This window comes from Sturnira hondurensis, unplaced genomic scaffold (genome assembly GCF_014824575.4).
Source record: "Sturnira hondurensis isolate 20B ecotype Veracruz unplaced genomic scaffold, ASM1482457v3 Scaffold0006799, whole genome shotgun sequence".
NCBI lineage: Eukaryota > Metazoa > Chordata > Mammalia > Chiroptera > Phyllostomidae > Sturnira > Sturnira hondurensis.
Window position 1 is genome coordinate 601,250 of NW_028079430.1, and position 63,504 is coordinate 664,753.

General features: G+C 41.6%; 2 protein-coding genes across 3 annotated transcripts in view; both read right to left on the minus strand.

Annotated features, from left to right (window-relative positions):
- Positions 1 to 5,606: 5,606 nt before the first annotated feature.
- On the minus strand, positions 5,607 to 44,129 carry STXBP3 (syntaxin binding protein 3). Of its 2 annotated transcripts, none has more exons than XM_037050431.1 (19): positions 43,976 to 44,129; positions 35,799 to 35,848; positions 35,120 to 35,201; positions 34,074 to 34,150; positions 31,010 to 31,088; positions 29,096 to 29,196; positions 27,720 to 27,874; positions 24,727 to 24,817; positions 21,431 to 21,555; positions 17,776 to 17,871; positions 17,587 to 17,644; positions 13,917 to 13,982; positions 12,514 to 12,594; positions 11,491 to 11,629; positions 11,100 to 11,206; positions 10,213 to 10,305; positions 8,493 to 8,578; positions 6,685 to 6,833; positions 5,607 to 5,926 (listed from the first exon to the last, which is right to left on the minus strand). In XM_037050431.1, the coding sequence occupies exons 1-19, from the start codon at positions 44,022 to 44,024 to the stop codon at positions 5,832 to 5,834; spliced, it is 1,779 nt and encodes a 592-aa protein (XP_036906326.1). In that variant the 5' UTR covers positions 44,025 to 44,129; the 3' UTR covers positions 5,607 to 5,831. The 2 variants fall into 2 exon arrangements, with proteins under 2 accessions (XP_036906326.1, XP_036906327.1); XM_037050432.1 differs by having other exon boundaries at positions 35,120 to 35,188; positions 43,976 to 44,125.
- A 4,144-nt stretch (positions 44,130 to 48,273) lies between these two features.
- The window catches only part of FNDC7 (fibronectin type III domain containing 7), a 23,294-nt gene continuing 8,063 nt past the window's right edge, over positions 48,274 to 63,504 (minus strand). Inside the window, exons 5-13 of the mRNA XM_037050433.1 lie at positions 63,302 to 63,504; positions 60,185 to 60,439; positions 58,520 to 58,777; positions 56,995 to 57,246; positions 55,551 to 55,805; positions 53,251 to 53,511; positions 51,512 to 51,541; positions 48,483 to 48,550; positions 48,274 to 48,396 (exon numbers count right to left, since the gene is read on the minus strand). The exon at positions 63,302 to 63,504 is cut by the window's right edge and continues 55 nt beyond it. Coding sequence (XP_036906328.1) covers positions 48,519 to 48,550; positions 51,512 to 51,541; positions 53,251 to 53,511; positions 55,551 to 55,805; positions 56,995 to 57,246; positions 58,520 to 58,777; positions 60,185 to 60,439; positions 63,302 to 63,504 — 1,546 coding nt within the window. The 3' untranslated portion in view covers positions 48,274 to 48,396; positions 48,483 to 48,518. The remainder of the gene's footprint in view (positions 48,397 to 48,482; positions 48,551 to 51,511; positions 51,542 to 53,250; positions 53,512 to 55,550; positions 55,806 to 56,994; positions 57,247 to 58,519; positions 58,778 to 60,184; positions 60,440 to 63,301) is intronic.

The window sequence follows — 63,504 nt, forward strand, 5'->3', positions numbered from 1 at the left end:
GTGTACTTTTCCCAAAGGGCATATCTTCTCTCTGGAAAGTACACAAAATATACAGTGGACCTCTAAGAAGCAGAACTGGGAGTTTTGAGGGGAAGTGGAGAATCTTTTTTTTAAACAGATTTATTTATTTTTAGAGAGAGGGAAAGAGGGGGAAAGTGAGGGAGAGAAACATCAATGTATGGTTGCCTCTTGTGCACCCCCTACTGGGGATCTGGCCTGCAACTCAGGCATGTGCCCTGACTGGGAATTGAACCAGCGACCCTTGGGTTTTCAGGCCAGCACTCCACCCCGAGCCACACCAGCCAGGGTGGGAGGTGAAGAATCTTTACATTCACTTTCTGTACCATATGAAGTTCTTGCAAAATGTTTATAAATTATTTGATGAAATAATTTATAAAGATCCCTTGATCTTTAATCAAACATGAAGTCAGAATATGCAAAAATGATAGTTCTAGCTCTAAGTTCATGACATTTGGGGCAAAAGTAAAGATGACTGATTACAACTGTCTCATGGATTCAGTAACTTTGTAGAAATCAGATCAAGGTGAGGGCTTGTGTCTTGAAGACAGATTTATACTTCCTAAATGACAGGGCAGCAAATTATTGGTTCTTTCCCTCTCTCCTGAGGCCTCCACTCACTCAACATTCAAGAAATGGTTTCCACCCCCAGAGCTTTGCTCAGAAGGAAGAAGAGTTGACTCCTTCCCACTTGGAGGATTTTTGTGGTGACCATGGCAGCTGCTATTTGTCTAGCTGGCTGGAGAATGGGTTATTTTTAACTCTGGGGCTCGGAAATCGGTCTCGGGTGCCTCGAAGAGATGAAGCAGAGGCCAGACTGAAGACTCCTCCAACTTTGTGGTTCAACGTATTTTAAGCTGTGGCACTATTGGGAAGAGAGTGAATACCGATAGTGGTATTTTGAGAGAAAAAAGGAGCTTGAACTGTGTATGTGCCAAGAGGCTTCTAGATTCATCACGTACCTGTTTTAATCACAACTCGATAACCTGTTCTGTGTGCCAAGCTTCACCGCCCTGCCTCCAGGTTTCCAATCACACAGTTCTCTGGCTGGAAGTGTCCTTAAATGATTCACTAGTTCTTCACCTTTTTGGGGTTCACTCCTCTTTGAGGATCTGGTGAAACCTGTGGAGTCTCCCTTCCTTAAGCTCCACTCTCTCATGGAAAAGCAATATATGAACACCCACAACTCTGCACCCAATTTTTAGAAGTTCACGGACATCTGAAACAAATCTATGGGACCCAGGTTACAAAGGACTACCATAAATTAATGCTCCTAACCCCTCAACCATTAGAGAAACGACTGTAATCACTTTTTATTTAAGTACACCCCATCTCTGCTTCATTAACCTGTACTCTACACGTAACTTTGCATTTCCTTGATGATGGATCATGAGCAACCCCAGCAACCTGACTAATACAAGGAACAGAAGTAGGACAACACCCCTAAGGCACGCTGGGGAGGCTCTGATTTAAAAAGGTAGCGTTGTGTTTACGGAGTCTGTGGCCTTGGCTGTCTCCTCCCTCGTGCACCTTCGTTGTGTCAAGGCCGAGAGGCCTCTCTGCTAATTCTGCTGCAGTGACGGACCAGAAAAACAAGCTCGTGAAACTAAAGGGACTGCATCTCACCCGATGCTGAGTCACAGGGCCCAGGAGGGCCGAGGACCGTGCTGCTGTGCAGACGCCTGGCAGCTCCCACAGCGCAGGGGCCTCTGTGCTCACAGCAGCATGGGGGGGGGGCCATGTGTGGAATGCCTTCCCCTCTTCAGAAGGTTCTGGCCATCCACTTGAGTTAGCTGTCAGGGCATCCAAAGGAAAACCCTTTTATCATGCACTTCTATTATAATCTTATCATTAATGAACCATTTAAAATAGACCTAATTCGTACTAAACATGAATATATATTTGTGTATATTTAATACCCAAATGTTTGGTAGAAATTTTATTGTGGAGGAAGAAATTTCTTGACCCTCTGACTTCTAATAGAAACCTGCCTGCACCCTGGTGCCATCCAGCGGTACCAGACACCCCCACCACGGCTGAGTTACACACACCGCACATCTTAAAACATTAACTACCCACACCTGGGATCTTGGGCTCACTGTTGCGTGTTGTGAACTGCTGACATTTTGTGCATGCGGCTGAGCAATGTGAACTCACCCCACCTGACAGACCAAGCACGCTTCAACAGGAAGCGACACTGTGCGTCACAGACAGCACACACATGGTTCCAGTTAGCTGCACAAGTTTTTCCCAGGGTCCTGATAGCAGCATCTGTAAATGCTGTTCTGGGGGTGAGATTAGCTTATACTGAGGAATTTCTGTGAGATGATTTATGTTTTCAGTAAGAGATTTAGAAAACAAAGCACCTCTAATTCCAAGCCTAAAATACACAAGTGATACAGATTTAGGCCTCCAAAGGGTCTCACGTCACTGCAAAAGGGCGAAGTGATCACTGAGTGTTAAGTGACTGGCTCAATGTTTGCTGTCATCACACCAGTAGCTCCACTAGCCACAGGACATTCAGTTGGTCTAAATCTCTGTCCCACATGTATCCTAACCCTGGACACACAGCTACCAAGGGATACGAGATAAAACGCAGACAGCAAAAACTAACCCTCTCACACTGGCAGGTATGTAGTGCTCTCACGCTCAATCTGCACAGGGAGCTGTTTGTTAACTAACGTCTAGCCTTCCACCCCACATACACATCCAGGTCACATCACACAACTTCTTTGTGCCTTAGTTTCTTCAGCTTCAAAGTGGAGATGATAGCGGTACCTTTCCTCATAGAATTAGGTGAAAAGATTAAATGAGGTAATCCAAACACTTAAAAATGCTGCCTGGCACGTATAGAGCACAAAGAAAACATTTGCATATCATTATTTTACTATCATTACTTAGTAAAATATCAAGCTACAAAATTTTTAGATCAAAAACAAAAACTTTTTTTATAAAAAAAATCTGTTTAAATTTGGTGCAATATCTGGCTGTCCAGAAAGAAATAAAGCTGCATCCCTGGTAAACACCGTGTCAGTCAGGGTTCACTGTGGGAACAGAAATTTTTCCAGGTACTTCGAGCAGCAAGGGATTTCATACAGAAAATTAGTCCCTCAAAAATCCTGGGGAAAAGCTGCAGGAACAGAAACCCAGGTCACCACACGTTCAGACTCAAGGTGTCTCATCACCTGGGACCCAGGGAACAGAAAGGTAGTGCCGCTGCCACCAGCACCGCCTCGTAACCATGCAGCAGGTGACGGACATTACAGTGTGGAGTCTGGCTGCTACAAACAGCTCCTGTCCACGGGCACGGCCAGGGTGCACGGCCTCAGCCTCTCGCTGCCCAGACCTTGATCAAGCGCAAGTCACTGGTGGAATCTAATCTGTTCAGAACCCTACTTACCTTTGAGTCTGCAAAACTTCCTTGTTAGCCTTTCATCCCTGTGGCATGGGATGGAGAGGCATGGGACATAGTACCAAGTGCTAAGAGACACTATCTAGCATCTGTTCTCACACTAAAATCAATTCCAGATGAATGAGTTACCTGTAACAAATAAAATAAATATCAAAATGTTCTAGAAGAAACAATGGGTGATTCGATAACCTTGGGTGCAAAAGGCAAGTCTAACGTCCAATACAAAATTCAAAAGCCACAAAGAAAAAGGGATGGATTATCTACATAAAAATTAAAAATGGTACATTTATCGGTATTGGAAATACTATGACCGGCTATGTCACTGCTAGAAATTTATATTATAGATATATTTGTGGAAGTTTGCAAAGTATGTACCCAAACAATGCATTATTTGTAAGGTCAAAACTCGTAAGACAAGTAATACACAAAATTATGTTCCAGCCCTGGCTTGTGTGGCTCGGTTGTTTAGAGCATCATCCCATAGACCAAAAGGTCGCAGGTTTGATTCCCAGTCATGGCGCACACCCAGGTTGTGGGTTTGAACCCCAGTGGGATATGTACCAGAAGGCAACTGACTGATATTTCTCTCTCGTATCAATGTTTCTCTCCCTCTCCCTCTTTCCCCACTCTCCCTTCCTCTTTCTCTAAAAGCAATAAAAAAAAATCCTCCTCAGGTAAGGATTAAAAAAATAATTATGGCCCATCATATAACAGAACACTATGAGGCCAGATACAAGGGCAGATTTAAAATAAAGACGTTCCTTTTGTGTAACATGTCCTTCACATATATTTATACACATTCTGCTTGTGTAACATACAGACACATCCTTACACAGTCACAGGCCGCATAATGATGTTTTGGTCAAAACAGCTACACACATGACAGTACTCCCATGAGATTATACTGGAGCTGATAAACTGCCATTGCCTAGGACATCACAGCCACCGTGTCAGAGTGCAGCACACGGCTCACTTGTTTGTGGTGGTGCTGGTGTAACAAACCTACTGCACTGCCACTTGTATAAGAGTACTGCACATAAAACTATGCATAGTACATAATAACTGGTAATAAACAACTCTGTTATCTGTTATCTACTATACTTTTTGCTGCTAAATTCTTAATTGATTTTTTTTAAAAAGAGCGAGCAACATCAATTTATTGCTATTGCTCCTTTATTTATGCATTCACAGGTTGCTTTCTTTACGTGCCCACCTGGAGATCAAATCTGCAACCTTGGTGGACTGGGATGATGCTCTAACCAACTGAGCTATCTGGCCAGGGCTACTGTAGTTTTAGAGTGTACTCCTGCTACTTACAGAAGAAGCGTTCTGTAAAACACAGTATGTTGTTATGCCAGGAGCAGCCCCATACATCCCATGTTTACTGTTTCTCGACTGGATCACTTTCTCTCGTGCTTGACTGAATCTCGTGTTGTTTTGTGCAGTAACATGCTGGACGGGCTTGCAGCCTGGGAGCAGCAGCCTGTGCTGTGCAGCCCCGGTGTGCAGCGGGCTGTACTATCTAGGTGTATGTGCACTAGATGATGTCCGCACAAGGACAAACTTTCCTAATGACGCACGTCTCAGAATGTACCCATTGTCAAGCAGTATATAATAGTATTACCCAACCTTACACATATATTATGTTACTTTTTAAAAAGTCAATGGGTTATCTTCGTGGGAAAACCATGGTGCATTCTTTTTCTTCTTTCCAGCTTCCCAGCTTAGGAGCTTTAAACTCCCTAACTTCCCCTATATATACCCTCCAAAAACCAAAGATAATTTTTATAACTATGTATTTATTTCCTCTTAGAATGTTCATGATTATTTTTGGTTTTCAAATTTAAACATACATGAACTCAAAGTTATATAAAATTATGTTCTTTAGAAGTATCTAGCAAGACAATATATACTGTGAAATCATTCTAATTTTATGACTGAATTATTTTACACATAAAAGAAATTATAAATTTCAGTTGGAAAAAAGTGCATTTATAGAAAAATCTATCATACATACACATTTACAGTTTTTAATTTTATAACCTTCTCATTTAAAATCATTATTTTTCCAAAGACTGTATTTCAACATAAAACAAATAATAAGTAATTAGTATGTACACAAGTAGCTGTGAACAATTACCCACAACTCTTATATTTTGTTCCAAAGGTGAAAAAATTCCTTTTAAAAGCATTTTAACAGTTCTTATCATCTGCAAAGTATCAACAATACTTAAATTATTAAAAGTAGAAAATCCAGTTATATGTAATCAGAAGCAGATCTTTAGGAAATATATTTGAAAAGTCATTATTCTATAAAATATTTACATTGTTTAAATTGGGTAATAGTAGCACTGTGTTGATCTAGTTTAGTTGAAAGTACTGATAAGAACCACCACAAATACTATTCATCCTTAATAATGGAGACTTTATCCTTGGATTTATTCAGCATCTTTATGTCATCCAACAGCTTTTTGGGTGTTAAAATATGTGTAGAACCTGGTAAGGAAAAAGACAAATTCTCAGAGGCCAGCAGTTAAGTTGATTTTCCTTGGCTAACTGTATTTCCTGTCCTTCAAATACGCAAAGTTTAGCAGCTTGGGACAATTTAACAAAATTCCTATAAGACACTGAAATCTGCCTACACTGCAGTATTTCAAGCTTCCTCTTCACTGAGCATGCTCACTAAACCTTCATAAACACTGCCCCCTCCTGGTTCTGTGTCTCCACTGCACTATATACTGATAACACTGAAAAGCAAAACTCCACCCTTGCAGAGAACAGTCACTGCTCCATCGCAGAGAGCCATCAAGCAGTGCTGAGGCCTGAGGCCTGAGTCAGGACAGCTTACCAATCAGTGGCTTTGACTGAAATTGCAAAAACCAAATGCCACATACAGGCCTTGACAATGTCAGGTGCACATTCACAACATAATTCAAAATACTTCTATAGAAATGTCTCAAAAATATTTACTAATGACAGCAAGAAAAGTATGGAACATAATATTTTAAAGGACACATTTAATAATATTTAAAGAATGTAATATTTTGAAACTCATTCTCTCAAAGACAGGATTTAAAAAAATATATTAAATGATCAGGAAAAACTCCAGTAAATCAGATAAAACACATTATGACTAACACAAGTTGTTTTGCTTTCAACAATGTAGTTCTAAATGTAAAATACAAGTTTTAGGGTTTTGTGTGTTGTTGTTTTTTTCATCGAGAGTTTGTTTAAAGAAACAGAACAAGTCTTACCAATAACAACTTCACAGGATTTATGTGCTTGAGAGACTTCATAAGCACAACGCATTTCAGAGTATGTAAGTCCTCCGATGACAAAAACAATCAGCTTTGACCCATTTTTTCGGTCCTCCAAATAATTAGCTCTGGGTTTCTGGCGAGCACTTAAAAAGTAAAAAAAACATAAACATATTATAAAACCTTCCAAAGCCTTACTTTTCAAACAGCCTAACTTGGGCAAATTCAAAGCTGGCACTGTTACACTGATTTTAAGGAAATAATTATGAAAGGACTGGGCACCAAGAATTAGGCAGGACAACCCACATCAAGCTTAATTTTGATCTGGTAGTTTGGTCAAATTGCTCAGCATCTTTACCTATAAAACAGAGCTAACACTATCTCTTATTTATTGCACATGAAGAAATAATATATCTGAAAAGTCTATGACTTCTCAAAGTTAAAGAAATGCAGGTAGTACTGAAAAAACAGGCTTTTAAACATATGGCAGGGGAGCGGGGGAGGTTGCAGGTAACAATTTGGAGCTGACGTGGGTCTGGCACGCCCCCTGCTGGAACCCAGCAGTAGGAGACACTGAAGACACTTCCGCATTCCCATGCTCACTGCCATTCCCATGCTCACTGCAGCATTATGCACAATAGCCAAGATACGAACGCCAGACAAATGGATAAAGAAAAGGTAGTGTGATCCTAGCCAGTGTGGCTCAACTGGTTGGAGCATCATCCTGTAAACTGAAAGGTTGCAGGGTTCTGTCCCTGGTCAGGGTGCGTATGAGAGGCAACCAATTGATGTTTTCCTCCCACATCAATGCCTCTCTCCCTCTCTCCAGCAGTTGAGGAGAGGGGGAAATGAGGTGATGCTGGTCAAAGCGCACCAAGTTTCAGTTACGCAGAAGAATGTTCTAGAAGATCTCTAGAACATTCTAGAAATCTAATGTACAGCATAGTTAACTACAGTTAACAAAATTGTATGGTGCCCTGGCTGGTGTAGCTCAGTGGATTGAGAGCTGGACTACGAAGCAAAGGGTCGCTGGTTTGATTCCCAGTCAGGGCACATGCCTGAATTGCAGGCCAGGTCCCCGGTAAGGCATGAGCGAGAGGCAACCACACATTGATGTTTCTCTCCCTCTCTTTTTCCTCCCTTCCCCTCTCTAAAATAAATAAATAAAATATTCTTTAAAAATTGTATACTTGAAATTCACCAAGAGGGCAGATCTTAAATTAAGTCTTCTCAGTGCACACGCACGCGCACGCACACACACACACACACACACACAAAGATTGGGTTAGCCAAAAAGTTTGTATTTTTTCCATAAGATGGCTCTAATAGTGCTTAGTTGTCTTTAACTTAAGAAACAATTTTGTTAGACTGTATTGTGACAGTTATCATATCAGTGTGGATTTTTAAAAAACATCAAAATTGGTAAATTTTTGTGTGGCCATTTTAATACTGAGGATGGAAGAAAATATGCAACATTTTCAGCATATTATGCTTTATTATTTCAAGAAAAGTAAATACACAACTGAAACACAAAAAAAGATTTTTGCAGTATACGGAGAAGGTGCTGTGACTGAATAAAAGTGGTTTGCAAAGTTTCATGCTGGAGATTTCTTGCTGAACATTTTCACATTGCTTACCTACACTCATTTATAATAAGCTGTAGTTAAAGAAAAAGTGCCTTGTAAGTTTTTAATATGCTTCAAGCAGAGCTACCATTACAAAGAACACCTGTGTACCATTTTAATTATTAGCCTGCAGTATCATACCAAAAACATTACTCACTGCCTCTGAGTTACAGGTTTTACCTTACAGCTCCTGAACCATTCCACACTGCCGGACACTGGGAACAATATGGCCATTCCTTTGAGTCTAATCTATTTTCAATGGCATCCTAGGGCAGAAAAGAGTTATTCACACTATCAAGAAAATGTAAATTCTAAGATATTTTTATTTTCTTGTTTTACATAAATCTCAAAATCTGTATTTCAATTAAGGAATGTAAGAATATATGAACAGTTAATAAAATAAGGTTAGCCCTTTCTTTGAACCTCTCAAATCTTACTTGCTTCAAAAATTAACATAGTCACTCATTAACTTTTTAAACTGGTACTTGGGGGATGCCCACATTTCTTCCCTGGGAAGGACCCCACATTAGTGTGAGGAGTCCAGACATCTCATCGGGACCTCTGTGGTGTGAGTGCTAGGCATTTCTAATTACTGCCCGAGTCCTAACGTTCCTCTCAGGTGCCAGGAGCCCAGGCCTTGACCTTCAGAGTAGTGGCTCTGCAACGGGAGGTGCACGCTGGCCCAGGGGCACACAAGACACCCAAGTGGGAAATTTGGCGACAGAAATTGTAGGGATACATTTTATGATATACTCATGTATATGGATATACTGTATGCATAGATTATGTTTTATTAGTACAGTAATATACACTTTATAAATAAATAGTCATGTGGTAGGCTCCTGTTCATTTTATAGTTAAGTGTGCATGATCAAACAAGGTTGGGGACCACTGCTTTACAGCATGGTTGTACAAAAGGCATTAATGAATGGCCACAAGGAACTCAGTCATCTGAGAATATTTCAATAAGATTGCAGGAAGCGAAGAAACCATGCTTCAGGAGAAGTCCTGAAGGTCTTAGATTGCAATTGAGCCAAAAGTGGATTTTTTGAGTTTGACACGCAAATCTTTGTTAAAGGGTTTGAGAAAGTCAATTCTTACTTTTGAAATACATGCCAAAAAAACCCAAAATAAAACTAGTTAGTTCTACATCTTTGTCATAAGGGAAAAAATCTAATGCTACAGAAAATAAAGTCTCAATTCTTTCAACTTTTCATCTATAATTAAGCATGTGTGAGTGACATAAAATTAGCCAAGCAAAGCAGAAAAATCATAGTACTAAATTATACCCAAATAACTTTTAGGAAAGTACAAATTGCAGTTTAAGTCAAAGGAAATTTGAAATAAATGGAACTATATAATTATGACAAGAATCAGTGTCCTGATTTGACCAAGTTTATAATACAATTTTTATTAGTTTATTTTCTAATTTCCTATATCTGAATATTTTCTAAAAGTGAACAATTCTAAAAGCACAAACCATATGTTAGATATAATGGCAAACAACAGGTTTACATTTTAATCACAAATATTGGAGTCTAACACTTTCTAATAGTGGTCATGTACAAATGTTTTGTTTTGAACTTTCACTCAAAAAATTATTTGCTACATATAGTTATTTAAAACAGCAGCAGATTTTTCCCTTAAAAACGTGTGTGCTTATTTTTATTTATTGATTTATTTGGAGGCAGTCAGTGGTGTTTGTCTTCAAGAAAAGAACCTCCAAGAGTTTCCCCTCCTCCCATGACCCCAGACACAGCCTTCTTCGGTGAAGCCTCCCAGGACTGCAGAGAATCCATGCCCTACCTGTAGATACACTCAGACCGACAGACAAACTTAGAAACAGTTAAGACTCTACAGACGGGCGCTCAGGGCATTAGCAGAATTTAATGAGCTTTACCTCCAGAACATCTTTGATATAAGGTGTCCATCGAGAGAGCTGAAAAGTTTCCTCTGCAGACCGATCCCTTCGCAATGGTTTGCCTTGTGAAGACTAATATAGTTAGAGGGAAAAAATGTAAAAACCAATACTTTATGTAGTGACATTTTTATTAAATTTTCTAACAAAGATATTTAATTTATAGCAAACACTATGTTGTATTTACTTAAAACTAAGATTGGAAATGCCTACTCAAGTAATCTGCATAGGTGTGGACACACAACCTCATAGTATTTTGTTAATGATAAAATTTATTATAGTATCAGAAAATATGTTTACTTGAAAGTGCTATAAAACTCGACCGGAAGGAGATTCTAAATAAAGTTCTTTCAAAATTTGCTATAAAGGAATCATAAAGTTAAAAGCATAAATAGAAAATTACAACAGAAGCCATAAAATATAAATTCAGGCCCTGGCTGGTGTGGCTCAGTGTATTGAGTGCTGGCATGCAAACCAAAGAGTCACCAGTTCGATTCCCAGTCAGGGCACATGCCTGGGTTGCAGGCCAGTTCCCCAGTAGGGGGCATGTGAGAGGCAACCACACATTGATGTTTCTCTCCTTCTCTTTCTCCCTGTCTTCCCCTCTAAAAATAAATAAACTCTATTTAAAAAGTCGTTTAAAATATATATATATATATATATATATATATATATATATATATAAATTCAGTATAAAGATGTGTTTGTCCAAATTACTCCTAAATGGAAAAAATTTTAACTTTTTACCAACCAAATCCATGAGTGGAATTAAAACGACTGTCCCCACAGATTCCCACCTAAGAAAACATTTAATGCCAATAGCCACACGGGCACACACACAAGTACATGCAGAATGTGAGCTTTCTTACCGGGGGGACGATGGGAACACCCAGGTAACTCCAGTTACGAATCATGTCACTCTCAGTTTCTATCCTGACATTCTGGATCAACCTGTCCAAATTTTCTTCCGTAGTTCCTGACACGAGTAAAAATATGATTCATATAGTTGCTACTGTAATCATTTCCAGGTTTTAGGTAATACCCATGAATAATGCTTTTTAAATAAAAAGCAAACACTTAAATTACATACCCTTCAGTCTTCTCCCAATTTCATTTTCCCTTTTTTTTATTCTAACCAACTTTAGCTACCACCTTTGAATTTTCTAACTCTCTCTTATGATCTTCAGTAAACAGTTAACGTAGCGTGAGCTTTGAGCTGGGGACTCTAACAGTCATGAGAATGAACAGAGTCTCCATTACCATTATTGCTGAAGATATAGAGCAGGATTGCCCGTATTTTGTCATAATTGTCATGGCTTTTGTTGAGGAGAACTGGGAGAAGCACTCGCATGGAATCTTTCACCTTCTGTCCTTCCGCATCAGTTCCCAGGGCCAGGTCCTTATTGAAAATGACACAGTCAGTGTCCATTCCCTGAATTCATTTTCAGTTAAAACATCTATTTATAAAATCTTGCCAAATTTTAATGGAATATTAATGGCATTTCACAGGAACATGTGGGCATCACGTGTAAACGATAACTATAGAAAATGTAAAAAGTCAAAAAATAACTCAGAGGAAAAGGAAACCACCACTATACACCTATGTGAACAGGGCAGCGATGACCACATGTGGCTAGTGAGTACCTGAAATGTGGCCAGTCTGAATTAAGATGTGCTACACAAGATTCTAAAGGCTTGGTATGACAAAAAGTGTAAAATATTTCACTACTAAATTTTTTATATTGATTACATGTTGAAATGATAATATTTTGGATATACTAATTGGGTCAAGTCAAATACATCATTAAAATTAACTATACTTGTTTTTTTTTTACCTTCTTAACGTGACTCCTAGGATATTTAAAATTACTTGCATTTTATTGACTTGCATTTTATTTCTATCCGTCAGTGCTGACCTAAGAGCCTCGTACTACAGAGGAGCCTCTCAGACAACTTACACGTGCCTGTGCAGTGCGCGGCAGGACACTGCATTCGATGCTGCACCCCTGAGGAATGCTACCAAAATGATGTGTCAAACACTCAAATCACCCCATTTAACCAAAAGTGCATCATCATAGATTAGGAGGGACTTGCTTACTATGAGACTGTATAGCTACTTGTTAATATTGGTGGGCAATGATGTATTAAATATGGCCTAGTGATTCTCCTTTTAAGAGTGGTTCTGTGATTCTGGATACATTGTATTGAGCAAAGTTAGGTTTTACTTTAGAAAGTTCACCCAGGAAATCTACTATGAACATAGGTATTTCTGACTGTACGTACCTGTTCAGTTTTGCAGAGCTTTTCTATATTAGGCCTGAATTTTTTCATACAATCTTCTGCTAAGTTAAGATGGACAACTTGCTGAAAAACAAAAGAAATCAATCATTTGAAGCAGCTGGTGTGCCACAGAATTTTTAAAATAAGCAATACATTGGGTGGTGGATACACAGTATTATATACAGATGATGTATTACAGAACTGTACACCTGAATCTATATAATGTTTTTAACTAATGTCATCCCAATAAATTCAATTTAAAAAAAAACACTTAAAAGCCCTGGCTGGCGTAGTTCGGTGGGTTGAACGCGGGCCTGCAAACCACAAAGAATCGTGGTTCGATTCCCAGTCAGGGCACATGCCTGGGCTGCAGGCCAGTTCCCAGCAGAGGATGCACAAGAGGCAACCATATATTGGTATTTCTCTCCCTCTCTCCTTCCCTTCCCCTCTAAAGATAAATAAAATCTTTTAAAAAATAACTTAAAAAAATGACACAGCATCTCTTTTACAGCTTCTGATTTCCAGGCTTTCTATAGATTTTATAGCTTCTGATGTTAAGAAGACCTCAATAAGTAAGTCATCGTGATTATAAAAAGAAAAAATGTAATACCTGACTATTTAGCCAAGGGAACTGACCTCTTTCCCCTTAGACTGTCAAATAAGAAAATGACAACAACCAACACAACAATGTGCGAAAGTCTAGTACAGAACTTTTGAATTTATATTATTGATTATTAGTTAGAGTACAAGATGATAAAAGTATATAAAGATTATTTGGATAACTCATAAGAATAATTAGAACAGCAAATTAATAGTTTATCTGCCCCTACAGTTTAACTACTCTTAAATCTACTAATATATAACTATTAATTTAAAGAATCAAGTAGAATAATCACCAGTTATTATTTTTTCTTTTTTTTCAACGCAGAATTTTCTTTTATTAAAAAAAATATTGATTTTAGAGAGAGGAAGGGAGAGAGGAAAGGGGTGGGGAGACAAAGAAACATCAATTTGTTGTTCCACTTATTTATGCACTCACCAGTTGCTTCTGGTATGTGCCCTGACCAGGAATCGAACCTGCAACCTTGGCATGTCAATGACATTCTAATCAACTGAACTACCTGGTCATAGCCTGCATTTTCTAATTAAGTTGATAAATACTAAACACTCTCTGTATGGATATTCTAGACAAAGATCTAAAAATGTTTAAGTTGAATATCGATAAAGCTAGGTTATATACAGAGAGAATACTACTGGAAAGCTTAGTTATTTGGGATACTTCTCAAAACTAGAGTAAGGTGTACAGGACAGCTAACACCAAGTATGCCAGGATAAAGTATGGACTGCTAAACCTGACGACAGAACTAGATGGACAAATGAGGCATCTCACACACACCACGGCTTACCTTGGTAATCTGTTTACGGAAATGCGGCATCTTTTTCATCAGTTGGGCGAGAGCACTAAGTGATGTCTAGGGGAAAAAATCAAACATTTTAAAAGCAAACCTATGGTTTAGTTATTCTATATAATAACTTTAAAGTCCTATAGTTTTAAATAATTGTCAGTTTACAAAATATCTGACAAATTTTTTAAGAAAACAAATTTAAGAAATCTCCAGTTCCAACCACAATAAAGTGCTGATATCAAATTACTCTTCCTCCATAAATAAAAATAAAATTGAACAGAGTAAGTAATAAAACATCTTTCAGGTAATGAATTAAAAAACAGCTTGCAGCTAAGATAATTGAGCAAAGGAAAGCCCAGAAAGTGATTCTACACTAAACTTGGCTTTTCACCGGGACACTTCCAGAAGAAAATGAAAGGAAGTAGAGTTCAAGTAGCAAGTCTCTCTGGACAGAAGAAAAAAGATTTAGAGTTTAGAGTTTAGAGCTGGTAAGGTAGAATTTTGGGGAAAGGATAGTAAAGAGAGGAGAGCCAGTCATAACCTAACTCAGAGACATGTAGAAAGATTGCCGTTGGGTCCCTGGCCAAACAAATACTAAGCTGCGCACGTCCAGGGCCTGACTCTCACAGGCTCAGCAGAGAGTAACTGCTGGGTGGCTAAACGCTGGACAGCAACTTCAGAGGGATCTCAGTGCTAAGAGGACACTGACACTCTCTGATTCCGCACAAAGTCGAGTCCTGAGTAAACAATCCAGACATTCCGTCCTAGAACTACGACTTCCGAATGAGTGTGAGGCCGAAATTCACTCACCATAAGCAAGCCTACACGAAGCTCGACAGAATCAAGGTTAATCGACGGCAAGTTAACTGCCTGTCAGAACAGAACTCTCCGTGGGAAGGGTATCATCCAGAGCCTCTATATGTATCATCATAAACCTAACTTAAAATATTACTACACATGTCACACAGGGAAAAGTGATCAGTACTCAAGGGTAAAACAGTCAATAAAAGTAGATCCAAGATGATCCAGATGTTGAAGTTAGCAGACAAGGTCCTCAAAATAACATATTTGTGTTAAAAAAAAAAAACAGAGTAAAAGAGGAACTAAATGGATGAAAAGGTAGAATTTATTTTTAAAAATTCAATGACTGTCCTCGAACTAAATGCATCATTTGAAAGTAAAAACATAATGAATGACTGTCATCCATTGATGGTGGGACTGTAAAATGGTACAGCCACTTTGGAAAAGAGTTTGAAAGTTTCTTAGAAGAAGTTAGATATACATTTCCTAGATCACCAAGAAATCCCACTCAATTATTTATCCTAGTGAATGGAAACATCTGTCCATACAAACCTGAATGTTTATAGTGGCTTTATTCATAATTTATTCATAAAATAAATTAAAAACACAAAAGTAAATGTTCTGCAACTTGTGAGCAGAGAAAGTGCAGGACACCGCGTGGTGGAGTACTACTCGGCAATAAAAGCGATGGAACTACTGTGACGTGCAACGTGGATGAGTATCGAGTGCACTATGTGAAAGGGAAAAGCCATGCTGTCTTATTTCATTTAGATGACATCCTGAAAAAGGCAAAAACTATAGGGACAGAAAATAAATCGGTGGTGAGCAAGGGATCAGAGGGAGGGAGGAAAGCTGTCCATAAAGGGGCACCAGGAAACGAGGGGATAGCGGAGGGGGGGGATGGAACTGTTCTTGATTGTGATTATATGGTAGTATGCATTTGTCAAAACTCGCAGAATTGTATACTATAAGGAGAACTTTGTAACTCAATTTCAAAAAGAATACATTGAACAGACTTAACAGCAGACTGGACACAACAGACAAAGAAACAGGAGACCCAAAAGCAGGTTAATAAAAAATTCAATTAAAGCAGAGAGGAAAAAATGAGAGAAAAAAAGGAATGGAAGAATGTAAGGGATATAGAATAGAATCAAATCATCTAGAACACAGGCGAGTGGAGTCCCAGGAGGATAGGAGAGAGAGAAAATGACAAAATCTGGATGGAAGGGAGAGATGCAAATTAAAACCACAATGAGATACCACTTAACACCAGTCAGATTGGCTATCATAAACAAAGAAACAAACAACAAGTGCTGGAGAGGTTGTGGGGAAAAGGGGACTCTAGTTCACTGTTGGTGGGATTGCAGACTGGTACAACCACTATGGAAAACAGTATGGAATTTTCTAAGAAAACTAAAAATGAACGTACCTTTTGACCCAGCAATTCCACTCTTGGGAGTATATCCTAAGAACCCTGAAACACCAATCCAAAAGAACCTATGCACCCCGATGTTCATAGCAGCACAATTTACGATAGCCAAGAGTTGGAAGCAGCCTAGATGCCCATCGGTAAATGACTGGATCAAAAAACTATGGTACATTTACACAATGGAATTCTATGCTGCAGAAAGGAAGAAGGAACTACTACCCTTTGCAACATCATGGATGGAACTGGAAAGCATTATGCTGAGCGAAATAAGCCAGGCGGTGAAAGACAAATATCATATGATCTCACTGTTAACAGGAATCTAAACAACAAAACAAGCAAGCAAAATACGACCAATGACACTCAAATATGGAACAGGCTGACAGGGTCCAGAGGGGAGAGGGGAGAGAATCAAAGGGGAAAAGGGAATGGACTCATATGAACAAGTATAAAGGACACATGGACAATAACTAAGGGTGGGGGGTGGAAAGGGGAGGGAGGTGGGGAGCATGGGGAGGGAGGTGGGGAGCATGGGGAGGGAGGTGGGGAGCATGGGGCGGGCGGCGGGCAGGGTTGGGAATATAAGACAGAAACCTGTACTTGAACAAGAATTAAATAAAAATTATATTAAAGAAAATGAAAAAAAAATCTGGATGGAAGGAAATAATGGAAAAGAATTTTGTGATTTATCAAACCCAAGGAGGGTCTGTTGTATAATAATTTATTACATTAACGGAATAAAGAAGAAAAAAATCTGAATAGATGCGAAGAAAGCATTTGATGAAATCCAACACCCTTCCTGATTTAAAAAATCTGTTGGCAAATTAAGAAGAGAAGGGAACTTCTTTAATCTGAAAAATGATGTATCTAAATAACCTAGAAGTAGCATAATACTCAAGGATAAAAGTATCAAGCATATTTCCCCTAAGGTTAGGAAGGAAACAATAATACCCTCCATCACCAGTTCTAGTCCACATTATAGAGACAGGAGGTATTAACTACTAACAAAGGTAGTGTACAAATAAAGACTGAAATGGATCAGGCTACATTTTCTTTATTTACAGATTATGGCACTATGAACCTTCGGAGTGATAGAAATGTTTGATACCTTGATTTAGTTTGTGATTCCAAAGTTATTCAGTACACACTTAAGATCTGTGCACTTTATTTACGCATAATTCAGGTAAATTATCCGTGAATATAAAAAACCTAGCAACAATGCATTGATTAAAGTAGCTAAATGGCCTTTTAAAAATAAACTTTAATGAAGCGAGAGGCAAAATGTTGAGGCTAGGTAATGGGTACATGTGAGTTCATTTTCTCTACTTTTGTGTACCTTAGAAATCACCTGGAAAAAAGTTCACTAGATAAAATAAAAAATTTAAACTTTAAAATTCACCTTCATCATTATTTTTTTTTAAGTTAAATAAGACACACTCTTACCTTTCCTTCTGTTGCTTTCTTTGTTGATGAAATTTCCTTCATAAGCTTGGGAATTTCCCTGTCGAATTGAGAGAATTCCTTAACTACAATGGTATAATGCTTTACAGACACACTTTAAAACTGCAAAATGTACTTTCACATATTTAGTGCTCAAAAATATGGAATAAAAATTAAAATATGTTCACATACTCTAATACAACTGCAATATGCCGATGTCGAATTCTGACCCAGAGTTCATCATCTTCCTCAAGGACTGCCTCCTTTTCTTTCCCATCGGTTTTATATCTACAAGTACACAGAAGTATATAACTTTTAGATTATTTTTACACCCCCAAAGTGGAAGAATCATTTTTACAAACAATAATTTTAAGACAGAGCTCAAGAACAGAAGAGTACATATCCACTACTCTAGGGGGTAATGAGTAAATACCACTCAAACCTAAGGCATATTGCAATCCTTACATTAAAAACCAAAGTGCTTCCCTGACTGGTGTGGCTCAGTGGGTTTGGTCCCACAACCCAAAGGGTCGCCAGTTTGATTCCAGGTCAGGGCACATGGCTGGGTTGTGGGCCAGGTCCCAATATGGGGCACTGAAGAGGCAACTAATTGATGTTTCTCTCTTACTCTCTCCTCTTTCTAAAAATAAACAAAATCTTTCTAAAAATAAATAAATAAAATCTTTAAAGAAAACTTAAAGTGCTATGCCTACTAAGATATGTTTACTTTCAAATGTTAGATTTAGCTGTCATTATTATAGTTTTAGATTAGCAAAATAATATTTACAAAACAAAAACTCAACATTCTACAATCAACTTTAAGAACAAGACTGAGTATACAATTTGTGTTCTACTTGCTTAAACATAATGTTGATGTACTAATAACTATCAAACATCCATGAAGTGAAGAAGAAAAATGTCAGCGCCAATGCAGACTACTAAAGGCTGAAGACAGTTTGATTCCCAGTCAGGGCACAGGCCTAGGTTGTGGGCCAGGTCCCCAGCAGGGGGGCACTCGAGAAGCACACATTGATGTTTCCTTTCTCTCCCTTCCCCCTCTAAAAATAAATAAATAAAATCTTTTTAAAAAAGTGTTTTTTAAAAAAGGACTGAAGATATTTCAGAGCTGGTACAAAATTCACAAACATGCATCATTTGTTTGTATATTCTTCTTCCCTAACTCTGTAATAACATCTCTTTTTAAGAACAGGGAAGGACTTGAAACCTATATAATTTTATTAATCTACATCACTTGAATAAACTCAAATTTAAAATGGGAAAGGCCCTGGCTGGTGTAGCTCAGTGGATTGAGCACGGGCTAGGGACCAAAGGGTCATCAGTTCGATTCCCAGTCAGGGCACATACCTGGGTTGCAGGCCAGATCCCCAGTAGGGGACATGTGAGAGGCAAGCAACCACACATTGATGTTTCCCTCCCTCTCTTTCGCATTCTCTTCCCTTCTCTCTAAAAATAAATCAATAAAATCTTAAAAAAAAATAATGGGAAAGGAAATGAGAGGGAGGGAATGAGAAAACTGTGATCGCTTTCAGTTCTACTGAAGTGAGCAGCAATTCAAGGGGTTCCTGAAATTACTTAAAATGAGCTTCCTGACTTCTTCCCCCCAATTTTTCCTTTTGTTCTTAGTGGATAGCCTCCTTCCATTTGGAGAGCTAGGGGGCTGCCAATTTCCTGAGCCAAGTTTAGGAAGAATAGCACTGAGCTTTCCCAGCTCTGGACTGTAGACAATAAATGTCAACTTCTGCTGTATGAATATAAGTATTTCCATAGCCCAAAATATAACAGGTCCCACCTATAAAACCATTTGCCTATGTGGTCTGTCTTTCCCCGTTAAAGATTTCTATTCATTTATTTTTAGAGAGAGGGGAAGGTGGGGAGAAAGAGAGGGTGACAAACATCTATGTGAGAGAGAAACATGGACTGGTTGGTTGCCTCTCATGCAACTCTGACTGGGCCCTCTCATGCAACTCTGCTTGTGCCCTGACTGGGAAGTGAACCAGTGACCTCTCGCTTTGTGAGGACACCCTACCAACTGAGCCACACAAGCCAGGGCTACCTGTGCGGTCTTGATCATAGACCCCCAAAGGCAGGATGAGTGAGCTTAACTACAAGCAAGTCTGCATCTAAGGGTAAAAGCCCTTTTGTGATTTAAAATGCCACTTTGTACTTACAGAATATCTTTAACCTTTGATTTACAAACAAAAATTACTGTTATAAGCCTGACAATACCAAAAGACGACAATTCCATTTTACGAGCAAAGAGGTCACCAAGGTGAAAAACAGATTCTAGGTAGCTAGCATTTCCTGCTTTTAGTCTATTTCCATTAAGAATTATGAAAGAACACACACCAGAGTTTGGTGCTTCCTTCTAGCCTTATTGCTGGACTTCTTTGATTCATACAAAAGGAAGTACTGATGGCTTTTAAAAAAACTTACTCCTAAAAAATAAAACAGTGCTTTGCTTGCTAGAACACCTAAGATAAATATTTCATATACTAGGTTAGAAATGTCTGAAATTTACGTTTGTATGCTGAAACCAAATCCTTTAGTGTCCATCAGTTTAACTCTTTTGTAAATTTCTTGAACAATGCAGGTTTAGAGACCTACAGGATGGAGAAGTGATAATAATAATCCCTTTAGAAAATTCTGAATAAACTGCTTGAAGCTAACTGTGTATTAGAAAAACAGCTATGCTGATTTCTGTGTCATCTACCATTAATAAAAATAACAGAAAAACTCAGAAGCCAGGCAAATAAAAATGTAAGAGAAAATATAAAGTTAGTTAAAAAATATTTGGTTTAAGAAAAAATATTAATTATTATAATTATCAAGTGTTTGGATCTTTTAATCTATTAAAATTACTAAATTAAATATAAATTTCAGAAAACTAATTTTCACTTTTTTCTCTAAGGTGAAGCAGTAAATCTCAGCAGAAAAATAGCAATTTGGATTTAGAGATTGTAACAAGTAACATGTAATATGTATATATGTACATATATACATACACACTCATAAATGATACACAGATATAGCAAAATAGTTCCTTGATAGAAATGGTATTTTGTTTTTCATTTAGCTTTCTATTTGACATTACTTTTTTTAAAGATTTTATTTATTTATCTTTAGAGGGGAAGGGAAGGAGAGAAGGAGAGAAATATCAATGTATGGTTGCTTCTCGTGAGTTCCCTGCTGGGAACTGGCCTGCAACCCAGGCCTGTGCCCTGACTGGGAATCGAACCTCGATCGTGTGGTTCACAGGCCCACGCTCAATCCACTGAGCTACACCAGCCAGGTATTTGACATTACTTTTAAAGTAAATACACTTATTATATCAAAGTTAAGTAAATAATAGGTACCCAACTGGTAAAATTGCGCCTATCTCAATAACCATCCTATTTAATCTTCTCATCTTTTAAAATACATTGACAAGACACACATACAGAGACTTTTGGGCACGTTATTCAGAATAGTTACAGCCTAACCAGTTTGAATATGGTTTCCACTTCAATAAACATAGTAGTGGGCCCGGTATATACTCTTAACATTAAGTGAAAATTCCAAATTCTAACCTGTTTACATGTAGCTTTGTTGTAGACATAGTTAAAGAAGTAAATACGCCAAAAAACCGTCAAAGCAGTCAAATTATCCATTAACTTACAAGGTGAAGATACCTTTAATAGATTATGATTATAGGAGAAAGAGAAGAATAAAGCCTCCAAAAAAAAATGTTACAGAGGTTTCAGATTTCTGGTGCCTGCAAGAATCACTAACTGCTCTCATCCTGTGCTGTCTGTGCATGCCCTGTATATGGCCTTGAAGTTATACTTGCTTGTATGTATCATTCTCAATCGGCAGCAGATCATACGCCATTGCCTGAAAGGTCAGTTCATGCAGGACAGTGGACACAGGATCAAAGCCACGATCAATTATTATGAGCTGGGAATGAGTTTTACCCTGGAATAACAAGACACAATTACCTTAAGAACTTCCACTTGTGTGTGTGAACACATTTCCATTATCTTAGAAAACAAAAGCACACTTTTCCTAAGTTCTGTCACATTAAACAGAAAAAGCTGAGTGGCACAATGAGGGAGGAAAACCAAGACTACAAAACCAAAAGCTGTCATAATTAGATTGAAGATGTGCTTAATACTGTGAAAATTCCTTTTAAAAAGCAACATCTGGCTTGCATTAAATCTATTTTTTTAGGATTCAGTCCCATAAACACTAAAACTGACATAAATTATAAAAAGTAGCTTTTACTTGAGCTCTTTGTGCTGTACATTGCTAAGCAAGAAACACACATATCGGTCAATTCTTATGGCAACCCTATGAAACAGGTGTTCTTACCTCCATTTGACAATAGGGCATTAGGCTTAAAAGTAGCTTCCTCAAATCACATAGCTAGTTAGTGGTAGAACGAAGATTCAAACCCTGGTCAGATTCATTCCACAGCCTGTGCTCTTAACCATCATGCTATTTAAAACTAGAATACTGCTGCCTGATAGGATAATAAATCTTAATAAAAGTCTTATTTTCATTAATTCACAAATGGCAGTAATCATTAAACAGTAAATAATAATCCTGGGAAAAATAATTGTTAATTTCACTATCTTTCATACTTCATTTCTTTTCTCATACTTCATTTCTAAAAGTAATAAATTCTTGAGATTATTATTCAAAGCAGTAAGAGGTACCTACAACAACTCATTAGACAAATATTTCCTATTTATTTACATACAGCAGAGATAAATTACATAGGACAGATCTTTTAAAAATGTCTGATCAACCATCCACTCATTTAAATGGTTAAGAGCATGGCCTCTGGGAACGAAACTGGGGACTGAGTCCAGCCCTGACACCTTTTTTGCTGTATGGCTTTGGGTCAATTGTTCAACTTGTTAATATCTCAGTATTCTCATTGTAAAACAAAATATAACAAGAACCTCTGCTTTTAAGATCACTGCAAAGATGCAATGTAATAATACTATGAAACAGCACAGTCCGGCACTTTGTAAACCCTCCATATATGTAAGTTAACAGTCTTCAGAATACGAAAAGGAGAAAGAGCCGCTACATCAGGGCTTGGGGTTAGGAAAGGACATGGAAGGAAGCACCAGTTGACCTGATGTCAGGACAGGCTCAGGGAATGAAGGTAACACTTTGTCAGGTCCATATACGAAGGAAAAAGGGTATAGATCATTTGAAAAAATGTGATTTTCCAGGCAGGAAGAATGGGAAGGATGCATTTTATTATGTATGTTTGTGGATTTTGCCTTTTTTCACTGAAATCATGAGAAACTAAAGGATAATCACTGTATACTGATTGTGTCTCTTTTCCCTCATTCAATAAACATTTATTAACTACTTGCTATGCTACGCGTACTGAGCCACTGACTACAACCAACAACAGCTCTCACTAGACCTCCAAAGCAAAACCTAGTCTAAACTAACACATCTAAGCTTATACCCTCCATTCTAGCCAAGATGTTTGACTGTGAATTTTGTGTTTTTATCTGTGCCTCCCAAAATCTGTTATCCAAGCAATAAAATCCTTCTTCTATCACATTATATTCATTCTTCAAGCTCAAGGGCCTCTTCCTCCAGGACGCCTTCCAGGACCCCGGCTAGAGTAGAAGTAGGGCCTGGCCCATGTTCCCATCACGTTCTCCGTGTCCTTCTCTCACTCCACTTACTACAAAGCACTGTAACTGGGCGTTTCCTTGCCCACCTCTTCTAAGCAATCTAGTTTCTTCCTTCCACTCCCCAGCTATCACATGGCTTCCCAGCCCCCTGGCAGCACCTCTGTCAGGCTCTTCACTTTCCAGCCCAAGCCTAAATGCTGGTATTCCTCGAGTTATGGCCTTAGTCTTTGATTACTTCATACTATCTTCACAAGATAACAACAGCTGCCATTTATTAAAGTACTGTACATGCCAAACGCATAACTCATGTAATCTTCATACCAACCAAACAAGGTATATCATCCATTTCACAGATGAAAATACAACTCAGAGTAAATACTTTGTCCAGGGTCACAGAGCTAGTAATAACAGGAGTAACTACATTTATGAAACGTTTTCTTAGTGGCAAGCATTATTCTAAGAACTTTATATATATTAACTCATTTAATCCTCTCACTACTTTATAAAATAGGTATTCTCTTATTATCCTCATTTTATAGATAAGAAAACTTAGGCATAGAGAAGTTACATAATTTGCCCAAACTGACATCTCTATGAGTTAAACAGAAGAGTTAGAATGTTTGTTTTTTTAATTTTTTAATATATTTTATTGATTATACCATTACAGTTGTTCTATTCCTCCCCTTCATTCTCCTCCACCCTGCACACCCCCTCCCCCACCATTCCCCCCTTTAGTTTATGACCACGTGTCTCAAGTTCTTTAGATTCTATATTTACCATACTATTCTTGCCCTCCCCCTATCTATTTTCTACCTACCGTCTATGCTATTTTCTGTACCTTCTCCCTCTTTCTCCTCCTCCCACTCCCCTGTTGCTAACCCTCCATGTGTTTTTCATTTCTATGGTTCCGCTCCTGATCTAGCTGTCCTCTTGGTTTGCTTTTGTTTTAGGTGTGGTTGTTAATAACTGTGAATTTGCTGTCCTTTCACTGTTGATATATTTTTCACCTTCTTTTTCTATTATAAGTCCCTTTAACATTTCATATAATAAGGGCTTGGTGAGGATGAACTCCTTGAATTTGATCTTATCTGAGAAGCACTTTATCTGTCCTTCCATTCTAAATGAAAGCTTTGCTGGATAGAGCAATCTTGGCTGTAGGTCTTTGGATTTCATGACTTGGAATCCTTCTTTCCAGCCCCTTCTTGCCTGTAAGGTCTCTTTTGAGAAATCAGCTGACAGTCTGATGGGAACTCCTTTGTAGGTGACTGTCCCCTTATCTCTTGCAGAAGAGTTAGGATTTGGACACAGTACTTGTAAAACCTGGATCTTCCCCACTAAACCATACTGTCTATTAAGGTTTCCACTATTATCTATGTTAATGAGTCCCAAATCAATACCAAAAAATAAACAACAGTTTCTTGGTTTATAAAGAAATAAGTTAGATATTAGGCAAGATAACTATTTGCCTTTTATATATTACCTTTATTAGGCTCTTTTCATCGATCTTGTAGTAGTTTTCAAGTTTTTTTTCAACAAGCTGGGCGAGCTTACTGGCATTACCTAGAGGTTTACTAAAAGTGGAAAAAATGTTCAAACAATTATCTTTCAAGATGTATTTTATAATATTATAAAGTTGAATTCTAAAATTAAACCATGCCATTTATTAATTTAAAAGATTTTACAAAAAGTTCAAATAATAATATATCAAATATATCAACTTGTCTAGATTTTGTAAGTATAAACCTTATTGCATATGCTTCAGATTTTTTTTAATGTAAAGAAAATTTTATAAATAAAACTGCAGTTCCTTTATTTCCCTCCCAATTTCTGGTCTTCACCTCTACCTCTGTCCCCTACCCCTAAGAAAACCACTATCATGAATTCAGTGTGTATTCTTCCGGCCATATATATATATATATATTCATGCCGTTACACATATATGTGTGTTTTGACAGTATATGCTTGAGATCTACATATATTGGCACATGTATCAAATTTATTCATTTTAGTCCTCTATATACTTCTCTATATACTTCTATCATACAGTTATATTAGATGCTATGTACTCATTCCCCTAAAGAAGGATATTTCTTCTCATTCTCAATTTTATCCTAGTGCAAATGACATTGAAATGAACATCTTTGTACATATATCTCCGCGTACATATTTCTCTAGATATATTACATCTAAAAGCACAGCCCTGGCCAGGTAGCTCAGTTGACTGGAGTGTCATCCCAATGTGCCAAGGTAGCAGGTTCAATCCCCAGTCAGGGCACACACAAGAACCAACCAATGAGTGCATAAGTAAGAGGAACAACTAGTCAAGGTAGCTCTCTCTCTCTCAAAATCAAAAAAGAAAAGTATAATTGCTGGGTCATAGAAAATGTACATTTTCACCTTTTCTAGATATTACATTATTCTCTGAAATAGTTGACCAATTATTCCTTCCACTGGAAGTGTGAGATTTTCTCACATTCTAACAGTCAACTTTTCAATACAGTCTTTTGCATCAAATCTTATATATCACTGTCTTCTAAAATGACAAAAACCGTACTCTAAATCGTAACTTAATGACCAGGGGCATTACTATAACTCTGAGTCTACAAGAAAAATGTTGAGAAAGGCTCTTCAGTCAGCACTCCAACCTCAAAAGTGCAGGGTCTCACTGTGAGGACTTCCAAGTGCTAAAGAATCTTTAGGTTCTATACCTTAAAAATAAATAAAGCAGCAACTATAAGGAATGATTTATTACATATTTTGCTTTAAAATACTTTCAAAAGGTAGTAATTTTGTGTTGGAATTACACTTTAGAAGTCCATAAGGCATAAATAAATATTATGCAAAAAACCAGAATTTTAAATCCCCACAGGATTATTTTACTTTTATAATCCCCTAGCATCAAGTTATCAAACTAGGTCCATAGGCGAGCTATTCAATTATAAATTGGCTACATTTCCTCATTTCCCTGAACAGAGCCAATCACCGGGCAGACGCCTGAACAGAGAGGAAGCTTCAGCAGAAGGAAACCCACTTAACTCTCCGCTGACGTAAGGATGTAATGAGCACATCGCCTGTAAGAAAAAGAACGCTTCCAATACCTGAGGTGTGAGTGAAGAGCTTGTGTGGTAACACCTGAATTAAGGAGGTTTACTATATATTTTTTCTAAGTATTACTAGTAATTTTTAATGGTTAAGAATAATATGACAAATATAAAAGTACTACATGAATTTGAAATTAAACAATTCAGCCAACCGACCCAATGAATGCCAATGTTTAGAGAACTTTTCAAAAGGGAAATGAGTGACAACCCTTCTTATTGGTAGAGGGTATTCCCCACTATCATTTTATTAGTGCCATGCCCATTCTTAGTGCTGTCCAAATATTAACTCATTTTATTCTAACAACCACTTTAGGAAGTGGGTACTGCTATCATTCCCCCTACACAGACAAGGAAAGCGAGGGCAGAAGAGTCTGAGCCAGCCGAGACTGAAATATGAGCTTTCTGGCTACACACAACAACGTGGATGACTCTCAGAACACCATGCTGAACAAAGAAGCCAGAAAGAAACAAAGCATATTGTGTGATTCCAATTATATCAAGTTCAAAACCAGACAGCCCTATAATGTGTTAGAAGTCAGGATGATAGCTACCTCAGGGGAGGGAAGAGGGGCTAGTAACTGAGATGCTGTTAATGTTCCATTTCTTGGTGGGTATGTTAGATGTTATGTTAATTTTGGAATGATTTATCAAGCCATATACATATTTGCAGTAAAGTTTATTTTTAAAAATAAAAGTACATAGCCCTGGCTGGCGTAGCTCAGTGGATTGAGCGCGGGCCTGCGAACCAGACAATCGCGGTTCGATTCCCAGTCAGGGCACATGCCTGGGTTGCAAACCGGTTCCTTGCAGGCCAACTACCAGCAGGGGATGCACAAAAGGCAACCATACAGTGATGTTTCTCTCCCTCTCTCCTTCCCCTCTATAAATAAATAAATAAATAAATAAATAAGATCTTTGAAAAATAAAAGTACATAGTACTAAAGTCAAACTCTTCCTCTTAAAAAAATTCCCAAAGTCTTTATTTAAGATTGCCACTAGGATTAGATACCACAAACACTTAGACACCATGACTGGTATCCAGATAATATGGCCACTTAAATTTGGGGGGAAACTTAATGAAACATTAAAGGTAAGACTGCAGCCTCTGCGTGACAACACAGGCATTTCCTCTAAGCATTAAACTCATGAAAAATTAGGCCTGTAAATCATCAAATGTAAGCTCTGAAATTCAGCAGCAGAGGCTACTGGTTACTCTAAAATTTAAACATCACACTTTAAATCTTCTAGAAATACAGCATAATTTTGCAGGAAAAGTTCTGCGACTAATGCACATGAGCACAGAGATGACACACCTTTACACTGGAGAGCAAACAGAACAGACAACATAAACAGATGCTACTGGATGACTTACCTTTTATACCTCACTCCGGGATTTTCATCCAGGGTGGCACATACTGTAACTATCTGCTCAGCCATCGCTTCCATTACAGCATCTTTTCCGTTTGCATTACTGGGGTCTGGACTGTAACAGTAATAGAACGCATCTGGTACGTCAAGAGTATACACCTAAGCGAGGCCAAAAAAAAGTCACGCTGTCAATTTGGAGACCTGATTTTAAAAATACATTGAGAAAAATGCAGCTATAATATGGGACATTAAAAAACACTTACACCGACGATGTGGTTTTCTGAAACAACTGTGCCTTCCCCTAATCAAAACCCCCTTTTCCCTGTCATCCGACCCCATCCCCTCTTCTCTTGCTGCCCTTTCCTGCTTGGCCCACCTCCCCCTTCAATTCTTGTTTCACACACACAGCACTGTTTGCTGCTCACTGCCTGTGCACGGGTGAAGGAACCTGAGGTAATCAGACTGGAATAAAAGTCTAATACTCGGCAAAAAGAAACCGAACAAAGCCGAAATTGGTCCCTATATCTGGCATATACTAAAAATCTAGACAATAATCTAGAAATTTTCCATAGCTGATACGTATCTTCAGTTTTTTAGCTTATACTTTTCATGTCCTTAAAATAGAGAAATACTTCCTAAAAAGATACAACATTGCACCATAGTATTGGTCTTACCATATACACAGTGACCTCAAAGACCTATTTATTCAGCTAACAAAAGCACTTACTTATGTGCAAGGACTTGGATTAGAGATTTACCATTATTGTGTTATTGAAGAATACAAAAGCAGCAGCTCTCTAATTGGGCTTGAGAGTTCCCCACTAAACTAATTTTTATTTTTAAAAAATAACAGTAATCCCTCTTGGCCAAAGATAATGGATTGAGTGTAAAAGGAGGTATGTAATAAACCTTATAGGTTAACTGATGGATCATGACAACTTCCTTGCATTTCCTTCCACATGCAGTCCCTCGCTTCTCGGAAACAACCCATCACAGCAGCAGCAGCAGGCACACAGATTGTGGAGGTGGAGCCGGGCCAACCCTCCGGTGCCTGCGCAGCTCCCCGCCCACTAACGGAGACTGTGCTCGAAACCTGGTCCCACAATCTAACCAAGCTGTGCGGCTGGACGTGCACAGGACTTCGCGGCAGATGTGAAATGTAAGCTCCACTTTCAGTACTGATGCTGGACTCTAATAAAGTGCTCATGTTCTTCCCTTCATCATGGGAAATGTTTGTGGATTGCTCAAAATTTCCCAAATACATAAGTAAAACATTTAAAAATACATAATAAGTAATATATCCCTTATTAATAAATAAGCTCATAAAACCAAATTTTAAAATCCATTATGAACTAAAATTAAAAATAAAAAAGAAAGTACCTGAGATTCAAGTGGAATGAAGGAAATATTTATTTCTTTACATCTTCTTATCGACTTGGAGCACGAAGCCTTAATTTTGTTAAAGAGACTATCAGGGCAAACTGAGAGGATAAAAGAAAAAAATCAAAGCATTTAACTCCATCTAAATTTTTACTCTTTTGAATAAATCATTCTAACATCTGAGAACATTTTTTTCTATAAGTTACTGACTTTCACGAAGTAATTTACTATGAGGACAGTGATAAACGCTGTTCTTCACTTTATAGAGCAGATACATGCTGGTCAAGGGGGCGACACCAGAAATTCCAACTTCCCCATTCATATCCACCGTGACCTACGATGTATTTCCTCAGACAGCTGCTAGCAGAGCAAACTAAAATTGTCAGGAAGGGAAATCAGATGCTAACTCACGACTGAACAAAATTTTGTAGGGCCTTCAGAACTTCTTAGGAATCTACATTACTTTTCTAAGTCAGTCACTCAGTGCGGCCATACCACAGCAACTGTTTTTTTTTTTTTCCTGTAATTACAGGAACTTCTCTGATGTCAGTAAGTTCTGGACCTTTTTTCCTTCCCCCTTTTAACCTACCTGTTTATAGTTCCATTAAATCTAGATTAGAATATCAGCCACTGGCTGCCAGTGTCTTTTAACATGAAATTCTTTAGCCTCAAGAGGCCAAGACCTAACTTAGATCAATGACATTTTTATTTTGCAGTGTAATTATGTAAGATACAATATAAAACAGAATTATGTGTGTCTCTGGACTTCTCTGTGATGCTTTGTTGAGGTGCTATCTCAACGTACTGCAGAGAAAGGGAAATGTGATCCATTTGCTCCCTTAGTATTTGCCGAACAGATGGCATTTTCTTCAGTGCCCCCCTGAATGGTCTTATTTTTTATTATATCATCAAATCTCCGATTGAAACATTCTTTCAAAAAGGAATTCTTAGCCCTGGCTGGCGTAGCTCAGTGGATTGAGCACGGGCCTGCAAACCACAAAGAATCGAGGTTCGATTCCCAGTCAGGGCACATGCCCGGATTGCAGGCCAGTTCCCAGCAGGGGACTCACGAGAGGCAACCATACATTGATATTTCTCTCTTTCTCTCCTTCCCTTCCTCTCTAAAGATAAATAAATAAAATATTTTTTTTTAAAAAAAAGATCTTACTTATATTACATTTTAGAGAGAGGGGAAGGGAAGGAGAAGGACAGAGAAAGAAACGTCAGTGTGGGAGGGATACATGGGTTACATTGATTGGTTGCCTCTCACATGCCCCTAAGTGGGGATTCGGCCCAAAACCCAGGCATGTGTCCTGACTGGGAATTGAACTGGCAACCTTCTGGTTTACAGGCTGAGGATCAATCCACTGAGCTACACCAGCCAGGGCAGGAAGAATTTATTTTTATTTTTATTTTTTAAGGTCTTATTTATTTATCTTTAGAGGGGAAGGGAAGGAGAGAGGGAGAGGAATATCAATGTATGGTTGCCTCTCGTGTGTCCTCTGCTGGGAACTGGCCTGCAACCTGGGCATGTGCCCTGACTGGGAATCGAACCATAATCATGTGGTTTGCAGGCCCGAGCTCAATCCACTGAGTTACACCAGCCAGGGCAAATAAGTAAGATCTTTAAAAAAGAAAAAAAAAGAGTTATTCCTGTCATCAGCACAGAATTTGAGGGATAACCCTCTCCGCCAACCTCTCAGCAAAATGACTGTCTTTTGAAACTAGTTTGGGATGATTTTTAAATTTTCTATCACCTTCACATGAATTAGCATACATATGATCTTATATTTTTTATTTTTTTCTAATCTAGTTAGAATAAACAGAAAGTCACTAGTATTGGAATATTTTAACAAACATTTTGTAGTTAACAGAATTTTTAACAATGAAGCAATGACTTACAAAGCTACTTACAGTCAGTGAAGTATATATATGCTGCTTTGTATTTGTTCTCCGATTTACTTGGAAAATCACGTAAAAAACAGTCTACAGACTTAAAAAAAGGTGAGATGTTAATAAATATTTTATTAAATGCTTAGCTTTTGCAATAACTAAGATTATTTTATTTCGATGCTAAAATAAAACCGTAGCTGCCTAAAAGTTTAATTCATAAGACACTGTGTTGTCTAGCCGGTGACAGCTAGAAGTGTAGTAAGCTGGAAGGTGACATGTATGAACAGAGCGCTGTTTTGCAGTGAGGAAACGTAGGAATGCTCAAGTGGGAGCTGCAGCGACACAGAAGACAAGACCACTGGCGGGCAACAGACGGAGGAGCTGACAGGTCAACGGAAGTACTGGAAGTATTGCCCTCAGACACTGAAACCTCTGAGAGGACGACTGGCGAAGGGAAGAGCATGACAGTGGGCTAGCAGCTAGAACTGTCAAGGGACCAGAATGAAAACCCAGAGGTTGGCAGATGACTGCAAAAGAAGGAACAGCAGGTAAGAGAGCCTGGTAGGACATGACTCAACACTGCTCATTTTCAAAGATAGTGGTCTGGAAGCAAAAAATAAGAACAAAAATTTAATTCTCTTCTATCTGTCCCTTTTTCTCCTGCTGGAACATCTAGAACCATTCTCTCCTCATTCTCTCCGTTTTCTGCAATCTCTCTGTATTTCTGTTAGAACTCATGGACCTATTCTTCAAGTCTCTTTTCCTCCATGATTTCTGAGAGTTTGTTTTTGCTTATAGATAGATATTCCATTTTGATCTTCTGGACTACTATTCAAATTTCAGTAGTGATTATCTTTGTCTTCAATTAACCATTTAACTGAGATATCCCACTTCTGAGCTTCAGGAAGTTTTTATGTGCTAACTAGAATCTCATTATGCGTACTATTTCTCTGTTCCGATTGTCACCCTCCTCTCCAAGCAGCTGTATTTTGTAGATGTGTTTTCCTTATTCTTACTGAACTTCCTCTCTTTAGCAGCTCGACCTGAGCCTTAGGTTCTCTACTTGGACAACTCCCTCTTGAGCCTTAGGTTTGGCTGGTGGAGAACCCTAAGCAGAGGCATTTCTACCAGAGGAGGAAGGCAAACAGCTTCGCCCCGAGGGCTATAGGCGTAAAAGCAAACCATCAGGGCTTTTCCGAGACACCCAACTGACTTTTGTCCTGGGATTCACAGACCTCTTAGGGCCAAACTCTTCCAGAAATCTATCATTCATGATCCTTGCCAGGAATGATCTGATCTGGTCTCCAGGTGCTTTCCCAGCCCCGAGGAAAGAAGGCTCGCGCTGGCTTCTCCACCAGGGTGCGAGGAGTCCAAGGCCTCACTTGTACTCAGAGGCCTGAAGGACCCAACAGGTACTTGACGAAGGACAGGAAGAGAAACTGGAGTGGGTTGTGGTAGAAAAAGGAGTCACATTCGGGTACAAAACCCTTTGTTCTTTCACTGAATATACAATTTTGTGTCCTGCTTTTGTCACCTGACACGATAAGCTTTTACCTAGAGCATTAAAGTTTCCTAGAAATGTCATTTTTAATGGTCACAGTCTTTCATACCATTAATTGTTAATGCTAAGAATTCAACTGGATTTATTTATTGTTAGGAATTTAACATAACCACTTATTTGATTACTTCTTTATAATAAACTTGAACATATGGATGTTTTAAACTTCTTGACAAAGAAAAGCAAATTATTTTTCAAAAAGGCTGTCTCAATCTATGCTCCCACTAGCAGTTTATACTGGTATGTGCTCCGTTACATACCAATAGCTAGAATACAAGACTTATATACATATACATATACTTTTAAAAAACCCTCTGCCAATTTTGTTGCTGAAAAATGGCACTTTTAGCTTGCATCTTTTCCAATCATGAATTTTATTTCTGAATTGATATCATGAATAAAATATAAAATGTCATTAAAACCCACCAGCAGCCAGTATGTAGAGACTAAACAGTGAACATATGGGTTTTTTCCTACTGTCTGCCAGAGTTAGAAGAAAAGAAATTGGTATTGCCAGATTAACATTATAGGTGGGAATAAGCCAAAATATGTATTAGAAAATGTATTCTTAGATATTGTACAGAATAAAGGAATTTGATAATTTATTTAGCTCTAAAAGTTTGGCTTTAAGTTATGAGTTAAATCATGGCTGGATTATAAACTAAAGAAATTCTTTTGACATAAAAAATATATATACACATACACATGCCTGCACATGTACATACATGGGTAGTAAGAAAATCACTAAGATAAATAAAAAATTAATCAAAGATTATTTTTTCTTTTTTAAGATTTATTTTACTTTTAGAGAGGGGAAGGGAAGGAGAGAGGGAAAAACATCAATGTGTGAATGCCTCTCACACACCCCCTACTGGGGACCTGCCCCACGATGCAGGCATGTGCCCTGACTAGGAATCAAACTGGTGACCCTCTGGTTTGCAGGCCTGCACTCAATCCACTGAGCCACACGAGCCAGGCCCAAAGATTACTTCTTTTAAGTACATTTTAATCCTCTCAAAAATTATGGCTGCCCTGACCTGTGTGGCTCAGTTGTTTGGGTGTCGTCCTGCACAGTGAAAGGTCGTGGGTTTGATTCCCACTCAGGGCACGTGCCTGGATTGTGGGTTGAGCCCCTAGCTGGGATGGGCACAGGAGGCAACTGATCAGCGTTTCTCTCTTACTTCAATGTTTCTCTCCTTCTCTCCCTCTCTCTCTAAAAATAAACAATACAATCTTTTTTAAAATTATGACTAAATAGGAACGGCATGAGTAAGAAGTTATTCAAAGAAACGCGTAACAGTCTTATCCAATTAATTCTGCTTTCTCATATTCAAGAGATAGGAATTTTTCACTTGCATATTTTTAGTGAGAAGAATGCAAATGGAACAATCTTTTAACACAGAAAAAACCCTAAGCAAACCAGTTTATGGCACTATTTTTCTAATAAAGGGTATTTTATTACTTTGAATTTTCTGTGAGATAGTAAAAAGACTGAAGAACATCTTTTTAAAGATTCAAAATACTCACCTTTGATGTTGGAGAGATAAAATAAAGAGCTTTCATTTGTCTGACAGGTTCTCGATTCTTATAAATATTCTCTACAACTAACAAAAGAAGTCATTTTATAGAACCAAATAATTATACATTCAAATCATTTTGAAAATAAACATTACTAACTACTTATTTATAATAATAGGGAAACATTTACATATCTTGGGTTTAACATTTTCTTTGTCTTTGTTTGATAAAGTGAAAAGTCTTAAAAATGTGTTTTTCCTAAGACTGAACTCTGGGCTAAGAGTGCATCATGAGAAACAAGCAGTTAGTTCACAGTTAGGTCTCCCAGCATAAGCAATCAACATGCCATGAGAAACCAAGACATTAAGAATTAAATATGTACTTCTTTTTCAAAATATTCTACTTCAATAATAGCAAGCATGACACCATACACCAGGTTAAGCATTTTACATGAATTATCTGATAAACATCATAATAACCCTATAAGAATTTTACAAATGAGGATATTGAGGTTTAAGCAAGTTAAATAACCTGTCCAAGGTGACAGAGAAAACTTGTAGCAGCATAATTTTTTCATAGTCATATACTAAAGCTGATTCAAATTTATAATTCATCACTTCATTTCTAGGTAATAAAGAGAAACTTACAAAGTCAGTATTACATGATTATATATAAAAGTTGATTTTATGACACAAATCTTACTACCCATTTAAAAGCAATTCATGCAAACCATGAACATTCATCAAAACACTGAGGCAAACCTAGTACAGCAACGTACAAAACTGTAATAACTACGTAAGAGTAAAAGATCTGGAGAGCGAACTCAACAAGGCAACTAACTCAGAGGCACTCAGCTGATGGGGGAAAAACCTGAGTTACCAAGGTTATTCCGAAGTTTCACTGAGAAAAGAATGCCCAGTGTAATTATTATGGCTAGAGTTACTAAAACATAAAGCACAGCCCCTTACAAACACAATTACTGACTAAAATCTACTGACACTTCGAACCTTCTCAATCACAATAAAGCTTTCCGGATGAGTACTGTTAACACTTACCAGTTACACCCTCCGCCAGCAGGTCTGTCATTTTGCAACATGATGCCAAAAGCTTAGTGGTGAATTCATCTAAAAGCATTATCTTCAATTGAATATAAATGTAAAAATAGTATAAACATTTGATAAAAATTCACAGAAAACAATTTAATCCATTAAACCTACTCAAACTCATAAACTTTTTATAACATAAAATGAAGATATCAGGACAGTAGGCAGAATTATCTCAACTTATCTTTTAACTTGCATGACCTGGAGATTTAGTTTCTCAGTATACGTACATGCCGTTATTATATACAAGTGAGTGAGTGAAAATATTTCCATTTTGAAGCTGAGAACATTCATTTTAAATGTATGTTATTTTTAACACCAAATTTTCATAAAATTATAGAATGCCACTCGTAGAATAATAATTGTTCCAGGCACTGTTGTATGCACTGTACATGGATTAACTCATTTTAATATTTACAACTATTCTATGAGGTACCACTATTCCCATTTTATAAATGAAGAAACAGAGGCATAGAGAGATCAAGTAATCCGCCCAGGAAGCCATAGCTACGCCAAGTGAAACTAGGATTTGAACACGAGTGGTTTGGTTGCAGACTCCACACTCGTACAGAAGTATAACAAGGACAATATATTAAAGGGCTCAATACAAGAGCAAATAAGTAAATTCTACCTTCCATTCGTCTTCTTTCCTGCAGTCATCAAATACTGTTGTTTTTATCTCTGAAAAAAAGAAAAGATTTAGGAATTTTTATCAACAGAAATATGAAAACAGAATAAGTATTTAAAAGGTCCAAGACAGCTGGGGAAATATCCAATTTGAAATTCGGCTAAGCTACATAAAAAGCATATATACTTGTTAAACTCTATGTAAAATTCCATTTTTCTTTATAACCTAGCCTATATGGTAACATTTAAACTGTAAAATATTTCTCTTTTGAATAATATAATAAAAAAGGCTAATATATTTAAGTATATAACCATCTGGAAAATATTTCTGAAAGTATTATCTGATTTGTTTTTCCTTATTTACTTAAATCCCAAATAAGCAAGATGAAAACAAAACAAAAAAATACCCACAGGAAAATCCCTAACTAGCCCATTGCTGAATTACATCATCAGATGTAATCAAAACTGGATAAGTAATGTTCTTCCTGATTTACATTATTATTTGCATAAAATATATCACAGTATAAGGATACAAATATATACTATCCAGCCTTAATTTATAATCAATAATTATCAATGTTTCTTGCAATGATTTTTAAAACTAATCTAAATATATTTATAAATTACTATTTTTTCTTACTATTAAAAGAATTCACATAGGCAATTCACAAAAATATCTATTACTCTACTTCATAAGGCAATTCCCACATTTACTAGGTTTCATTAATCTTCGATTTACTTTGAAAACTACAGTATTATGTATTATGTAATAAATGAACATAATTAAAATGTAAATTACAGTAACTCATTAATTCTTGGTAACGAAATGTTTATATAATTCATTTAAACTTTTCTATTTCCTAATTTATATATTTTTTGCTTCTTTTATTTATTAATTTGAGAGAGAAAGAGGAAGTGGGCGGGAGAGAGGCAGAGAAACAACAATTTGTTGTTCCACTTATTTATGCACGCACTGGTTGCTTCTTGTATGTGCTCTAACCAGGGATCAAACCCACAACACTGGTGAATTGGGATGACATTCTAATTAACTGAGCTGCCTGGCCAGGGCCAATTTATATTTGTTTTAAGTTAATGCTTTTGGAAGTTTACCATCAAATTTTTGGCATCGTATTATAAAGAATGACATGTTGAAGCACAGGGTATATTTATTAAGAGTTACTAATACTCATCATAAGAACTGTGATCTGGAAGGTTTTACTGTAATTAAGAAGGTTTGAAAGTGTCAAGAAATGTTTGTTAAGGTGTTTGTGTGTTTGCCAGGAAGACTACAGTGTTACATGAGGGTTGTGGCAAAAGCCTGAAGCGTTTAACCACAAGCTCAGTGCAAAGCACTGCCTCTGATACCCTACAGGCAAAAATGAAGGACTTTTTCAGCCCTGGCTGGTGTAGCTCAGTGGATTGAGCGCGGGCCTGCGAACCAGAGAATCCCGGTTCGATTCCCAGTCAGGGCACATGCCTGGGTTGCAGGCTGGTTCCCTGCAGGCCAACTCCCAGCAGGGGACGCATGAAAGGCAACCATACATTGATATTTCTCTCCCTCTCTCCTTCCCCTCTAAAGATAAGTAAATAAATAAAATTTAAAAAAAAATGAAGGACTTTTTCAGAGAGAGCTCAACACTGAAATATTATTCTACTTCCTTTTCTTTATTCCCGTATACCTCAAACAAGCTGAAAAATCAAAGACATTCTGCTTGTTTTTTATTGGATTTACGTCTTTCTCTTAGGAAATGAATGTTCATGGAATTCACAGTAGAACAGACTGAAGAGTTCCCCGGGCAGAACTCATCTCTTTAGTCTTTAGACCCCTAGAAACCACACTGTCCGACATGGTAGAAACTAGTCACATGGGGCTATCAAGCATCTGAGATGCAGGTAGCCCGACTGGGATATCCTGCGAATACAAATTACACACCAAATGTCAAAGACTTCGCACAAAAAAAAATGTAAAGTATTTCTTCTATTGATTATATGCTCAAACAATAATTTTGGATATACTGGGTTAAACCAAATACATTCAAATTAATTGCACCTGTTTCTTTTTACTGGTTTATAACATGACTGCTAGGAAACTTTTAATTACATATGTGGCTTGCATTGTATTTCTACTGGGGAGTGCTGCCTTGGAATCTGAGGGTACCTAGGCAGTCAGTGTAGGCTTCCTAAAAATAAATAACAAAGAAAGAACTAGTTTGTAGACATAGATTACGGGCATCGATAAAAAGTGATAGGGTCACAGGTAGGCTATGTTTGGACGGGAATCAAAGGATGCATCACCTAACATCACGGAACTAAAAAGGTGTTTCCTTTAGCACCAATGAAAATTACCTGACCTATGTGCATTCCCCAGCACTCTCAATGGGGCTATATCCCAGGACTCAGTCCTCTTACTTTTGCAGGGCTAGCTCCAAACTCTTCCTCAGAGACCACATTCATCATCAGAGTTTCACCTATCAGGTCAGTCCTTCAGTTCCTTTTCCCCAATGTTACTGAGAAATAATTGACATACAACACTGTATAACTTTAGAGTACAGGTGTTGATTTGATAAGCATAATTACAGTATAATTACCACCTTAGTGTTAGTTAATAACTCCATCGCTTCACATAATTCCATTACTTTTGGGGGGAACATTTAAAGCCTATTCTCCAAGAAACTTTCAGGTACACCGCCCAGGGCTGTAACCCTCAGAATCTATTCACCCTCTAACTGAAGCTTGTACCCTCTTACCAACTTCTCCCCACTTCCCGTCACCCCAGCAGTCCTTCAGTTTCCCACAAATCTGACGGCCCATCTCTCCCTGAACTGAATTCAATTACACAATGTAAGACTAAGCACCTACATGCCTCAAACTGAGATTATAGTTAAAGAGGTGACCAAAATGAAAAAAGACATAAAGACAAAACTAACTGATTAAAACCAAAACATAGTTTATATGTGCTTATATTTGCATAGAAAACTTCAAGAATTATTTTGTACTTACTAATACTTTAGATAGAGGAAAGGAAAGGGAAAGAGGGAGCGAAGGGGGGATGGAGGAACAGTGGGAGGAGGAGAGAAACACTGTTTCTGTTTTCCGTTCCACTTATTTCCGCATTCCTTGCATGTGCCCTGCCTGGGGATAGAACCTACAACCTTGGTGTATCTGGATGCACTCTAGCCAACGGAGCTACCCGGCCACAGCAAAACTTCAAGAAGAATTCAGAAAAAACCTGACTGTTGGCCGTCTCTGGAGAGGAAGATGGGATCTGGGTTGAGAGCTAGATTACTTTCATTTTACAATCTTTTCTATTAATTTTTTTGCCACATCGAGGTATTTAATGACGATTAAAGACATTAACCACAAAAATGATAAAAGAGCATGAAAAATATGCCAATGTTTTAAAAAAGTAAAAAATGACAAATAATTTTAAAAATCAGGCTATAAAAAGACTAGAAGGAAAATGTGAAAAGGGGAAGAGGTTATGATTTAATATCAGCTCACCCTGGCTGGTGCGGTTCAGCGCACTACTGATTCAGTTCCCAGTCAGGGCACATGCCTGGGTTACCAGCCTGGTCCCTGGTTGGGGGCCCATGAGAGGCAACCTTGATGTTTCTCTTTCTTATTCCCTCCTTTCCCCCCTCNCCAATGTTTTAAAAAAGTAAAAAATGGCAAATAATTTTAAAAATCAGGCTATAAAAAGACTAGAAGGAAAATGTGAAAAGGGGAAGAGGTTATGATTTAATATCAGCTCACCCTGGCTGGTGCGGTTCAGCACACTACTGATTCAGTTCCCAGTCAGGGCACATGCCTAGGTTACCAGCCTGGTCCCTGGTTGGGGGCCCATGAGAGGCAACCTTGATGTTTCTCTTTCTTATTCCCTCCTTTCCCCCCTCTCTCAAAATAAGTAAATAAATAAATAAACAAACTAACTAACTAACTAACTAACTGTTTTAAAGAATTGGCTCAAATAGATTGTGATTACTTTTACTTGTAATTTTCCCAGGTTCATTTACTCTGTTTTCTCTAACATATGAATTACAGACATTACATTAGACTAGTGTGCACAGACAAGAAAGAGAAAAGACTGTACTGAATAAGAGGAAAAAAAGAAAGGTGCCTTGAAACTGTTTTTGGCTGACTTAATTACTGGTTTTTGTGTGTGGGTGGTATGTTGACTTTCTAAATACACTTCAACATATTTTTATTTAAAACCTTTTACCAGTGATATTTTTGCCAACACTTCCCTGTAACAAAAAGTGACAAATAAGAAATACCAAGCATTTTAAGTATGGGAATTAGTTTTGTAAATAAATGTAGTCTTTTGCACTCAAAATATTAGTTGATTTTTTTAAACAGGTAGTCATTCAAGACTGGTTCCTTCTAATGTTTTAGGTCTCAGCTCAAATGTCACCTATTCAGAGATACCTTTCCCGACCCACCTACCTAACAACAGCCCTTCTCTGTAGCTCACAAACTGAAATAATCATGTTTACTCTTTGTTTGCATATTTATTTTCTATTATTCCCCATTTGAATGCAAGGTTTGAGAAGGCTGGGGACTTGTCTGCCTTCTACTGCTATAGTCCCTATGAGTTCAATAATATTTATTGAATAAGTGGGGGACTTTAGGTAGCAAAAAATGGGGAAATTTATAAACTGATCTGTTTACTTGTAACGAGCACTGTTTACCACTGCACTCTGTCAGGGCCTGTTCCAAATTTTAAGCTCCGGAAGACACAATACTGCGCCTGCCCTCAGGAAGCCACTCCCACTAGGCAGCAGTGAGACGTGCCATTTGAGAAGAATAAACTAAATGCTACAGAAATATAAGAGGCTGAGTTAAAATGAGAAGCCACTATGGAGGTAGTAGCCTCATCTGAACTGAGACTTGAAGAACGGGTGAAATTGAGAAAGGTGAAGACCAGCGCCACCGGCATCAGGATGTGGAGGCAGAAGATTTAGAGACGAGCACGCAGTACCGACTAGCTGTATGTCAAGATTACACAAGGGAAAAGTAGGTAGCAAGGCAGGCTGGGGCCAGGACATGTCTTCAAAAGCAGACTTCTAAATGACCTTTAGGCAACTGGGGGGTTGGGGGCACTGTCTCTGCAGGTCTTCAAGCAGATCACAGCAGACTGCTGTTCCAGAACAACTGCGTGGGCAGCTACCTGCCAGGTGGACTGGAGTGAGAAAGAACAAAGACTTGGAGGCTGTTAAAAGGCTGCCGCACCAGAATGGGCTCTGAACTAAGGTTTGAACACAGAAAGTCACAGACAGGTCACACCTTAACTCTGCAGCCAAAAGACCAAGGTGTGAAAACTATGTCTGTATTTAATAACTGTATTAGGCTTTTTAAAAATAGCTTTGAGATATAATTTGCATACCATATACAGTTGACTTCTGAACAGGAGGGAGTTAGGGGTGCCACCTCCATGGAGTCAAAAATCCATGTATAATTTTTGACTCCCCCAAAAGATACCGACCACAGTAGTCCCTCGGTATCTGTGAGGGATTAGCTCCAGGACAACCCTGCCCCTCTCACACTCGTGTATCTGAAATGTACAGATACTCAAGGCCCCTACATAAAACGGCACAGATCAGTGCATAGTTGGCTTCCCACATCCACAGAATCCCAATCCCAGATCGTAAACAGTACAAGTAATTACTGAAAAAGTCTGTGTATAAGCAGACCTGTGCAGCTCAAACCTATGTTCTTTAATGGTCACCTGCAATTCACCCAAAGTGCACCGTTAAATGGCTTTCAGTGCACCCAGAGTCATGCATCCATCACCATAATTGACTTTAGAGCATTTTCATTAATCCAAAAGGAAATGCTTCTCCTAACCAACATCCCCGAACCCCTAGCCCCTCATGCAGGCAACCACTCACCTACTTTCTATCTTTACAGACTTGTCCATTCAGGATATTTCATACAAATAGTCACACAGTATGTGATTCTTTGTGACTAGCTTCTTTCATTTGGCACACTTTTTCAAGGTTCATCAATACTGTAGCATGTATCAGCACTTCACTCCTTTTTACTGCCTAATAATATTCCATTGTGTGGATATACCACATGTTATTTATCTATGGACAGTGGGCTGTTTTGACTATTTTGAATAGTTCAACTGTGGTAACAGCTGTGGATCAGAGATTAAAACTTACTAAGTTTTATTGTATATAAAGAGTGCCTGGCACAGAGTAAATGTTCAAAAGAATTGCTCCTTCCTCCCTACTTTGTGGGTGAACTGAGTTACTCAGCTTTCTACCCTAAGATGTAACTGCATCCTCTTCAACCCAGAAACACATTTTCTGGGCCAAATGCATGATTCTCCAACCTCTAAGGAGACTCCTTCATCCTCTTTCAGACCCCAGCATCTCAGAGGCCCCCCTTTCTTTCTCTCCCTCCACTCACCAAATGCTGAATGATCATCATCTCGTCTTTCAGTTATGTTTCTATTTACACAAAGATTCTAAGAACTATTTAAAAAAACATTTTTTAAATTCTCACCTGAGGACTTTTCCCCCTATTGCTTTTAGAGAGCGAGAAGGGGAAAGAGAGAAACCCCAATCGTCTGCCTTCTCGTACACACTCAACCAGGGTTCGAACCTGCCACCTGGGCATGTGCCCGACCAGGAATTGAACCTGCGACCTTTTGGTCTATGGGACAAGCGCTCCAACCAACTGAGCCACACCATTTGGTCTATGGGACAAGCGCTCCAACCAACTGAGCCACACCATTTGGTCTATGGGACAAGGGCTCCAACCAACTGAGCCACACCATTTGGTCTATGGGACAAGGGCTCCAACCAACTGAGCCACACCAGGGCTGTTTTCAGCTCCTCTCTCTCTCTCTCCTTCCCTGCAGTGTCCCGTCTTCCTTATCCCGTGCTCCATCTGGATATCCTGACGCTACCTCGGGAGGCTAACAGCCCAACATGGAAACTTTCTTACCTCCAACCTGCCCCTCTCTTGCCCAGTCCCATGCTATGGAGACTGACATTACTATCACTCACCGTTTTCCCCGCTGGAAAATGCTGACGCGAAGGACCATTATATACCTTGAAAAGTATTTATACGACCCAGGTTCTTCACCCATTTTCATATAAATGTATTTAACTGCAATTGCGATTTTAAAGCAATACCATAGATAGTAAGTCAGCCATGTGACTCTTGAAAAACAAAATGTCAACCTTATAATTATCCAATTTTTAAAAAGATGGTTTTTCCCTTTTTTCTCTTCTCTTTATACACTGGGTTTTGGCACCTGGTATGTCAGTTGCTGATGTGGGGTTCATTTCACCCAAGCAACTCTGTAACTCCCAGAATTTCAACTCAAGTCATTTCCGTTCTTCGCCCAACAAGCCGGGGTCAGACACACTAATTAGATGTTGCTCCCCGGCCACAACCGAACCATAATTACTCTGCACCCAGCTGCGCCCAACGACGACGGTTCTGGCCGTCGGGCGGCCGCGTTCCTCCTCCGACCCGGCAGGCCGAGGTGTTCGGAGACGTTTCCGAAAATCCCGAGTGAAAGGGCAGAACGTCAGCGGCCGGCAGACAGCGCGGCCCGAGCGGCAGGAGCGCCCGGCGCGTGCGGGGCAGAGGCCAGGGTGCAGCGCTGCCCGAGATGACCCATTCCGGGGGTCCCTTCTCCGCGACCAGGGACAAAAAGTGGGCTCCTTCAGGAACAGAGGACGGAGGCTGTGTTCTGACAGTGAATGTTTCTTTTAACAACACTAAAACCTGATGGCTGTAAACCCCTCCCCGGCTCTAACACGACGAAAAAGCGGCAGTGTTCGGGCACTCCAGCGCGGGGAGCAGGGGCGGGGCGGGCGAGCCCGGGGCTCGCACCGTCCCGACCCGAGACGTCCCGGACCGCAGCGGCCGCGGAGCGGCGCGAGCCGGGCCCGCGGGAGGAAACGCCGCCGCGCCGGGGCCGCGCACCCGGGCCCGCGCCGGCCGAGGCGAGGGGGAGCCGACGCGAGCGACAGGGCCGCGGCCCAGAAACAGGGCTGCGAAGGGAAGGGAGAAGTGCTCACGGGGACCGGGACCCCGAAGCAACAAGTGCCCGCGGCGGCTCCCCGGGAGAACGCCGGTCCGGGGCAGGACGGCCAGGCCGGGCGTGGCGGCGCTTCCGGCCTCCTCTCTCGCTCTCAGCCCCCGCCCCACCGCACTCACTCTGCCACACGACGCTCTTCAGCCCCCTTTCCGTCACCGGCGGCGCCATCTTCCAAACGCCGCGGAGCAGCAGCCGCCGCCTCCCTCTCGCATCCAACTTCAGCTGTGAGGGAGGGCGCTTCTGCTGGGCCCACCCCGCCCCGCCCGCGGGCCCGCATCCTTCGCTGACGTCACGCGGGTCGGCAGGGATTCCCGCCCACTCCTGGACGGAGCTTGCGCAGTGAGGGTGGAAGCGCCGTGTGCGGTCGCGCGCCCCCTAGCGGGAGACTGTGTTATTCGTGCCTCGACGTCGGGTGACGTCAGAAACATCAAAAAAAACGTGCCGACAGGTTGTCCGCTGACGCGATCTACGAAATTTTCAGTTCTTGGGGGACCATGCATGAGGAAGGGAGGGTTTCGCTTTGAGAAGGGCTTCATAATAGACTTCACTCAGTAGCCAGTTCAACAACCGCTAGAAAGGTCCCAAAGTTTATTTTATTCATTTTCGAATGACATAATAATTATGTAGAACTAGGAGGTGGACCGCTAGTGTGCCCAGAACTGTGCAGTGTTCAGGAAATTCGAAGGAATGAGACACTCACTTCTGCAGAATTTATAGTCTAATCACAGAGCTCAATTCCTGACTTGCTGGAAGTAGTCGAAAGTTGGTTTAAAAAGCAAATGCCTTAATGATGATATATATGAATGAACCAGTAAAACAATAATCATTTGTTTAATAAGCATAAATTCATGTGCCAAAGACTTAATTACAAGAATTAATTACACTTTGGGCTCTCCCAGAAATGGAATCCTAAACCAGTCAATCAGGAACCACTGATCAGAGAATCTGCCTCATGTACTCCAGCCATTCACTAAAGGAAAGTAACCTTGTAGAATTAATCCCCCCCTTTTTTGCCAGTATAACTTCCTCATTCCTGCTCCCTTCTGCCTATAAAAGTCTTTCATTTGGTAGAGTTCCTCAGAGCTCCTTTTTATCTGCTAGCTTGGACACTGACCCCTGAAGATCCTTGAATGAAGCCAATGAGATCTTAGCAGCATGAATGGTTTTTCCATCAGAGGACATGAGAATGAATGGAAGCTGAAGCCCTGACCTCTTTTAAACCTAGGTTAAATGGACTCAACTGCTCAAAATATTAAACAAACACACACATTATTTCTCTCTCATGTTGCAATTGTATATCAGGTTCTGCCAGTCCCAAGCCACAAAAAAAAAAAAAAAAAAAAGACAGGACGAGGCAGACTCACCCTTCCTGAAGTGCAGCTCCTCACCCTCCAGGGTCAGACCAAGATGGCAGAGGGAGGTGGGTGACGTGCCTCCATCTCCTGCCCTTGAGAATGACCAGGTGCCCAGAGTGACACAGAAAGGCCTTCTGGGTTGGAAGTTTGACTTGGGTTACATGTGGGACAGCTGGGGCCCGTGCTCCTGAAGGCTAGATTCCAGGGTGCCTCAGTGGCCCCTAGTCACACCCAGACACAGATCCACACTCTGCGAGCATGTGACTTCAAGCTCTCAGTTTCATTGTGCTTATGTGTTGAATGTAATAACCTGAAACTTCACAGCCATCCAACAAGATGACAATCTTTACTGCCATTTTACAGATGTGAAAACTGATACTCAGAGAAATTAAGGCATGAAAGACCTCCAAGGCCATGGCCATTTCCATCAGAGAATGTTGCCTACTTCCCCTGCTCCCCTGGTTTCCCATAACCTCTCTGAGCTGTCTTTTTGGTCTCCGTAGTTTGTTTGCCTAAACAAGTTGAACAATGAATTTGGAGTCCCTGAACATGACATGGAAGAATAGAAAGTAAAATTCACTAACATTAGTCAGAGATTAAAAAAAAAAAATCTTTGTACAATTTGCAGAGCAAATAAACAGCCGAAATAAGCAGGGGCTGAGTATAAAAGCTCTTGAATCAGAGTCACTAACTCACCATCCTATTCAGAGATCATCTTCATTAATAATGGATAACAATCGATAAATCATGATAATGCAGAGAAATATTTTCCATAAAGATACCATGGATCAGCAGGTCTAATCAATGCTACATGCATATTTGGCCCCCTGAGGATTTGTGTTTGAACCGATTAGCTGTGTAAACATCGGTGAGGTCCTTTTCTGGGTCTTGTCTTCCTTATCCATATACAGGCTATGATATTGGGTAATTTTTCTTAGCTCATGAGGCTGATATGAGGATGAAATGAGTACGTGGACAGCACTTAGAAGCATGTAGGACGTGCTCCATCCATCCATGAGTTGGTTTTATGTTCAGCCGGGTTGAACTATGTTGACTTTGTGTGGAATTCTGACAAAAGCAGCCCAGCCTTAGATGCCTGGCTACGTAGGCAGACATTTCCTTTTCTGTGCCCTGGTGTTTGTAGAACATGGGTGCACTGGTCCCAGCTACATAGTGTCCTGGGACCAGGGATCCTGGCCTTCCATTTGGCCTTTGCCCTCGGCTCATTGGCCGTGGACACAACTCCATCCAGTCTCAGCACAGTCTCACGTGGGCTCTGGACCACAGCTCAGAAAGCTGCCCCAGTTCGTGGTTGCCCTCCCAGGGTACGGACCACCCTGAGCCCTCCAGGTCTTCTCACCAATCTTTCTTCAAGCCCACAGCCCTGTATCTTCTTTAAATTAACTGAATAAGGGAGTTGGACGGGGGTGGTTCCAATACCTTAGCAGCCTACCTAAGCAAACCAAAACCCAAGCCTGTGAGTGCCTCCAGGTTCAGAAACCAAAAATCTAAGGACATCCAATCACAAACAGCCAACCAGGCTTTTCCAAATAAGGCAACAGCCTAAGCGATAGCCAATCAAACAACATCCTTGCTTGGATTCAGCTCCTTCTGTATAAAGGTCTGTCCCCCAAGCTCCTGTAGGTGAAGTGTTCCTAACTACTTCCAGCTTGCTGCTGTTGAGTTTGAATCAATTTCTGCTCAAATAAATGCAACATTTTTAATATGCTTCAGTCATCTCTTAACCCTTAGCCTCCCATCACTGAAACTGTGCTTTAAGGAAGAACTCATCAAGGCGAGCCTTTTAAGATCCCCAAACCTGGCCACCTGTCACAATCACTTGTGATTCAGCCATCACAAAGATTGCTGAAAAACAAATCACTGTATTTGTCACAAATACAGGTTTGCAGACCTACTGGGTTAGAACCTGCAGGGGTGGCAGGTGGGCGATGAGATCTCCAAGGGCTGCGGGTGCCCCTGCCCAAGTCCCACTCATGCACTGGAGCAAACGTGAACTAGGCTCAGCCCACTCCGTGAGCACCCTCTGCGGCAGCAGATCCCATCTGGGGCAGGGGCCTGCTGCTCGTCTCCTCCCCAAGGGCAGGTGCTGTGGGGAGTGTCTCTAATCAGTGTCCCAGCATGCATCTCTCCTGAGTCTTACAGAAAGAGAAAAGGGACAGAAAAAAGGAGGTTTGTCCTCCCTCCCAGTTTACCTGAGGCCCAACTCCACACTCCTACTCCCTCCAGGCAGAATTCTGCAGTTGTTCCTAATACAGTTCCTGGCTCCACAGCTATGCTTTGGGGGAGTGAACACTAGTTGTGTGTGCGTCACACACGTCCCACTTGTACTATTTTATAATAAGGTTACTGGCATTTGAAGGACACACATTTTTCTAGGCGCAACCATTTATATTATATATAATCATTGCCTTCCCCCTTCAAAAATGAAAAAAAAAGTACAGTGTGAGTGGGGGTTACAGCCAGCAAGGTTGGTGGTCCTCCTCCCCCCACCCACCCAGAGGTACACGGATGCCAGTCTGCCCTGGGCTCTCTCTCCACCCACAGTCTCTGCACACTCAGAAGCATGGCTGTGCTCCTTCGAGCCACAGGCCGACAAGCTGCTTTCCCAGGGGCTCCAGGGGAGGCCAAGCCGCCTGAGGCTTTGGCTTGGCGAGCCCTGCAAGCAGCTCGGCTTCTTCCAGACTTGACATGAAGGTGTTTGTTCCTGCAGCTGCTGCTAGCTGCCCTGTGCTGAAGTCCTGGTGGTTGGTTTGGGGATGAGCAATGTCCCTGTGCAGTGGCTTGATGTCGCCTCCCCTGGGAGTGGACAGTTCCAGACTGTGACTGGTTAAAGGGCTGCGTGGCCAGTGCTGGTGTCGATGAAAACACTTGGGAAGCGGACGTGCTGGAGTCTGTAGTGTGTCTGGATGTGACACCTCAGAAGGAATCTGCCAAGCAGACCTTGCACGTGCCCAGGGCTCCCGGGTGCACTGGCTCGCCCCGGCAGCCTTCCAGAGGACTTCCTGGGTCCACGTCTCTCCGGAGTCCTCTCCGCAGCACAGCTCGACCTCGACTCAGGAAGTGGAGTCAGAGATGCTCTTCTGTACGGCTGGTCCTATCCTAGATGCGCTGTGTATTCTAATAGATCTTTTCCATCTCTAGGCACGCTAACATCTGAGACAACCCTGTGAAAGATATGTGAAGAATTCGTAAAATCAAAGACCAAAAAACCTCGTCTCTGAGTCCCACCATGTCAATTCAAATGACTCACTAGGTCAAGTCTCCGTTGTCATCGTGGCTCGCTCTGTCATTCTGCATTCCTCTTCCCCCTGTAAATCACTGAGAAAGGTAAGGGAGGGAAAAAAGCCACAGGAGGCATGAAATATGTGACATTTTCTTAATTAAAAAGCCCCCAAATGTGTCTGACATTTAGAATAGTATTTTGATCTGAAGCGCCAGTCACGGGAAGGGAGCCAGCAATTAAGAGAGCCTCGACTGTCCATAGGGCAAGAAGAAACTGACCCGCAGAGCCTAACTGACCAGGGAGCCCTCGGTCCTGCTTCGTGAAACAAATTCTCCCGAAGAGATTCTTCGAGCTCAGACTATGCACCCAGGACAAAACACTTTTCTCTCTATCCCAGGCCAACCGCTGTGTTCTCAGGGAGCTCTGGACTTTTAATGGTTCAGGGAGAACGTTGTGGTAGAGAAAACATAAATCCATTGCTGAGGGAGCTGCGAAGAGGACATGTGCCCATAGTTCCCTGGACTGTGTAGGTGACGTTGAAGAGCTGGGGGCTGAAGACGAGGGACTCCCCCCCAGAGTGATGTCAGACACACGCCCTGCAGTTTAGCTGCTGCTCAGACGGACAGTTTTCCCTCTCCCTTTCAACCTGCATCCAATTTGCAGCATCAGAGCAGCGTCCTTGCACAAGAGCTGTGGTTCTCCAACCTCAGCATGCCTCGGAATCACCTGGCAGGCTCCGTTGAAATAGAGATTGCTGGGCCCTGGCCAGGTGGCTCAGTTGGTTGGAGCATGATCCCGTAAACCTAAAAGTTGTGGGTTCGTGTGGGTTCGATCCCCAGTACAGGTGCATATAGGAGGCAACTGATCCATGTTTCTCTCTCCCATCAATGCCTCTCTTTCTCTCTTCCTCTCTCTCTCAAGTCAATGTGAAAAAAAGATTGCTGAAAAACATAAGAAATAATAATAAAAGAAAAAAAGCTGCCCTGGCTGGTGTGGCTTAGTGGCTGGTGTGGCTTAGTGGATTGAGCACTGGCCTATAAACCAAAGAGTCTCCAGTTTGATTCCCAGTCGGGCACATGCCTGGGTTGCAGGCCAGGTGTCCAGTTGGGGGCATGCGAGAGGCAACCACACACTGATGTTTCTTTCTCCCTTCCCCTCTCTCTAAAAATAAATAAATTTTGAAAAGAAAAGAAAAAATCTCTAGGGCAACCAAGAGCCAAGGAAGGCCAAAGGCCTTAGACCAACAAGATTCCCAAGGTTACCCTGGCTGGATAGCTCAGTTGGTTGGAGCATCATCTCAGTACACCAAGGATGCAGGTTCAATTAGCAGTTGGTGCGCATGCAAGAATCAACCAGTGACTGCATAAATAGGTGGAAAAACAAGTTGATATTTTTCTTTTCTTTCTCTTTTGCTCTCTCTTCCCCTCCCTCTATCTCTCTAAAATCAATAGATTAAAAAAGAGAGAGGGAAGATTACCAAAACTTCCCTTAGTGTATCTGGAGGCCCCATGTCAGCCAGAGACCTAATTTGACTAGCTCTGTGTACAGGGAGGAAAAATGCTGACATTGGAGAAGTGATAGATTCTGTGTGATATGGAGGCCCTTCTATGACCCAGCTAATTCTTATTTTTGAGGGTCTTGCAAGGTTTCTACAAGGATCTGCTTAAAGAGAGAGGCAGATTACAGGCTAGAGACTGAACCTGGCTAAGGAGGCAAGAAGCCATAGTTAGGGCAGCCCTGATTGACGGGAAGAAGGGAGAGAGCTACGGCGGCCCTGGCCCACTCCAACAGGCCGGGGCCTCCACCTTCTCTCTCGCCTCTCCAGGAGTGTCTCACACACACCCAAGTCTGAGAACTACCGCGATGCTAAGCAGCATCTCTCAAACTTGAATGTGCACATGAACCACCTGGGGAGGTGGTACATCAGGGTGGGGCTGAGACTGCACAGCTCGAACAAGCTTTCTGGTGATGAGAAGCAGAGTCTAAGAGTGATGGTTTTCAAGTATTTCTTGAGAAAGCATTGCAGCCATTTCTTTAACAAAATTTTCGGGAAGCTGAGGCTATACATGACTTCTCCCCTACAAGGAGCCCCCAGCATGGTTCCACTGCCCCTCTGTGGCTCAGGAGAACACTGATTAAAAACCACTAGAATACTGGAAACAGGTCCCAAGAATACAGTTCGAGGCCCATGTACAGTTCACTGAAGACTAGGTCATTGGTACTTTGAGAGGTTTTTTTTAAGTATTTTTTTAATAATGGAGAAGTCTTTCCACAGTTCATTTTTAATAAGCGGGGCCTTATTGACTAAGTGTAGGCACTTACTAATAAGTGTAGGCACTGGAAACAGAAACCCTTTAAGAATTTATAGGGACCGTGCTTGCTTCAGACCTGCAGGCATCCCGTGGTGCTCAGACGAGCAGTGGTCTGGGAGAGGAAGGAGAGACCAGGCAGTGGAGAGAGACTCTAGGCCCAACCCCTGCCTGCGGAAGGAAGTGTCGGATGGGAAGCCAGCCCAGACTGGGAGGCAGGCCAGTGGGGGTGCTGGTAGGAAGGCTTCATTTCCACTCACATCCTCTGAAGTCAGCCATGTCCGACTGGGCACATGTGTGTGTGCACGCTGGCCTGTCTGTGGTTCGGCAGTTATAATGGTCTCTGAAGGTTTTTTCCGAGGTCCAAAACCAAGCCGGCCCCTAGGAGTGTGTGGTAAGCTTTCTCATGAAGCAGCACACGGTCCTGACCGGACTGGCACGCACCACTCTGCGTGGTCGTCTCTGCCGTCTGGCCCATCGCTGGCCTCCAGGGTGTACCCAGAATGGCCTAGACGGGCTCGGCCCTGAGCTCACCCAAGGAGGCAACGAGCGTTATCTTTATTCCAGTCTCCTCTTAGCACCCCGTTTCCTCCACTGGGCCCATCTGCCCATGCAAACCGGAAGCAGACACCCTGGCACCTGCCCTCCTGACTAACTGAAGAGCCAGCTTTGACCTTGACGTCTCTGTCACCCTAAAATGCAACAGGAAAATTCCCTTTGATTTCATCCACGAGAACAATGCCTTACCCATTCCCAGTGTACTTCCAGAGCAGGTTACTGCAATAAATAAAAACACAGCATTTAAAATACACTTAATGATATATTTAACATGATAGAGATAAACCTTAAGGAAGAACAAAGGAGAAGGGACCCAAAGAATGAACAAGAATCAGGTTGGGTAACAGGACAAGGAGAATCTACTAGCAGTGTGGCCTTGGGCAACGCACTTCACTCCTCTGTGCCTCAGTTTATCTATAAGTGGTAAGAATACCAACATCGTAGGGTTGTTATAAGGATCAATTAACACAGGTAAAGCCCTTATAATAGTGGCCGGTGCATAGTCCTCAGTAAATACTGGTCATTATCATTTACAATACTGTCCTAATTATCAGTGTAAGGCACCACCAACAGTGGGGGGAAAAATAAAAACCACAAAAAAATTCCCAAAATGCATGGTTTTTACCTAGGAAATTAAGCATTCAATGAGGCTTTTTTTTTTAAGCATTTAATGAGGTACTGAATGTGAAAACGTTTGACAAATTGTAAACCATACAGATATAATGAAATATTGTTATGAGTTATAAGTTCTGTTATGAATTGTTATGAGTTGTGATGAATTAGGTTCCCTAACTGCTCATCCCCCAAAACCCATTTCTGTCCCTTCCCACAGGGCCATGCTTTGGGCCAGCTTGTCCTGTGGACAAGATAATGAAAAAATAAGGAATCAGAGCATGACAGCCAAGGACAGTAAGAACTGTCCCCCGGCAGGGAGCTGGCCCGGCTCCATACCCAGAAGTCCTCCTGAACCTGCATGTGATTGGAAACTTCAGACTCTGGTTATCAGTAAAGATTTCTGAGCCCGTGTTCATTCCTCTTCCTGCGTTTGAAGGCTTCCTCATCTCTTTCTCTCTCTCTTTTTTCTTTCTGGAAGTATATGAAAAGCACACAGCGGTGCTCTGGGCAAGGTAGCAGAAGGCACGCGCTGAACCACAGAGCAGGAAAATTGCTAGTGCTTTTTCTGCCAGCCCTGGTGAAATGCCACTTGCTGACAGTCTCGTGTTGTGGTCACATATTGCCAGACCTAGCGTATGATGTATATATTCATTTTTTCCTGATCTTCCAGCTCTTCCTCAGTCATAAGGCTGAATCTGTACACATAAAAAATTCAAGTACCTTAATTTCCGGCATTCCAGGGTGTCTATCATGATCTCGGAGACTATGTCAAAAATTTAAACCCAGCCCTGTCTGGTGTGGTTCGGTGGATTGAATGCTGGTCTGTCAACTGAAAGGCCACTGGTTTGATTCCCACTCAGAGCACATGCCTGGGTTGCGTTGGGGGGGCGTTTGAGAGGCAACTGATCCAAGTATCTCTCACACATTGATGTTTGTCTCCTTCTCTTTCTCCCTTTTGTCTCCTCTCTCTCTAAACATAAACAAAATCTTTTTTAAAAAAAATCTATGCCCAAATCTCAAAGCAGGAAATCATTTTAAATTGGCTTTACTATTTAAGGAGCCAGCCTCTGGTCCTTTTCCTGAAGGAGAAGAGAGGGAGAGGGAAGGCTGAGTATCTCCAAATCAAATAATAATAAAGCATCGTGATTCCAAAGGGACTGGGGGTCCCCAGTAGCCAGAGCCCGCCTGCAGTATGCGGAAACCTCATACCCTCTTCGACCTTCCTTCCCACAGGAAAGTGTGAGTGCTTTACATCTTAATTCACAGATTGAGTGACGGGTTCGTTTTAAATAAAGGGCCACAGCTTGCTGTACCTGAATATATCTTTTTGGGGCAGAAAGTGAGCTTCAGGCCTGTCTCAGCCACTGGCGACACCATCACAGTATATACGTCTCCGCAGGGTATCTCGGTGACGTCACAGAAACTGAGGCCCGCGCTTGGAAAACACGTGAAGATGCCTTTGGAGCCGTAGAGGTCGGTGCTGTAGTTGGCAGAGCCCCTGGAGGCCTGCCAGTCGATCCGAACGCCAGTAGGGCTCAGCCTGTACAACTTCACCCCCAAGGGGCAGCAGGCACCTGGAGGGTAAAAACACACACACAGATCGTTCACTCCCCCATCCCACAAACATGGCCTTTGTTACTGGGGGGAAACAGTGTAAGTGACTTATTCTAAATAACACATGATTGGAGCAAGATTTGAAGAGGCACTCCGTTTTTTCCACAGTGGGCCACGTGGTTAGAAATCCATGAGGAAAAACAGTTGAGGAAATGCACTAGACTGAAAACAGAAAAGAGAAGAGAAGAGAAATCGGTGGAGCTAGAGGGCATTTATTTTTAATAGGGAGCAATGGTGAGTCAAAAAGCCCACACTTGGCAGATACGTGTCATGTGTGATTCAACCCTGATGAGTCAAAGGCCCAGAATCCTTGTCAAGAGCCTTCCCGATGCCCTAGTTTCAAATGCGTTTAGTGGGGTTGAATTTAAATGTAACTAACCGCTTTCGGCTTTAGTTGAAAAGACCTATTGTGCTGAGCTGAGTAGCCTGACGCCAGGAGAGCAGGGACTTGCACGGCTGGCAGGGGACAGAGCTTTGCTGGTCATGCTTCATCCATGCTAGCTGGCGAGGTGTTTTTTCCTCTCTTCCAAATGCGTGGAGGAGGTCACACATTGGGTGTCAAGCAGGGCACCAAAGGGTGGATCCCTCAGTAACTAAGATAATGACGGGTTTGTATAATAATTTAAAAAGTCAGCTATGGATAATCAGGCTCGTGGGATGTATTCTTTAAAAATTTTTTTTTTGCCCTGGCTGGTATGGCTCAGTGGATTGAGCGTGGGCCTGTGAACCAAACATCACGTTTCTGTTCCCAGTCAGGGCACGTGCCTGGGTTGCAGGCCAGGTCCCGGCGGGGGACGCACGGGAGGCAATCATACATTGATGTTTCTCTCCCTCTCTCCTTCCCTTCCCTTTAAAGATAAATAAATAAAATCTTTTTTTTAAATTTTTTTTTGGAGGGTGTGAAGCTAAGCAAAGGGCCATATTCCCAGAACTGGGTATCGGGGTGAGAACTTAGGCAGCACAAATCAACTTACGACGTATTTGTAGCACACTATAAATAGTTTCACATTGTGATTATTCCTATATCGCTTCCCAACGGGGAAACAGAAGCAGGAAAGATGAGGCAACGCGCCTGATAAGAAGCCATATCTTTAGACTCCTAGTCGCAGACTCTACTACCCCTGGGATGGAAAAATCACACTCCAACTCTGCTGTGCCAGGCCCCACAACAGACAAGACTAAGCGATCATCGAACTCTTTCCCATTCAGCCCGGGAGGCGTCCTCAGTTTTTTGGCAAAACGCTGCTCCAAGCAGCCACTTCCGTGGACAGACGAGAAAAGAGAAACCTGATTTGCTAACCCCGCCCCCCTTCTCCCTTCACGGCTACTCCCTGATGGTTCGGTCTTTGGGAAGCTGGAGACAACGCTGTCAGTAGGCAGTGTTCCTTTAGCTCGTGGGAATGAGAAACCACAGGAGCCGGAGTGGTTTAGGGGAGAGGTAGAAGCATAATACGAATGAGAAGAAAACACACAAGCCAAACACAGGGTCCGGCAGAAGGTAACACCTGCTAGAGTGTGGTTCATGGGTATAATAATTCATAGCTGTAGCTTGAACATTCCACCTAAAATGCCACATGGCGTGCTTGAGGGTGACGAGGTTATGTCATACAATTACATGCTTATGATTTTGTAATAAGAGTTTGTAATACAATAGGGGCGTTACTTGTGCCGGACCCCGTAGACCGACTGCTCTAAACACGTTCTGAGAACTGTGGGGGGGGGGTGCCCTACAAAAACCCACCCTTCCTTCAGAAAAAGTGCACCTGGACCCTGTTGCCAGGGGAGTGAATTCACCAACTCCCAACAGAAGCCTCTGAAGCTTGGAGGTTCCAAGTCAAGAGCAAAACCAAACATTTTAGAAGGTGACTGGAATTTGTGACACAGGGTAGGTAGAGATACAGCCTCCTTTTGGATGGGAAGGAGGGGCTTCTGGCTGGATGCATGACGGCTGGTCAAGGTCCTTGCTGGCAGGCAGCGCTCGAGTCGAGAATCCACTTACTAGAGGAATAGCTGTGGTAGGCGCAGTCTGCGGTCACCCCAGTGGCACTTATTGCTTTTAAGGCCACTGTATAGTTGACGCCACATGTGATGCATCCCAGGAGGCAGTGGTTCTGATGAGTGTGACACTTAGACTGGCCGGTGGGTGACTCCAGAACCGTCACGTAGGTTAGGGCCCCGGTCCCAACTGTCCAGCTCACATTGATGACTGACTGGGTGACCTGGGTTATTGTCAGGCCAGCTGGACAGCACGGCACTGAAATGAGGAAAAAAAGAAAGAATTGGGGATTCGTTTCCATGGAAGGCTATTTGCATTTTGCCTGGGTGTCATTCCATAGCCTACATTTTGCAAACCTAGAATTGTTAATGAAAAGTTCCTTTTGTTAAGCAAAAATCTCACTTCCTCTGATGTATCACTTAACATGGACTGAATGTACCGTGGGTGCTGTCCCCAAGGCCACAGTGCACTTACTGCCTGTGGGTAATGTGAGGTCCCCCCAGTTTTTCCAAGAGTAAGAAAACCCTTTGTTGTCCCCCAGCTTTAAAATTCCAGCTGCAAATTCCAAAGCAGCGGTTGCACGCCCCGCTTCTCCCAATACCACGTTTCACAGCATTTGTAATTAAATGCATTTTGGGTTTCTCACACATTTCATAGTATATCATTGATATGAAAGCTTGAAATAGTCCTAGCTACCTAACACTGCCAACAGCCAAGTCTCAATGTTTTAGGGAATCATTGTATAGAATATAGGGATACCCAGAATCTTCTTATGTATTTGGAGTTGTCTCTATTCTGTGGCTTTTTTACTTTTCAAGTGTTATAGTCCAAAGTCCATCTGTTGTTGTATGCACAGGTAAGGAGAAAACGTCCAAAGGCTTTGAGTAGTTGCTAAATTTCATTTGCATGCAATACTATAAGGCAATCCCAGCATCCTTTCATCCAGCTCTTACTATGCAGCAGGTACTATGTGAAGGGCTTTGCAGAATTAAATAATATTCACAACCACCGGGATGAAGCCATGACCCACCTTTACCGATTAGGAAACAGAAAGGTGGAAAGCATTATTGAGAGGAAGACCTGAAAAGGGCTGACCCAGAGAAATAAGTAACAAACCAGCTCACTTGGTCCTTGCTAGTTGTTTTGGTAGATCGTGTCACTGGGGGATATCAACTCCAATAAGTTGACATTCTGCTGCGGAGTCAACTTATCTCCCCTTTGATGTCAGTGTCTGAATATATTAGAGCCTCCTGATGAATGATATTTTTACAAAGCCTGTGTCCGCATGTTGCAAGCATTATTTTGTAAGCTGGGGCTCTTGGAAAGGCCTCTGAGTGTAATGTATTTCTACCACACTTAGGGGAGATCACGTTAAAAAGTTCACATCTGGAAACAATTCCTTTGGACTCCATAGAAGTCAGCGTCCAGGCCGACCGCTGCCGCGTACCTGTTTCCAGGGGCACACTGTAGCTGGGCAGGCTGCGTCCTGCCTGGGTCTCGGCCACCGCCGTGACGGAGAACATGGAGCCACAGGGCAAGCCCAGCAGGGCGCAGGACTGCCCTGTGCTGCGGCACCGGTACAGCCCGTCCTCGCCCCGGGCAGTGACCGTGTAGGTAGCGCCGGTGTTACTGGATCTCCAATGCACATGGATTACGGAGAAGGCGTCCTTCGAAACACTTATTTCAGGACTGCAAGGAGCTAAGAGAGTTCACATTATTACTATTTTTTATTTATTTTTAGAGAGGGGAAGGGAGGGAGGAAGAGAGACACGAATGTGTGGCTGTCCCTTGTGCGCCCCGGAGCAGGGACCAGGCCCGCAACCCAGGCCTGTGCCCTGACTGGGAATCGAACTGGAGACCCTTTGGTTGGCAGGCTGGCACTCAATCCACTGAGCCACACCAGCCAGGGCTAGAGAGTTCAGATTATTAACTGAAACAGTGAGAGTCAAAAATATCACCTGTACCATTTGCTCTGAAACTGATTTTCTTCACCCTGGTTGGGTGGCTCAGCTGGTCGGAGCGACGGCCCCTGCAACAAAAAGTTGCAGTTTCCAATTGTGGTCAGGACACATACCTGGGTTGCAGGTTCGATCCTGGTTGAGGCACACATAGGAGGCAACCAACTGATCTTCTCTCTCATACCCATGTCTGTGGGTCTGTCTGTCTGCCTCTCCCCATCCCTCTCTTTCTCTCACTCCCTCACTGTCTAAAAATCAACGAGAACATATCCTTGGGTGAGGATTAAAAAAGTAAATAAAATGAAATAAAACTGATTTTCTTCCCCCCCATAAGATCAGTGTCGCTTTCAACCATACCATGCCTGAAAGCCAAGTTCGTCCTGTTTGTGTGGAAACCTCGCTGCCCTTGATATGGTCTTGGGTTCCTGGAGCATCAGACTAACTGGGAGATGTTGAGGAGCATTTTGAACTCCGAAAGCAAAAGCAATTAAGACAAACATTTGTGGTCTTAACCTTCATGGTGTGATTATTACCCAGCAGGGCCCCCAAAGGGAGGGGGAGGTGACCAGCTGACAGGCAACACCTTCCACAATCCCTGCGGTCTCCTCTTTTACTCGTTTTTTTTTTCCCCTTGTTTCCCTCTTCTGCCTTTTCTTCTGCCTCTCCTTAGTAAGAAAGGGGCTCTAATGGACCCTGGGAACAGCAGCCCTGGCTGCGTGGCTCAGGTGGTTGGAGCACCATCTGTATACTGAAGGTAGTGGGTTCAATTCCTGGTCGTGTACGAGAGGCAGCTGATGGACGTTTCTCACATCCATATTTTTTCTCTCTCTCTCTCTCTTCCTCACTCTCTCAAAATCAACTTAAAAAACAACCATACCCTCAGGTGAGGATTTAAAAAAAGTGGTTAGTGGGAGTTGGCTTTCTGATAGCTCTCGCTGAAGGCCCGCCCGAGGGGCACCCTGGGGTGGGTCAGGCAGACATGATGAGCAGACATCGGCCCTTGCTGCACCGTACCTGTGGTTATGACTCGGGAGGCGCAGGACGTGTTGCTGCCCCGGACTTCGCTGAAGGAGTACACGGTGATGTTGTACTGGGTGTCGCACGCCAGAGCCGAGAGGGTGCAAGCCGGAGCGGTGTCGTTGCACTCGACCGTATTGAACCCGCCCACGGCCTTGGTTTCATACAGTTCGGCACCTCGGACAGGGGACCAGACGATCTCGACTCTGTCACTGGACACCAGCACAGGGTTGATGTCGCTCGGACAACAGGGAGCTGGGAGCAGGAACAGAGAGGGGATGGAGGTCAGTACCGAGCAAGGCTGTCGGAGGGGGACGCAGATGCCTGCCCCTGTGCACAGACTCTGTCACTGCCCCTCTAAATTATTGCAATGCTCTCTTGCAGGTCATCCAGCCCTGAACTTGGCCTAACACCCGCTACTTAGGGGCTAAATCCTCTAAGCATGACATTCAAGTTCATCACAAGCTGTACCCAGGTGTATGTTCAGCCACATCCCCCTGGGTTTCCTGCCACATCAGACTCCTCAAGCCACACAGCACCGGTGCTCACATTTCCCCGGGGCCTCGGACTGGCGGCCCACCCCGTGCAAGGCCATTCCCCTCTTCTGCCCGACAACCTTCTACAGCCTATCGGTCCTTCCAGATGCTAAACCAGATAAAACTGGGAGTCAGAGGAGGACAGGCAGGATCATTCATTGTATTATTAGATGTTAGGAGAGACTCTACATGAGCTCTCAGACAAATTCTGACCAATGTCTGACTCAGCTTGGAGTGTCTTTGGGCTGTTCTTGCCCTAGCTATACCCCAAACCATCCCTCGAGATCCAGTTCAAGGTCACTCCCTCTGGAAGACCCTCCTGTGCCCTTGAGACCTGGAGGACTCTTACTCCAAATTCTGAAGACACTGACTATTTAATTCCTTCATCCTGGTAAAAATGTATGATGATTCAGCTAGTATTGTTTTTTTACATAGTTATATTGTAGTATTCTTATCTATAAATATAGTTGATTCATTTTGAGCCACTTCATTCATTCTTTAAAAAGCAAGCATCTCCTACATGCCAAGCACACAGTGGTAAGCATCGAGGATGAGGCGATAAATAAAACATAATCCCTGCCTCTAGACTATCCAAGCCTAGTGGAACAGGTTAATAACAGTAAAAGTGATGATGCTAATAAAATAGTTGCATTGTACTTAATCATATGCAAATATTTTTTCATATTCATCCTCTCATGATTTATTATGTGTCCCATTTTGCTGTGGAGAATACTATGGAACTAGTAAGGAACCTGCCTAGTTCTAGAACCTGTGCTCTGGTTTGGGGGAAAGAATGAGGTGCTGAGACGTAAGGATCACGTTCCCCTTCCCCGCCTAGCACAAGGCTGAACGACACGGAGACCGTGGTGGAAGGCTCTCTTTCTCAGAGCAGGGGCGAACAACCACGGTCTTTCCCCTCTTTTCACTCCAGAACCTTGCATTTTTGTCAAGGCTGGGTCCACAAAGCCCAAATGTCCTAGTCTGGAAAGAGTATGAAAGAAGAGCTTCACTTTCGGTTCTGAGTCCCAGAATGACCCGCAGGGGGCCTGTGTGACATAGGTGACCCGTTCCACCTCGAAGTGGAGCGAATTCAGAACTCCCTTTACCAGCAGCAAGTGCAACTCACCTGCGGTGTGATTGAACACGTCACCCAAAGGACTCTGCCCGGCCTTGTTATAGGCGAAAACACTGATAAAGTAGGTGAAGCCACATTCAGACAGGAAGTCGCACTGTGTGAGGGATGTGTTGCAGTGGACTTCCAAGCCGTCGTCGCTCTTCACAAAGGCCACGTAGTAATCTCCCAGGTCCACGTGGGACCAAGACACAGACAGGTGGCCGGGAGGGTCTTCTTGGATTGTCACTCTTCCAGGGGCACAAGCCACTAGGAAAGGATGAGTAATAACCAGTTGTGAGACATTGTCTTTGCTTCTTTGCGATTGTCCAAAATACTAGACACTGTGGACCAGAAATACATCAAACAGTAGGCACAAGCCAATGAGACATTCTTACATGTCCTAAAATTTGTCTCACACAGTGCCTGCTAGACAGTGTCAGAAATAGGCACCGACTGGCTAATGTGGTGATAATATTGTTTCTCCGTTAAGGCAACACCAACATCACTGAATGAAGTCTTCCAAAGGAATAAATTCCAAATTAGGCTTGTTCTTCCGAGCTCTAAGCTCTTAAAATCATAGTCATCTCTAATGGAAATCTTCCGGAAATACACTACACAATTCTCGGTCCCAGGAAACACATAGAGCTTTCTAAACATAGTTTATCAATAAGTCAAGGTCGTTCCACGATCGTGACTGATGGTGTTGCGTACAGACTACAGGGGTGCCTCCCGCCATGAAAGTGAGTGGGGCTATTTCAGGATGCTTGCTTGCCAGAATCCACTGTGGAGCATTTACAGACTGTTCATATCCTGTCTCCATTCCTGGCAACTTGATTTCACTGGTCTTCCATGGGGCCTGGTGGCAGGTTTTGTAAAAGCTCTCCAGATGCTCTTAATGCGCATCTAAGATTGAAAAAAACACTGGATAGTTCTCTCTGGAGTTAGATGACTAACTCAGAACTGCTGGGCTTTGGAAAGTATATTTCTTTGTTTCTATTTTTAGGACACAAAGTTTTATTCAAATAATTGGAGGGGGGGGTGAAGGGGACACCACCCTTCTACTCAATTAAGAGAAACACTGTTACCAGTACAGAGGTCTTTCTGTTTTGTTTCTCTCGTCATGCTGTGCGTTCATAGGGAGTGGGTTCCAGCGGCCCAGGCTCCTGTCCACTGGTTCTCACTAAACCTGTGTCTCTGGGTGGCACCTGCTAGCGCTTCAGCTGGACCACATACCCCTCTCTATGGCTTCTTTCTTTCTACGATCATTTCCCTTCACACATTTCAGGGAGCTATCCTAGCTCTTAGAGTATTCACCATGCTCCATAGATACATTGATTCTCTTGGCAAGGACCTGCCCTGCCGGACAGCCCTGCCAGCTCCTCCCATGTTGCCCTGGGAACAGCTGCAGGCCTTTCTTGTTGAACAGTGCCCCTTCCCTTCCTGCCTACAATATCACCTTTCCTATAGGTTCCCAGGTATGTGGCCAAAGGGGCAACTCCCTGTTTTCTAAAAGGCCTGGAGCACCTAGAGCAGGTGCCTCTCCTCTGTCCCTTTGGGCTGCTCATTTTGGTGAATCACTGGAAGGCGGCTGGAAAACAAAGGAAAGGTGTGTTTCTTAACCCTCCCCTCACTCTCAGCTCCCTCATCCTCATACCTGTTTCCCATGTGCCATCCACCCGGGAGGCCAACTCACTGAGGTGTTATCAGCGACTTTAACATAATTATAATTTGCCCTGGCTGGCGTAGCTCAGTGGATTGAGTGCAGGCCTTCGAACCAAAGGATCATGGTTCGATTCCCAGTCAGGGCACATGCCTGGGTTGCAGGCCAATTCCCAGCACGGGACACACAAGAGGCAACCATCCATTGATATTTCTCTCCCTCTCTCCTTCCCTTCCCCTCTAAAGATAAATAAATAAAATCTTAAAAATATATATATAACTATAATTTTATTCAACATAATTAAATTAGGGTTTTATTTATTTATGATGCGAAGGGTCAACCATAGGTTTTTCCTGCAGAATACAGCATGTATCGGCTTGGCGATGGCTCTTTTCCTCTCTGCTCAGAAGCCTTTTAAATTTAGAGTGACATGGTTCTGCATTTTGGGTAAAAGGGACATTATTGTGATTATCTACACTTTCTTTGCCTTAGAGGAGTGAAATCAGGCAAACTTGGCCTTGAATTCCAGATGGCGCAGGACCTGAATATCACTGGGGCCTTGGAAAAGTTATTTGGCTTCTCTGAACTTCAGTTTTCTTACCTAATACAGGAGATACTAGAACCTGGCTCAATGAATGTTCCTGGGAATTAAATAAAGTGATGTATTACCCTGGCTGCTGTGGCTCAGTGGACTAAGCACCAGCCTGCAAATCAGAGGGTCGCCAGTTTGACTCCCAGCTAGGGCACCTGCCTCTGTTGCAGGCCAGCTCCCTGACTAGGGATGTGCAAGAAACAACCAATCTATGTTTCTCTCCCTTCTCTTTCTCCGTTCCTTCCCCTCTCTCTAAAAATAAATTAATAAAATCTTTAAGAAGCAATTAAAAAATAAATAAATAAAGTGATGTATCTATAATGCCTGGGGCATAATAGGTCTTCACTAAGTGTTAGTGTCCATCCCCAAACACATAGATATTTCTAAATAGAGGAATGCATCGTCACATCTCTATGTCTTTATGTCCTTGATAAGAATGGTATCTGAAGATATCTGAACTCATATCCAGAACTACAGACAGCCCGTCTTTACCTTAAAAAATAGCTCCCACCAAGCCTAGGTCTGTGAAACATGACGCAAAGAACAGGCTACTACCTGTACTGCACAGTTAGACATGGGCGCACCTCAAACCAGGTCTTAGAATTTTTTCGACTTTACAAAGTAAGATCTGCAACAGGGGCCAGTTCTCCAAAGTTTAAAAGTGCATTTTCTAATGCACAGTAAGCCAGTATCTGGCTTCACTATCAGCGTTGCTCTAACCCATCGGAATGCCTGGCTCCCTGCTTTCATTTAGACCAGGCTTCCATTTTCCCTTCTTCCAGCAGGTTCTAGAACAGTGTCAGGTGGTCACCTGTTTCCCACACGCCGGTCGCTTCGGCTCACTGGCCACCCAGTGACCTTGCTCCGGGTTACCTACCGGTTTTCAGGGTCACTGCTGAAGCTGATCTGCTGGACCCGGCGTCATTCCTGGCTGTGACGGAAACTAGGTACTCCGTCCCACACTGGAGGGAGGAAATGGTGCAGGCCCTGAGCGGGGTGCTGCAGCTCCGCTCGGAAGAGGCGCTCTGAGCCGTCGCCGTGTAGTTGAAGGCACCTTCTGTGGGGGCCCATGAAACAGAC

Bases quoted from the DNA above. Each gene is read 5' to 3' on its own strand.
- STXBP3 (XM_037050431.1), bottom strand. From the start codon at position 44,024: ATGGCGCCGCCGGTGACGGAAAGGGGGCTGAAGAGCGTCGTGTGGCAG. The intron at 24,818-27,719 runs GTAAGTCATCCA...TTCCACTTTTAG, and splicing joins CCCGGAGTGAGGTATAAAAG to TAAACCTCTAGGTAATGCCA. The intron at 12,595-13,916 runs GTAAGCCGTGGT...TTTGTTTTTCAG, and splicing joins TCCGTAAACAGATTACCAAG to CAAGTTGTCCATCTTAACTT.